At 43.1% G+C, this 72089-nt stretch overlaps 1 protein-coding gene across 1 annotated transcript; it reads left to right on the top strand.

The window, feature by feature from the left end:
- Positions 1-21943: 21943 nt before the first annotated feature.
- LY86 (lymphocyte antigen 86) lies at positions 21944-48467 on the top strand. Its single transcript, XM_066545359.1, has 5 exons — positions 21944-22251; positions 35876-35962; positions 37366-37494; positions 44737-44789; positions 47719-48467. Exons 1-5 carry the CDS (start codon positions 22131-22133, stop codon positions 47812-47814), a joined length of 486 nt encoding a protein of 161 aa, XP_066401456.1. The 5' UTR covers positions 21944-22130; the 3' UTR covers positions 47815-48467.
- The last annotated feature ends 23622 nt before the right edge of the window (positions 48468-72089 follow it).

Genomic DNA, 72089 nt, shown 5'->3' with positions numbered 1-72089 from the left:
ATATCCTTGTGGGTCGTCCAGCGATGCCACAAGCACTCCTAGAAGCACAAAGGATAATAATCTGTTATTCCTGCTTTGAATAACCCAGCCTTACTTTCTTGATTTCCCTTAATCATTGATGAACAAGCATCAAAGTAACCCATGTCCTTCTTTTAACTCTTTTTAAATATTTGGACTTGCCCATACACTGTGGCAGTGAGTCCCACAGCTTATCAGTCACTGAGACAAGACTTCTTCCTCAAAGACTTCCAAACCTATTCCTTCAGGGAATTGCACCACACATTCTAACATTGTAGCAGCCCTTAGCAGTTCCTTACTCACCTTCTCCATGCAGACTGGAGACCTCCATGGCAGCCCTCCACCATCTCCCCACAGACTGGAGAATGTGACTTACTCTCATGCTATATAATCCACATCTATCCTCCTTGCCCTTTCCTGTGCATTTGCCAGTCCTACTGCATCCTATTTGAGATGGTGTGATCAGAACTGCGTAGATTTATGTAGGGACATAATAATGCTAGATCTCTATTCCTTCTCTGATCATGTCTAGCCTTCTATCATGAGGTCATGAGGGAACTGAAATGACAGGTTTTAAAATACAGAGGCAGTCTCTTCTGTACCCCAGCTGAAACAGCTTTTGGTTACAGGGGATCCAGGCTGTATTGGTGTATTGTATTTTATTGGTGGCTTCCTCTCAGATGACTGAGAGGAAGCCACCAATAAAAGCAAAAAAAAAAACCAAATTAAATCAAATCAGGTATTCAGACTAGAATTTATTTTGAAAGATAAGATACTGAGATTAAAAAAAAGAAAGGAAAATGTATGCAAGCTTTCCTAGCTCAGTGTTTTGGAGGAGTGAAAAAAAAATGTAATTTATTTTCAAGCCATGTTTTGAAAAAGCGTCACTGAGGAAACCATAGCAGAAATTTAGGATATGTCTATGCTGCACAATGTTAATTTACCTAGCTGAGCTCTGTGCTAATGCAGCTATATTGCTTACTGTACTTACAGCTAAATAGTTTAGGACGCTCTCTGAAATCTGTTCATCAAATTGCACTATGCAATGGAGAAATACTTTTTTTAGCCTTCACCACTGTAGGGCACCTTGAAAAGCCAGGTGTTACACTACTGTTTCCTTTACACAAGTAGAAGAGTACTTGTGCTACCCTTGCAGACTTAGCATATTAAACATACCTTGCAGAAAAACCACAGCCAAGACCACTCACATAGCTTAAAGGAGCCTAGATGAACCTGCTTACAAATTTCAACAGAGATGCTCTCAAGCACAAGGTTAAATCCAGGAATATGGGTCTTCTGCAGTAGTAGGGCCCAAGACCAGTAACCCCCCCATTTCAATGAAAATCAGCCCTTCAGCAGAGCCTATAGAGGATGTTGTGCTATTGAGGTGACACTGCCACACACAAGTGGGTGTTTTACCTTGGATATAGCACCTGCCACACACTTAAATGCACCTTACTCTATACAGGCTCAAAACAGAACAGCTGGACTGTGTCTTGCCCAGTCAAAAATGCCCCTAGAACAGGGAGACCTATGGCTTTAACTCTGCTCTAGAGTTAAAGCTCTTTCTGTCCATAACAACACCAAGTTGTGCAGAGGTTGGTACTCACTGAGGGCCAAGGTCTTTTTCCAGAGAGGAGTCCCATACTGTTACAGTCTTGTTGCTGCTTTTACCTACAGCCCTTAACCACACACAAGCCCATAGGGGCAGCTCCACTGCCTTGCGTACAGATGTCTGGTGTGCCCCCAAGTCCACAGGGAACAAAAAATCCTCAGGGTGCCAAGCCCCCTCTGACAGCATGCAGCAACACTCAGCTGTGCTTGGAAGGGACAGACATAAACAATTCCAAGTAGCTCTTCACTGAAACAGGCACCAAGGAATCTCAGCTCCTGGACACCAGAGTAGCTATCTCCAAGGGCTGCTCTGGGAGAAATGCAGTACTAAATTAACAGCTACCCAATGAAACACGCAACTCACACGATGCCTGATGTATTTTTGGCCTGATGTCTGTCTGCCAGCACCCTTTAGTGAATTTTCTCCTTAGCTAATTTAACCAGATTTGAAAGAAGGGCTGGACTATCACTGATAATTATATTTTTATACGTTTCAGGGATCTGACAGCTGAAGAGAGAGTTAAGACCAAAATTAGTTCTTTCTATCAAGGGAAAGCAGGCAAAATTCAGCCACTATATATTCTAGCAAGCCTGAGACAGCCAACGAACCCATACACATTTGATGGCAGAGTAGCATTGCTGGCATTTGCTCATGCCAGAACTGGTAGTTTTGCAGTAGTGTATGGTTTAGGACATCTTAAATGTCCATGTTTAATTATATCTGATATTGTCATAATAGTTTCTATCATTTTGTTGAGGTATTTCTAATAGCAGAGCATCAACTGAAATTAGGCTCATTTGTGAGGGAGCAGTCAAAAATATCTATTTTATTGTAGGAAAAAAATGCAATTACAACACCTCAGAAATTACTTTTATTCCTCTTGAACAGCCTGTTGTTCAACTTTATTCTTGCAGTTACTAGAAAGTAAGATTGGACAGTGAAATTTGTATTTATTAGAAAAGAAACTCAAAGTATGTCAGCCCAATCTTCTGTTATATGTCAAATTAAGGGAAATTGTGTTTTGCCTCCAAATTAAAAAGAAAAACAATTCTTGGGGAATAAAAATGTCATTGTTCAAGGAAGAGTCATAAAGTATGAATGCCTTTCCTTCAGCTGGCTCTCTTTGTAAATGAGCAAGAACACAGAGGTCAATAAATTGTCATTACCCAAGCTTCATAAATCCTTAGTGGTTTGATTTTACCATGTAGTTTAGGTTACAAGACTTTATGAAGGGCCAAGAAAGATTCATTTGGAGTATTCATAGGCAAAGACGAGGTCTCCAAACTTTTGTGGTTGTTACTTGCAGTGTCAACACGGAAAAAGTTGCTTGTCTTGGAAACTGCTGGTTCTAAAACACAGCTCTCTGCACATGAAATCATTAACAGAAGCCTATGGCCACTGGGTAGAATTAGAGGGTTTACCTATTCATTATCAAGCACAGCTTTGCTAGCAGATCAGTTGCAAAAGACAAACTAATTTCCTGTTGCTTTTTTGGTTAAAAGTAGGGCCAGGACAGATACAAAGAGCAAACATCCCTGAAACCTGAAGCACAACACAGAAAAGAAAAAGTAGGAAAGTTGATTAGAACAGGAAGTAAAATATGACAACCTATGCACTAAGTTGCATGAATCTTACAGGGAGCTACCCAAAGACTGCAAATTGGTTCCTCTCGTAAGGATTCAGTCCCTATACCAAAGAACATGTTGAGCTGTAAAGGATATATAGCAGCACAGTTTGAAAGGGGAAAACCAGAAAAAAAAAACCACCACAGAATGTCTAGTATGCACTACAAAATTAAAAGACTGCTGAAAAGCACTTTCTGCTTTGTGGAAACAAGTCTCAACTTATCTGAATTGTCTTGTAACTAAAGTGTGAAGGAAATGTGTCTGTTTGGGTACAACAACCTGAAAAAAATCTGGAAGTGTATATTCAATTAATTAGGAGTAAAATTTGGGCTTCTGCTTACCCTAACCTCCTTAAATTCAAAGCTTGTGTTACTTGCACACTTCAGATGATTTTTACTCCTTCACTCCCTTGGAGTGAAGTAAGCTCAGCATGTCAGGCCCTGTCTTACATGTTTCTTTCTGTACTGATCCCAAAACACAAGCCATATCTTGCCATCCTTGTCCAGCAGGACAAAGAGAGCTGCCTCTGTGGTAGTGTATAAATGTGAGAAAGCCACCATGACTGAGCTCTGAGCCAGACCAGGGTGACCATAGGAAAGCTGTTAATTAAGCACTGCATCTACCATGAATAGGCTGATGGAGGGCATCATTATCAAAAGGAAACATGCATCTCTTCAAACAAGCTGTTTCTTGTCCTTGCTTAGTTAACAAAGAAGCCATTTGAGTATGTCAGTTTAAGATTACTGTACACACTGCAAGTATGGGAAGTCCTTGAAAGCAACAACAACTACAGACAGCATGTGATAGCATTCAGAGCACAGCTTTTACTGCTCCATGCCTTTGTGAAGCTCTTGGTGACTTTGGATATTCTGAGCAGGGACACAGGAAGTCTATTAAGAAAGAATTATTAAATATTGATTTTTTTTTCCCCTGGCATTGAGTATCAAGATAAATGCCAGAAATTCATCTGTCCTGTTGAAACTGACCCAGAAAAGGTGCTTCATCAAGTTCAAGTCCATGGAAAAGGAAACAGGGGCAATGATGCAAGAAACTTTTCTATCTTACCCTCATAGATCACTCATGAGAACCTATGAAAGTGGCCTGAATATTGAGATCACAACATCTGGCAGAAGGGACTTTGCAAGTGCTCAGGAATTTTGCTGATCCTACACCTTGCAGTTGTCTGTCTTCCCACAGAGTTCTGGCCATAATCTCTCAACCAGGAATTCCTCGGTCATACCCAGTAACCTGTGCCATCTTTCCACTCAGCTGCCATACACTGCCATTTACCCAAGTTGCAGCTGCTTCTGCAAAGACTCAAAAGTAAAATATTTGCATCAGATCTCAGTCAGAAATCCTGAACTGTCTTCACTAACAGCTAATAAAGGAGTACCCTTCAGCAGTTTGTTTCATTCACACCAAATTAACAAAAACCCCCATGTTTCTTCCAGAGTTCAGCACTGGATTTTAAGGCCAGTGTGACTTTGTCCAGAACTGGAAGAGCTCCAGGGCTGAAGACAAGGAGGGTGCCAGCACTAGTGATGGCATTGAAGCTCAGCTGCAACTCGAACTAGGATACAGTCTTGCTGGCACCTCCAGTGCTACCAGATCCACTTTTCGGAGGGAAGGCTGGAGGAGATCTTAATGAGTTATTCAGGCCATAGTCTGGTTGTTCTCTGCTGACAGTGCAACACACTCCTTTGAGCCAGGGCTTCAGCTTACCGGTGTTTTTCCAGAAAATTGGGAACAACTGACCTCTTTGGAAGAGTAGCCCAAGGGGGTTGTGAAGCTTTTGTCCTTGAGGATTTTAGGACCTGACTAAGTAAAACCCTTAGTAACCTGGTCTAACCTCACTCCCTATCCTACTTTCAGCTAGAGATGGGACTACAGATTTCCCAAATTCAATTCCAACCCAAATTGTCCTCTAATTCTGGAAAAAACATAGAAAACTTGTGGATAAATAGTCTTCTGCAATTTTTTTCTCGCACAGAGTAAGAGATGATATTTTTTTCAAAGCTAAACTTATAGAAAAAATTCCTGTTTGCCTTGTGTCTTACTCAGAGTTGTTGTTATGGACTAAACAACATTTGGCTGATCCAAAGCATTGATCCTTATTTCAACCTCTTGAAACCTAAGCCAATTTCTCTGTTTTATTTTGAAGGTTGATATAGTGCTCATTGGCAGTCTGTTTAGGCCTGGTGGCCTGAAACTTGAGAGGGGGGAAAAGAGGAGCTAGGTCATCAATTACACGATGAAAAGAGAAGAACCCTCTCTGACAAATTCCCCTTAGCAACATTTCCAGAGGGAGAAGCTTTCCATGGGAATCTCTTGAGGAGCACGGGGCTCCTGTAAAGCTCTTTGGCTGAGGTAAGCCTAATTTTTTGTGTGTTTTCATGTACATTTCAGTTTCTTCATTAAAGCAGATGTTTTCAGCTGGAGATGGGTCTTAAAGCCATTTTCACATACAGGAAGATAAAGGCAAAACCAAAGTTAATTGTGCATGGGATGAGGAGTGGAAGTTTGCAAAGCTGTGGCAAATTGATCATGGTATGGAGAATCTTGAGGGAGTTTTGTTTCTGAAAGGGATAAAAAGACACTTTCTTGGGAGAGTTTCTGATGCCCTACAAAAGCATAAGGATTGTGCCACACACTTGCTCAAACTCTTGAACAAAATCATGGAACCACAGAATAACAAGTACAAAAGAACTTCTGGAGGTCTTCTAGTCCCACTTCGAAAGATGAGATATCACAGTGTTTCTGAACAACTTCTTCCAGTGTTTGGCCATCTTATCTGTGAACATTTTCCTCCTTACATCCAGCTGTAATTTCACATGCTGTGACTTGTGTCTGTTGCCTCTTGTCCTTCCTCTGCTACACCAAAATCCAAACTATATTTGATGGTTCTCACAGTCCAAGTTTCCTTAAGAGATGGACATCAAGCAAAGACATCAGCTGGTAGAACATACAGTAACCATGTCTGGTGACAAAAGTGACTAATGGGTGACACAGAGAGGTGCAGCATCTACTTTTTAAGTAAAAAAGTGAAATCTGCTATATTTATTCTTTCATGCAAAGTCTGAACTTACTTAACTCATGGCTGAAGTACTGTAAAATCATAGTGTGAAATACTGGGAAATGTCAGCTATGCTGTGAGAAAACCTACCCTGAACCAAAATTTAGACACTACCTTAAATAGCAATTTCCATTGTAATTGTCCTCCCTTCACCAAGTTGCTCAAGGATGGCAAACATTCCTCTTTGTTCTCCTAGATCCTAATACAAGTTCGTTAATTTGCTCTCCACTTTGGAAATTAACCAAATATTACTAAAAATGACCATTCAGGTACAATTTCTGTCACTTGCATTTGTAGCAAGTCATGTTTTGCCCTATGACTAGTCCTGTTTATTTCTGGGTTGACAGAAGTGGCAAATTCTGGCCCATAATATCTGTGTGCCTCAAAAATAGAGAATGGAAGAGAGACAGCGAGAAGAGATTAGAGTACCATGCATGCTCAGTAACCACCCACACATGCCTGCACCCCCACAGAAAAGAAGTCTCACTCTACAAAAAGTTATTAATTGTATTTTAAAGATCGACAGGGTAATTGAGCTGTTTTGGGGAAACTGACTACAGAATCAGTTTCATTCTGTCATTACATTTTGTCAAATTAAAAATCCAAGTATATTTTTTTTTTAAATCTATGAGGAAGCACAATAACGACTATGATGGAGTCTAGGACACCCTCACATTCTTTTCCATACTGCCTGCTTTCATTGCATATCATGAATATTGGCATCAAGTTCCCATACATCTAACTTCCAGACATTATTCTCCTTTTACAAGCTGGCTTTCACTGAGCACTTTGTATTGTAGGGTATGAGCCTGAAAAAACATGAAGAGATAAGTCAAGTTTAAAGAGAATAAAACACAAACAAAAGCCTTCCAAAACATACTCATAAAAAGTAGAGATGAAGCACAGAGGGGTTTAAAGGGTTTAAAGATTTATTTTCCCAGACATATTAGTGAAGCGTCTGGCAGAATGGTGATTAAAGTTTGCTGTCACCAAAAGCGCATCTTGCCTAACTCTATTTTTTCAGCAAATGCCTTCACTGTGTTTGGGCCCTTTTGAGGGGAAGGAACCAAAGGACAGCTATGACATCGTACCTAGGAGAACTAGACCTCTCTGGGGGTTCTTCCAAAACATGCAATAATAGAAGACATACTGTACTTCTATACATACACAAGCAGATATGAATAGCAGAGTGGTGGGCTGTCCATACTCTACAGACTTCCAGTCTCTACAGACGTCACAAAATCTTAAAAAGAAAAGAACCCAAAAAAAACCCTACAGCAAAAAGCCTTCAGATCATTAAAATTAAAGCTAGTTCCAGGTAGTTTGGTGCTGTGGGCTAGTTTATATACCAAGAGTACACAGTAGACCTTTTTGAATAGCAGAGTCTAAACAGTGTCACTAGCACAAAACTCACTCAGTCTCAAAAATTTCCTACCTCTGTTCTGCACAGTGTATAGCAAGAGCTTCACACAAAGCAGAGCATTCAGGTTCGTAGGCCCTGGCTGCTGCAGTGCAGCATCAGGTGGCCTGTTACATAGGCACAACACCATGCCAGGCAAACTGCAATATTGACATATTAACATCAATATTGATATATTAAGATTGACAAGCTGAGATGAAAGAGTGAAAAGATGAGGAGTCTATCTCATTTTTCACTCAGAGGAATTGTGGAGCTTGGTTCCAAACTACCAGCTTTTCTCCTCTGCATATGTCAAGATGACCCCCTACTTCCCACACAGCTACCAAATTTTGTGTATTCACAACTTCCCTCCTTCACTCTAGCTCAGAAACAGCAGAAAATGATCCTGCATTAAATAAAGAGCAGGCAGATTTTGCAGCCGATCCCTCGGGTCTAGGCATCAGAGAGAGGTTTATGAGTGTACAGAGATGGAGACAGCTTTCAGGTACACCCAGCCTTCTGTATCTGACATGGTCACAATAACCTTTGTTCCTTCAGGCTCCTTCAGACTCACCATCAACAGCACCAAAGGAGAGGGCTGAAGAAGCACGGATGGTTACAGGGCCCTGTTGGCTGGATTGTTTTTTCATTAGTGAAACACAGTGCTCTACAGCCCTGGTTATTAGTGTGAGACTTCAACCACCATGAAATCCACATAATCCAGAAAATCCAGGAGTGCAATACTGTTTTACACTGGTGTAAACACGACCATTACAGAGGATGCCTTCGCACTGGCTTTTCGTCAGTCAGTAAGTGAGGAGGGAGGCATTGCCATCAGCACATCTGCATCATGCAGCTGGGACATTCTGCTTTCTACTCCACCATCAACAGAGCAACATCCTCCCTCTCAGCTGCAGGGTAAACTACCTTTACACACCCCGCTGCCAACCTTGGTACTCTATCCCAGACTTTGATTTTTTCAGTTGGTTCAGCAATAAAACACCTAATGATGCTGGTGCCTGAATCATCATTGGTCTCTGAGACAAATAGCTTGGGTATCTCTCTGCAGAACGATTGCTCCAGGCTCTTTGCAGTCTCAAGCAGGCATTAACACAGGCATGTGTCCCCTGCACGCTGTGCCCTGCTTCCATTAGAATGTGTTCTAAAAAATTCCATTTTTTGCAGCAAGATAAACTGGTCTCGCCAGCTCCTCTGCTGCAAGTGCCTATTCTAAAGAGGGAGTCTCTGACTCCAGCAGAGCCTCCCTCCCAGAGGTGTGGCACTGCGGGAAGGAAAGGAAGACTGGGGATTGCATTTACAGTGAATGGGATTAGATGGCTGCTCTTGCTGTTTTATTGAAAGTGCCCCTTCTCCAAGCAACACTGATTAACATGGATATTTAAGTAGAATCAAGGTGAGATAAAGAGTATTGTATTAATACATATATGTATTCCTCCCTCTTCCAGACGTCAGCAGTCAGCATGCCTGATGAGAGATGCTGCAAAGAAATGATTTCAGGTTGAGTGCATCACATACTGACTCACTGCCATGAAGCTCTACACTTCAACAGAATTCCTGGTGAACAATGATGAAATATTCATCAGTTCATATTTGTAAATGGCCCAGCAACATACTGAGTAAATGACCTCCAACGAAGTGCCTTGCATTAAAATGGAACAGCAACCAGCTGAAATGAGGGAACTACAAACTATGCATGTGTTTTGTCAGCACAAACAAGCAGCAAACACAAACAGAAAGAAATCTAGTTGGACTCATCATCCTGACAGTGAGAAACAAATGAGAAGCCAGCCTGTTCGCTTCAGCAAGACCCACTGGTGGTGCTGCCTGTGGCAGGAGTGAATAGGGCAACCTGGGCTAAACATTACTTCCTGCCCTCTGTCACAAGCAGAAAGTGAACCAGGCAAGGCAGGAGGTTGAGCTGCTTGTTCTCCCCACATGCTGGCCCTGATTCTTCATCACCTCAAGCACTGCTAGTCCTTAACAGCAGGTCTTGGTCCCTAAAGTGGAAAACACAAGCATATACCCTCCAGAGGAACTGGGAAGCCTGCCCCTCCCCAAGTTGATACGTGATGCTGGGCAGGAACATCCCCACAGTTAGCATTTCTTGCCCTGCCTGCATGCTTTGATGGGAGCCCCTGTAGAGAGCGAGCCAGGTTTGCAAGGGGGGCAGGCTGTGGGCATAGAGGTGCCACCCAGCGCTGCTCTTTGTCTGGGGTGCTGGTAGCCAGTGCTGATTTAAGCAGCAGAAGGCTGGATTTTCTGTCCTGCTTTCAGCAGTCATCATTATTCAGGATGCGTGTTTTCCAGGGAGGTTGCCAGAGCTGCACTGCACCGCTTGTGATGGTTAATCCTTGTACGGGAAAGCTCCACAATGGAAACTGTGAGGAGAATGCAAAATAAATTAGGAAAACCTAGCAAGCCATCATCAGCCTTTACAAAACAGAGAGACACCCAGGCCTGGCCTCCCCCAGACCTTTTCCAAGGTGCTTTCTTGAAATTGATCTTAAAAACCCATCTGGTGCTGCCCCAGGGTCTCACAGAGAGGTGAGCTCCCACCGCCAGAGCCAGGTGGGCGATGGAGCCCTTTTTTTATCATTTATTTATTAATTAAATGCGCTGTGATAAGGCAGATCTACATGCAGGTCCACACACAGCTCTGCAGGCTCGCTGGGGCCTCGGCAGCCGGGAACTTGAACAAACAGCACCATCAGGTGGCTCTCCGGGAAATAGATGTGTGGAAGCACCCAGGGTATCTCCAGGCGGACCTGGCCATCCCTCCGCTCTCCTCTTCCAACCCTCCCAGGAGGGAGGGCCCACAGCCCCTCCTGGCAAAATCCAAGTCCAAAATTGTTAGAGAAAGCTCCAATGGCAGCAAGACACATCCAGAAAAAGTGTTAAGGGAAAATTTTTTATCTGCTTCCTTTCCCCTGGCATGCAAGTCTTTTACGTAGTGTCCTTTCCATTGCTGTAGGCTGTGTGTATCCCAGCTCTAACTACATGGTTTAAATGACTCCTTTACAGGCCACCAGGCTTCCAGAGCACCCATCTGAGCATGGTACAAGGTTCAATTCCCTCCCTTAGCCTCTTCAATTTTTGAGGGCATTCTCAAATCAATGTTTTCACCTTGAAAATAGTTCCTGGTCTACAACCCCCATTGGGGCACTGCTGGCATCCATCTCCCCCCAGCTGCACAGGGAAGGAGGAGGATGCCTCCTTCAGCCTCAGGCAGGTGCCCTTCCACCAGACACTGCCTTTGAAAGACTTGGCTCCTTCAGCCTGTTTGCTGCCTTCTCCTGTGGCTCACATATTTGGTCAGTGCAAAGTGGGAGCAAAGCCTTTCCCACTAACTAACCAGAGCAGCTTTGATCCCCTGAGTCACAGAGCAGATAGCACCCCAACACACATAAAGACAACAGATTCAGCTTCTAGAATCCAGACCTCAGCCATTTCACAAACTCTGCTCTCAGGCTCCAGCTTGCCACCTTTACCTACCCCCCTAAATAGAGAAGAGCAGTGGATAAGACAATCTGAAGGAAAGCAAAATGCTCTTGCACCCACAGTGCTGCAGTGACTGCAGCCATACGTATTCTATTTCCATGATTACCAGAGGAGGGACCTATGCCATCAGTCTCAGCTGCTTTTCTCATACCTGGATTTTAGAAGATTTTTCTTTAGGTTGTTCTCTCTTCAGTGAATAATTAGATATTTCTAATGGTCTCCTAGCAGAACTAAGGTAGTTTAAACATTAATGCATATAAAGAATATGTTTAGTTGTTTGTATATTTATTTGTTTATGCATACATGTTCCTATAAGTAAATATATGTATGCCTTACATTTATATAAGACACAGAAATCAATAGGCACATAAGCACACACACAGTCACATTCACAAACCTAAAGGAAAATTATTCAAAAGTGTGGTTACTCAGTTCCTCTAGGAAACAGCTCAGTTCACAGTTTCAACCTTGAGTGCCCACAGTCAGAGTTTACAGCAACAGCTCTGAAAATCAGGACCTTCCATTGTTATGTTTGTGCTTATGCATACAGAAGGACCGATTTACATATCTAATTTCAGGACTCTAATTTTCAAAACCTTGCGGCCTGAAGAGACAATCCAGTGTTTCCAGTTATACTGCCTCCAGGGGCACTTCTGCACAAAACACATCATCCAGTCACCTTGAAGGGATGTCAAAGCATTGCAAGTTGTTGACAGCCCATCTCAAAAAACCTCTGCCTTCTGTAATAAAGGGACCTCCCAATTCCCAAATATGCTCAATGCAATAAAATTTTTGAACATCCCATATAAAGTTGATAATAGAGCACCTATCACAAAAGACAAAAAAAGAAGAGGAAATGAGATTATATTTCCCATCATGACATCTGCATTAAGCTCAATAGCTGCTTATTTCTACTATAATTGTGCCAAAGCCATTTTGAATTTCATTTCGTTCATGCACCTTGCTCTGAAGCTGAGATATTTTGGGAAAAACAATGCACAAGACAGTACTTAAATGCAATGGCAACATCTCACCAGTTGCTACTAATGATGTCAGAGGAGGTCAGGTGGGCACAGAAGTAAGAATTGTCCCTACCTTTGTACACTTTTTGAGTGGCTAAATAGCACCCAGGAGAACTGAGGTCTTCCTAGGACAGCAGGAATACAGAACTAAGACAAAGGAATGTCTTTTTTCCTGCCACCTTAATTCTCTTTACTTTCAGGCTCTCCCTCAGCCCTTGTCTTCTATTTTTCTGTAAAAGGAGAATGCAGTGCTAGGGGAAGTCAGCTTGCAGCAGCATTGGATCATGAGAGAGCCTGCACAAGCCACCTCCAGGCACTTCTATAAGTACCTCTTTCTACACTGGGCTGTCAGTTGTGCTGCTCTATTCTTGTAGAGCCATGGAGCAAGATGCTTGGGGTGGGTTTGTTGGCAGATCAGTAGGGAATCATAATATTCCTGCCAAATTCATTTTCTCATGTGACCTGAGCTTGACTTAGAACATGGATTTCCTACAGAGACAAGTTTGAGCAGTGCCAGGAATTTGAAAGCCAGGTGGTCTGCAAAGCTTCTCCCCAGGCTCTGAGATCCTATTTCCTTGCGTCATTCTTTCCAGACAGCATCGAGTGCGGGCTGGGGTGCTCACAGTAAACTGAGTCCTCAAAACCAATGCAATTGCTCCTTCCACCACCATAATCCTCTGGAAGAGACTGTGACAGAAGTGGGAGGAAAGATAAGCACGTTTTCTGCTAGGAAACAGATTCAGACAGGCTTTGACCAAGAACGCTAGTGAAACTTTTCTCTGCCAGAGGAAACTCTAAAAAAAAAAAATCCCACTTTTTCATCTCGGCAACATCCAAATCTGGCTTAGCTAGTCCAAACTGTCATGTCCTTACTAAATCAGAAATCCTATATTTGCCTATTTGGAAGGGAAAGCTATCAAGCAAAGGCAGATAGCTTTCTTCAGAAAAGCCTATCCATAGGTTCACTGATCTTGTGGGACAAGAAGGTCCATATATTAATTTTAGATATCTGGCAATCTGCATACTAGAAATACCATATGGCTCCCATCCATACTGACTTCTATTAAGGAAACAAAAGCTAGAAAGAGCTGGAAACTCTCCCAGATGATGATCTCTGAATATCCATTGAGAAAAAGCAGCCTACCTTAATATATTACTTACCCCATCCCTAAGAAACTCTCATTAAAAAAAATAATTTTGGCTCCCTGAAGAGGAACAATAACAGTGTTACAATTGTAATGGGATATCAGACCAGGACCTGGACCAAATATCACAGTCACAGAATGGTTAAGGCTGGAAGGCACCACTGGAGGTCATCTAGTCCAACCTTCCTGGTCAAGCATGACTCCCTACAGCACATTACTCAGGATTCTGTCCAGATGGCTTTTGAGTGTCTGCAGAGAGACTCCGCAGCTTTTCTGGGCAATTTGTTCTAGTAAAAAAAGTAAAGTTCTTACTCATGTTCAGGTGAAACTTCCTGTATATCAGTTTCTGCCCATTGCCTCTGTCCTTGGCACCCCTGACGCTGCTTTTCTCACTGTTTTGTCTCAGCAGGAACCAGGAGTAATGCACAGATTACAGCTGTCTGCTTCTGGACTTCTTAATCTTCTTGTACAGCTACAGAAGGATCCCTGACACAGAGCAGGGAGTCGCAGCATCATCCTAAAATGGCTCCTGTCATTCCCTCTAGAAACATTACAGAAGTGGCAATGGTCCACAACACATATAATCCCATATCTATAATTGCTGCCTTGTTGGCAAATTCCCGTCACAGATTGCACTCAGTTCTATCCCACCCTCACATCAGATGCAATCCACACCAACCTGTGCCTGCTGGAGTGCCTGGCTGAGGGAGCAAGATGGAGAATAGCTCACTGCACTGGCACTCTTGGGAGACAGAGAACTCAGACTTTGGCAAGTCTGAACCCTGCACCTCAGCTGAAGCCACCCCTGTATCACCTCTGCTTCCTGTGGGCCAAGGAAGGGATGGATGTAGCGTGTCCTTCTCCTCCACTCTCCCACTCCCCCACTCCTTTCTATCCACCTTAGATGCAGTCGCAGCAGGCAAGCTCTCTACGCACAACGTGGAGGGAGTGATATCTCCCAAAGAAGCAGCATTTGAAAAAGCACAAGTCACTGAGAAAGCAACCTCCCTGTTGGCATTGTGCTGATGGGTAGGGGACACTCAGAAAATCTGTGTTTCTACAGTCAGAGAACAGCAGGATAAACTCAGGAATAGCTTTTCTGAGAGCAACTGCAAACTCCCTTAGCACATTTCAGGAAGAATGTAGCTGGGAGAGTGTCAGCAGAAGCTTTGAAATTCATTTGCATCAGACTCACAACTTTCTGGCAGTAGGCTGACCAGTCTGAAATTCACTCCTTAAATCCATGAGAATCCAGTTTAGTCTTTCTTCAGCTGTAGTTCCTCTGTCTCCTTTTTTAGTGTCCAAACAAATCCAACATCTCCACCCATCAGTCAGAAAGGAGAAGAGAAACACAGGTTAGGGAACATTCAGGTACCGCAAGGGAACAAATGGCATAGTATGTCAATGAAATCCCAAATTATTGTCTAACTTAAGCCTTGCTTTCTTTCCTGGAAGGGCTGAGCTGCTGGTTCACAATGTCTGCTGCTGGTAAGATAATTCCACTTTCAATTGCTCTCCTTTTTACAGTTCTCTCTCTGAATTGGCACTTCTTTAGGTATCTCCCAGCACATGATTATGAGACCATTTTTAAAGATTGCACATCAGGCCTCTGTGGAAATCAATTAGATCATGTTAGGGAAGGAAGACTTTCATTGCCAGGTGATCCAGAAGCACAAGGGTAGCTATTTTAGACATTTATCCCTGCTTGCAGATGGCTGTTTAATCCAAAACCCTGCTGAGTTGCCAAGTTCCCCAACATAATATTTGTGTGACTACGAAATTCCACCGCTGCACTGTGTGCATTGGCTGTAGATACCTGATACCCACAGATATCACTTCCTGCCCTGTTGGGTCACCTGCAAACAGAATTTGTCTGTAGAGCCAGGAACTCTGCTCCTTAGATCAAACATTAACTAGTCCTTGGCTGAGTCTGCTCTGTCACAAGGTCCCAGGGCGTATTATGAAAGGAGTGTCTGGACACCGCTGAGCATTTCCTAGGCAGGAAGCTGAGCTTATTCTACAGAGTCACTCCCCCATGAACACAGAGCAACCTGCCAAGATGGAGAAACACTTCTACCAGGAATGGAGAAACATTTCCACCAGAGTTGCAAAAATGGATGGATAGCACATGACTCAATGCAACTGTCCTGGTGTGCTGTTCCTTACTGCCTAACATGCACTGATCTGCATTGATCCAAAATTACGCTCCAGCACCTGAGTGTTGGCAAACAAATTCAGTCTGTCCAGGAAGGCCACTGGGTTTTGACAGAGGCCATTGATCCACTGTGATCCTGATTCAACACCAATTTAAACATATTGCCTGGCTGAAGACCCACTCACGAGCACTGTCATGAGGTAATGCATAAGAGACTGACTTCTGACATAATGACACCTGCCAAGTTCATGCTGAACCAAAGGCTGTTTCCATGTCTAATTGAAGATGCCTTACCAAAGCCACGCACTGAGAGGCAGTTCACAGAAGAGAGAACACAGCAGTGTGAAACACCTTTTCTCACTCCTTTGAAGTTGAGGTTTCAAAGCTTCTCCCATTCTGAACTTTATCTGAACAGGACGTCACCTCTAAGGCAGATCAGAGCTCTTAGCCCAGGAGAAGTCCCCACGTTTTGAGCTCCAGCTCTCAAGAAGTAAAAAAGTCTGTTAACCGATACAGGCTATTCTGGATGTGGAGTGTTCTTCTAATTGCAGTGCTTGGTCCTGGTGCTGAGAAAATTCCTCTTCTGATAAGGCATATTTCCACAATATTGTAACAGCTCTTTCATAAGAAGCTTGGAATTCAGTGAAGTGGTATTTTCTAAGGAGAACAGTATCCACTAGAAAATTCCCACCCACCTCAAAACCTAACTCTGCAGCCATAATTCTGCACAGCTACAGAGACTAGTTGGTGGAACTGAGGAGAGGAGAGACAGAAATAAATGAATATTTTTTCCTTTGCACCAAAGCAGTTTTTGCCACTTTTATCCCAGCTATGATTTTGGAGCCCACATGACTCCAAGGCCAGAATTTCTTTTCAGCCTTAGACCACATACATTTGCATCATGAACATGCAATGTAAACCTCAAATAAATGTATGTGTCATTGTCTCTGCTCTGTGTAACTAAGTCTGCTTTCTTCCTTCCCATTCCCTTATGTAAAGGTGCACACCGAGGACAAGTTGACAAAAATGACAATGCTAGTCCAAGAATAACATCCCAAACTTTCAGTCAATCCTACTTTTCATGGACATATATTCACCTTAGGCACATCACAAGCATGGCTGTCCTCTCCAGACAGCACCAGAACAAACTTATCCTACATTTTCTCCTTGCATGCAAACAAATGGCAGAGGGATAGTATATAAAACTCGCCTTTCTGCTCTACGATCACAGAATGGTTTGGGGAAAGTTTGAAGTCATCCAGTCCAACCCCTTGCAATAGGCAGGTAGATTTTCAACAGAATCAGGTTGCTCAAAGCCAGATCTAACCTGGCCTTGAATGTTTCCAGGCTCTTTGGGCAACCTGCTCCAGTGTTTAACCAACCTCATCATAAAAAACTTCTTCCTTATACTTAATCTAAATTTACTCTTACAGTTTCAAAGCAATAAATCTCATCTTATTCCTGCAGACATTAATAAAAAACCCTGCCCCCATATTTCTTGTAAGCTCTCTTTAACTATTGAAAGTCTGCAATAAGATGTCCCTGGAACTTTTTCTTCTCCAGGCTGAACAAGCCCAACTCTGTCAGCCTTTCCTCACAGGAGAGGTATTCTATCCCACTAATAATTTCTGTGTCCCACCTCTGCAAATGAGGAACATAGCTGCTTCATGACAGCAGCCTAATTTCACCATGTTTCCATGACTCCCCACCAGTCCACTCCAGGAGAGACTATTTTTTAACGAGAGGGAAAGGCTTTACACTGCACACCTCTATTACAGCTGCACAGCCTAAGGTGTGTATGTTGGTACAAGCACACTCCCTCTCCATTTGGCAGCAGATGAGCCAGGAAACTTTATCCTGTCGCACAGGCTGTAGAATCCAGATGGAGTCCTGAAAAGTTGTAACAACATGCAACTGAACATTTAATATAAATTATAAAGAGAAGAAAGTTCTTTCCTTTTCTCCATAGTACTGACTACTCCCTTTTCCTTAAAGCTTTAGTTCTAAAATGAGCTGTTAAAATTTAAAAAGTAGCTACCAGAGTAGTCTGCTACTACATAGTAGTAGTACTATAAAGTAGTATAAAGTAGTATAAAGTGAAATTAAAACCTGACGTGTATAAAACCATATAGACTTATCCTATATATTCCAAATAGCACCAGTGTTCCATGAAGAGCAGACAGTTCTGAAAAGCAGTTCAGTCCCAGGCAGCCACTAAGGGCTTGTACTGAGAGCATACCAGGACTCAGCAAAGCTCAGCTTTACACTGGTTACAAAAATCAGAGAACATCAGCCCCATTTGCAAGTCCTGCTAGCATCAAATTTTGTCACTTTGCAACACTCTCAGCCCCTTGGTTTGGTCTTGGAGCACTTGAAAAGACCAGGGGTGACTGGAGTAGCTGGGTTCCCACCCCAGGTACTGGGTTGGCAGCTAAGGGCTGGTGGATCCCTGAAACTTTCATGCCCTACAGAAGGAAGAAGCCCTGAGGGCCTCAGGCTCCACTGTTCTCTGCTCCTGGCAGGGCTTACAAGGTGCATGAGTCCCATCAGGCACACTGCTGAGGGCATAGCACCTCAAACATCCCCAGCACGAGAAATCACAGAAAACAAAACTCAGGCACAGCTGGAAAGGGAGTGAGAGGGTAGCACATCAGCTTGTATTACATTTCTGGGTGCTGTTCTTTTTAAACTAAAATACTAAACACACTATTACAGGCACAGTAAGAAAATTTTACTTTTATTGAGAGAAAAGGTATCACCTTTGGAAAGTCTTGTCACTTTGCTGAGAAATTTTCACTCACTGTCTTTGACTAGGAGGAGATCCATGCTGAGAAATATAATGCAGAAAGCTTTTGTTCAGAGTGAATTGCAAAAGAAAGGAAGATAAATCCACGAAGCTTTTAATATGTAGTTTTCCCTCTGGCAACATTTCATTGTATGATACAGGCATGCAAAGATGCCAAAGGAAAGAAAGAAAGATTTTGGCTTGAAAGAAAGAACTTAAACTTTGGTTAGGACTCACCCGACACTGGACTTGCTCAATAGAGAAAAAAAAAAATCCTTAAATAAAACAGGCTCTTAAGAGGAAGCCCCACTGCTGAAGTGAAGCACTAGCCAGGTCTACATTTGAAAAAGTTTTGCAAACACAAGTACTTGGCTGGGAGGATAGGAAAAACAACATGCCTATAACTAACTTGGCAAAAGTCACAGTGTAGGTGCAGTTGTATGAGTGCAAGCAACAGGCCCCTTGACCACCAAGCCCCATGACTAGCTAAGCCTCTGCAGGGAACCCAGAGAGTAATTAAACAATTCAAGAGCAAGGATGCTGTATGAGCACAAGTATGAGCACAATCCATTCAGGGATGGGGGGGAGGGGTGATTGCTATATCAGCAATCTTTTTTTTAAGACAACCTAAGAAGTTACAGACATTAATGCAACATTATCTGCTTACCAGTGGGCCTTGTATCTCTTTACTCTTCCCAATTACATTACAGATAAAATAATCTTCTTGATAGGGAACAAGAGATTTTTTTCACTCTTTAATATGTCAAAAACATCTGATCAAGGTCAAGAGTCCTCTAGGTATAAGAAGCCACTGCCCCTCAACATCCTTTGCAGACATTTTTGAGCTGTTTATCTCCATGGTCAAAACCTTCAGTCAGGCAGATAAAGAAACACACTTGTTGGCCAGATAAGCAATGTGCCTTATTATGTGCCTAACAGATTCTCTCTGCCAGAACTGATACCATTTCTTTTAGATGTAGTTTCTCATGCCACAGGCTTTGGCTGTCTGAAGGGAAAGTAGTTCTCAGAACATATGGAATTGGTAATAAAGCTCTTTCTAGGAGATACAAGGAATGAAATGGTGAAACAGTGTCTGCAGTACATGCTGTAAAACCTGAAGTAAAATTCCACTCCAAGTAAAATTCCCTTCCCACTGAGAAAGAACAACATGGTGGGACAAAGTGGAAGTGACAGCGTGGCTTTCCAAAACATTAGCTATATCATGGCTGTTTCCCCGCAGAACATTGGCTACCCAAAACCTGCTTGAGACACACATTCCAACCTCGCATTCACAAAAAAAAAATCTTGTGACTTGTCATTTTGAGTCAGTGTCAGGAGCACTGCCAAAAAACAAGGATGAAAAAGCTGTCTTGAAAGAGCAAGAGAGAGTCTATGCACCAGAAGGGGAAACAGTGCCTGTGTATATCAGAGTTCCCAAGCTCAGCTACAAAGTTGTATTTGGTTTCTGCTAGATCTACTCCAGGCATCCTAGTTCCAGTGAAGCTGGAAGACTTGTATCCCACAAGTCCAGTGTTGTTTCATGTTCCCAGGCTTAGACCAAAATCTCTACAAGGCAAAGCAAAGACACTTAGATGCAGAGAGGCTGCCTTCTGCCAAGAGGACTGCTTGGAGTCAGGCTTCGAAAGCCACAACCAATGGCAACACTGCTCCAACAGGATGGGCACGCAGAGGGAAGGGTGGTAAAGAAAAGCCCATTGTCCAGGAAATCATTCTAGTCCAGATAAAAGTTTCATTTAACCCATTAACTTGTTCCCAGTAGTGTGGGCAAGTAGGCATGGAAAGAAGAATAAAGTAGGCCAAGCCCATTTGCTTTCTCCCATGTATTTTTGCAACTTTCAGTGATTCTTATCTCAGGGGAGGTCCTGGTCCTGATTTGGTTTGTTTATTGAATGATCCCCAGGAGGTCTCTCTTTGAAGCATGTATCCTATCTTTTCATTCGCTTTGTTCATTGCTATTGAGCATTAGCCTAATATTTTAAGTGAAAGATCATGATGGTGTTTCCTAAAAAACAAAATAAATTTGGAAGTTACATTCTCAAGGTCCTGATCTGAAGTACTTTGTGTTTTGTAATATATCACTATATACAATTTTCACTATCTTTATAGACTTTTGTGGCAAGAGATTTTTATTTTATGTGATTTTAGTTTAAATGTATTACAGTAATCCTAGACATTGTCTCTCCCTACTATTCCCTTTTCAATTGCTCTTGCTTTTGTCAACTATCTGCAGGGTACAACCTAAGTCCAGTCAAATCAGATCTGTAATTCAGATCTCATTATGTGACTTATATATGTTCCATGCCTAAGGACAGTTGCCTGGATTCTCACTCTGGCCCTGGACATAAAATTTACCATTATGATAGCATCCAAAAATATGAAGCAAGCTTGAGTCTCATTATTTAAAGCAAGGTCTCTAGTATTGCACTGAATTGGCTTTTAAATTTAATACATCATGGTTGAAATCTTGGCTGTCTCTTTAATCTGTGGGATTACTTTTATTACCTTCATTGAGGCCAGAATTTTGCCTGAAGACTAGCCCTACCATTTAGCATTATTTCATAATTATCTTGTTAGGTGCTTTCCTGTTTACTAAACAACATAAGTTTTCCCCTGTTCAGCTTTACTTAGTGGCAGAGCAAATGATACTTACAGCCTTCAGAGCAAGAAAGACTGAAATGGCCAAAGCGATCTTTTACCCAACTCTGTTATACTACAGAGCCAATTTCTCCTTGTCTTGAGCTCAGAGAAGACTATTGCAGACATTTGCTTTAGGGTTGAATTCAACTTGTAGCATTTTTCCAGTTGGTGCTCTGTCCAGAAAAAGACCTTTCTGGCAACTGCAGTTTGAAATTCTATTCCAGCCCTGGATCTTAAAACTGAATCAGGGAATTTTACTGGAGATGAAGGAATTCTCCCTCCTTCCCTTACTCCTTCCCTGCCATCTGCACCAGCCACTAATTTCTGCATAAAGCACAGCTTTAAAAGAGCTAGTGCAAATAACAAATGTACATTTTCACTAGAGGGCCATTAAGTAACCAGACAGAGAGGAGGAAAAAAATTAAGTTTAGGTTTATCCGACTGGGTACACTGCTAAATTGTATATTCCCAAAAAACCACTGAACAAAATCAATGTAAATGAAGGATTTAGCATAGTCAAGCAGAAAGAATTCATTCCCAAAAGTTTCAAGTCTTGCTTATGTGGTGTCAGCTTTATCAGACACACCTCCCTTCTCTCCAGACGACAGATTTGTTACTAGGAAAAACATAGAGACCAAACTGTTCATCTTCCAAAATTTGGGCTGACTTTGTGTGATTAAGATGGGGCAATTTGGATTGCAACTTTTTTTCAGCCAGAAGGCTGCAAAATAAGCCTGTTTGAAGTTTTGTCCCAAATGCTTTGACTTCAAGAGAAGAAACTGGCAGCAAGAGCAGAAATAAACACATTGCTGCATTGTTCCAGCAGGCACCAAGGCAGGACTATGCTGGGCAGTGAGTAGGTGTGATTAGCTCATTTGTCATTAGTTGAACACCAAGCAGAAAGCAGAAGTCGAAGTACACGGAAATAACACCCTCCAATTCTGATTAGCCTCTTATTTATACCGCATTGTGGGAAGCTGAGGCTGCACTGGCTCACTTAACCCTTTTGCAGGCACGAATGTTGTAAGTCCCATGTCCCTTGGAGAAACGAAGGAACACCTCCCTCCAGAGTGTTAGCAAGAGACAGAAGTGATCCTGCAAACTACCACCACCACCATGAAGACATCAAATGCTCTTCTTTTCATCTTAGTCCTGCTTTACATCAATGCCAGCACACAGTGGCCTACGCACACAGTCTGCAAAGAGGACAACCTGGAAATATATTACAAAAGCTGCGGTGAGATTTTTTTACATTTCCATTTTCCTTTCAGCTGCTCAGCAGAGTTGTTCCTATATGCAGTGAGAGATGCTTATAAAGCCAGGCAGTGAATGGAAGGGTTACACTCTCAAACTTCCACTGGGTTTCAGATCTAAAATATTTTCATATTTCAAGTACAGCTGGTTTTGGTTCACACACACACAAACCCAACTGTATTTGGACGATAATAAAGAGGAAATAATGTAACTTAATTCAGAATAATAAACCGCTGTGAAAAACCCAGTTTAGCATGAAAGAGATGACTAAGATCTTTATCTTGAAGTTAGGTTAAAAAATATATAGGAAGACCCTAGGTCTTTATCTTTTTTACCCTTGGGATGAAACAGGCTCTTCAATGCACTGATCTGCTGCTTTCCTAATGTGCGATGAGGCTGTGGTGATGTGCTTTCTGTCCTCCCACTAGGAATGACAAAGGACCCAGTGTGACAGTGGGAAGGATTCATGTTCTCTGCCATTGCCACTGTGCTTAGTGAGACTTCAGCAGCAGCCCTTACCAGAGGCATTTCCCAGGGATCACAGGGTTTTGTTTGTTCTTTAAATCTGTAGAGAAGAAAAGGAGCAAGCGACACTGGAATTGACTGAAAATGAATTCACTGAATGGTGCCTGCTTTTCACCTCTTGCTTTGCTGGCCGTGTGCCTCGCCTATTGTGCTGATCTGCTTTACAACTGGGACAAAGGGAATTAGATTCACAGACGCCTCATTCATTTTCCGCACGTGATTTGAAAAGCGATTCATGGCAAATGAGCACCCTAGAGTTTGTTTTTCCAATTCATCCAGTTACAAAGGGTTTTCCCGGGGGCTTTTCCTCGCCTGTAGCTTTCATGCGTTTTTGCACACCCATTAAAATAAAGCCAGTGAGGGACAAGAGAAGTAAATAAATATTTGTAATGCTATTCTTTACTGGCCTGCTCCCAGGGGACTAAAGTCAGGCTTCACGTTCTATAAATGGGTGTAATGCATTAAGAAAATATTTAATTAGATATTGAATACAGACTTTGGTGTTGCCTTCATATTAGTAAAAATCTATTGCGCAAGTGAGTTCTGTTCCCTCAACAGGTCTCAGTCAGCATGAGATGCCTTGACACAGAGGCATAGGCTACACTCTGAGTGAATTCAAAGTATGATGAATTTGTCTGCTGGCATGTGCCAGTTCAATGTTGCTTCTTACTGTGCACATCACTGGCCTAGCTAACAATATGCATTTGTTTAGAGTCATTTGTCACTTCCTTTGGTTTGCCATGAACAGAAAGATAAGAGGTACATTCATTCAGGGGGAATTCACAGCTTGAGAAGCACAAGCCCGAGATCATAAAGGTCAGGTCCCACCACTTAGAGTGGTCTTCTGTTCTCCTGGGTACAGCTATGGGAGATGAAAAGATTACATAGATGTGGAAACAATGCAAGAATTAAATAAGATTCGTTGTTTGAAGTCAGGTTCTATTCTCCCTTACTGCTCTGTCAGATTAAAGTTGAGGCAACTCACAACTGCCATCACAAGGTCCTGCCTTGCCTTTTTCCAGAGGCTATCACATGTGCAGCATCAGCCCAGGATACACCATCTGCATTGCTGCTGATGCAGTTCATAATCCAGCACTTTGCATAAAGAAGAATTTAAGGTGCTTGGGGTCAAGCCCCACAATCTACAGGTCAGGAGGATCAATCCAAGTACACTAGCCCACATCTGCTTCAGAGAAGACCCTGTCCTTACTGAGCTCACTGGCAAGCTCACAGTGGTGCGCAAGGTGCTGATCACCCTTTCAGGAGAAGGGGAGCTTTCTCCCTACTTCGTTTCACTGTAAGCCATAACTAGATGGACAGAACATAACTCCATTTTCCATGTGTCCTGCCAATTGTTCTCACCCAGGAGGACACAGACTTGTTGGTGTTTGACAAGACCCTTTCCCATCAAACCTTCCCATTACAAATTTGTAATGGCAGCAACCACAGAGTTGATATTAGGCAACTTCCCACACTCTAGCTATTTCAGGGGAATACTGCCCCATATGTCCCTCCAGTCTGAGAAATCCCTTTGGTATTTCCTGCTCCACCAAAGGTATCAGAGGATGTCCCATTTGGGGGATAACAGGAGACACAGTGAAGTAACAAGTACAAAATCTTGGGTAAAGGATTGCCTGTTGGCTACAAGAGGGTGAGGATTTCACCTCTAATGTTGTTACTATAGACTCTAGGATGCTATCAGGGAATTAGGATTGAATCAAGTAAAATATAAAGACGTTAAAAGATTTTTTTATCAAGTACTTCACAATTTGTTTCTAGAGCATAATGTCCTCTCTCAACAAATTATTAGAATTCAGTTTGAGCATTTAAAGAGGAGCCAAGTACCCATTTTTGCTTTGCTGTTTATCAGATCCTCTCCTATAATGCAGTAAAAATCTGACTAAATTCAAAAATATGGGCTAATATAACTGTGATTAATGCAACAGAGAAATTTAGATGGATAACTGAGAAAGTGAAGCCATCTCCTGTACCCAGGAGTAAGTTGCAATTGCTGGTCACAAGCAATTGTTCTAGCTGCATCTTGCTCCTATAGCATGATGCATCTTGCTCCTATAGCAGACATGCATCAGGCCCCCAGCCTCAGCCCATGCTCTGGATGCTATAGAAAGCATCCCCATTCCCACTCAGCCACATCAGACTAAATGTTCTGTAACCAGGACTCCAAGTCATGCATCAAAAGAAGGGGCTAGACAAGATCCTAGTGATCCGTATAATGCAACCGTAAAGAAGAAATCAGACAAAAAAATCTCAGCAGCAAGTCCGTGGTAAGAAAATCAAGCTGAGGGGCAGGTGGTCTAAAAGTAGAGTAAATAGACTGTGTGCTGCCTCCTCTAGGTAACCACAGGAGACATAACACTGAGACAGCCTATAAATAGCAAGACATTTCCTATTAGGGCCACTCTTCCTCCCAGGAACAAGTGACAAAAATGAAGGAAGATCTCAAATGACCACAAATCACTTTAGAAACCTGGGCAGAGATCCTGAGATAAAAGCAGCACAGGTTAACATCTCTGACTGAGAAAAGAGAACAGTAATTGGCAAGTCTATGCACAGACATGAAAAGAACCTGCTACATAAATGGCCAATTTCTACCCCTTTTAATTTCACTGTAATAATGCTTTTGATCTTTCTAGCTACATTATAAAAGGCAATTGTCTGGGAAGGGAAGGGCAGGTAGGCAATGGTAACAAATTGCCCTGGGCAGATTCCAGTGTTATTTGAGTAATAAGCATCCACTTGGAAGTGCAAAGTGCAATGCAGTCAGAGACAACAGAACATAACTCCCTAATACATCTACCAGCACCTGCTTCTAGATCATTCATGTAAAGCCTAATTGTCTTAATTAGCCATGAAAACATTCTTAATATGTAATGCTCAAATGGGACCCCCTTCATAAGGGAAAGCAGGTGATTGCTCCTGCAGACATACAAATAATATTTTCCAACTATTTTTACAGCTCTTTCTTGAAATGTTAGGTGGGCCTGTATTAACACTTTAGTGCTTCAGAATGCCTACTTTTGTTTCGACCAGCAAGCTTGCTAATTATTTAATTAAATTACTTAGATTAGGACCTGGGAGATCTTAGAGCTGCCCACTGCCTAAAACTGTAGGTTTCTTTACAGTGCAGATAAGACACAAGGTTCTAAAAAAGGGTATGGACATACCCAACCATTAAGGACTCTGTTTTCTGTGCACTGGAATAAATAACAGGGAATTTCAGGGAGCTCCTCAGAAGAGCCAAAGCAGTAATATTCAAAGATGACATCTTCAGAAATGTTCCCAAGACTATATAAAACACTGCTTAGACCACATGAGATTTTTAAATATAGACAAACATTTTTTCCCAATTCATATCTGATTTTGTTTTCTTTTTCTTCTGTTTTACATCTGAAGCAAGGTTAATAGCCATTAAAGTTTCAGGAGAAGGAGCAAACAATCAGTATTCCTTTCAACCTTCTGAATTAAATATGAAATTGGCTGCACCCTTCATAAGATTTATATCTGTATATCTACAAATTTTAAAATAATAAAACTTATATAGGGATGTGGGTAAACATTTGCTATAATTCATGTCTTCTGCTAGACAAAGAGCCAGGGCAAGCTGGTCATCTAGGAAATTATTTTTACATGACAATGCCTCTTCCAAAACAGAGGAAGGTCATGCTGAACTTATGTCCAATGAGCTCCATGTATGCTTGCACAATTCTATGTCACACTTGAAGCAGTGTCATTTATATAAACCTTTTCTCTGGCCTCCAGTGGCACAATAGGAGAGAGTAGCACTGCCCACTTCAGTACACACTTGCATTAAATTGTATTCGTAGATAGAGGAACTCTCATTTGTATGGCTTTTCTTTAAGTGTGTGAGCTCAGATTTGGATCTCTGTTAAAATGGCCCCTTCGAACTCAACAGGATGTAGAACCCACTCTGGTCAGACAGTACATTACAGACATGCTCCTGGTAAACTCTGTATTGAGGGAACTTTTCAGTGCTTAAAATAAAACAAGTGGAGACAGAGATCAATTAGCTCACAGTTTCCTGATGATTTGTCAGTCCTTCCTGAAGAGTTTCAGGCTTACTAGGGTCCCCCTCACACACTCATTATACTTTCTCCTTCATACTGAGAGACCAAAGATACTATTTTTCTTAAATTCCACTTGTTCCTTTTTTAAAAATACAACTGTAACATCAGGTGTATTTTTAAAAATACACCTGCTCATTCAGCAATACCAACTTGTAAACAGTACTGTTAAATTGGCACTAATTTTACAGTATATCACCTTCTGTTCTCTATGTCAACCAGTCTAACTAGTCCTTTTCCCTCCCTGACTACACACTTATATTATTTACTTAAAGGATGTAAGTAATCTGATAGCTTCAGCTGGGAAAGTAAGGTCTGCAAAAAGTTCTCACTCATGACGCTTCAGGGCAAAAATTCTTCCAGACACTTGGTAAAAAGAGGTTCTTTTTCCATTATTCTTTGGACTTTTGGCAGACAGATTGAGCCAGATGCTTCTCTTGGACTTATTTATTTATTTCCCTCAAACAGTCTCCAGCAATTGCTTCTGCTTCTAAATTATTTAAAGCCACACGACACCAACTCCCCTCTGATTTTTTGTTGCATAGATTGCTAATGGGCAAACAATCAAAGAACTTAAGAATTCCACTTGAAAACAATTTTTTGTGTGTTTACTCTGTCCAAGCCATCTTACTGTCATAGCTTTGCTGTTGAATTCATCTGGTATAACTTACTTATTCCAAAGGGAAGACCAGATGTGTACATGTATATTTCTGGCACCAGATCCTAACAAACTGAAACTATCATCAGAATCAAGGTAGCATAGTTATGAGTGTGCATGCAAATCTTTTTTTAAAATTTTTGTCCCTCCATGAATTAAAACTATCCCATCTATTTCATTCTCCACATCTCATTAGAGGATTTAAACTTTCTTTTTTCTATGTGAACTCTTGAGGTGATTCTGAACATCATTTTACCCTTCTTTCAGGTGAGGAGAGTACTTAGTAAATTTTAAAATGTAAATGACATTGAGGAGCAGGAGACAATTTCATACCTCCAAGGTACTCTGGCAAAAACATTAGATTCAGTACCTAGACTTTAAATCTTTCAGTAAAATCAATATTAATGCTTTCAGTGAGACTAGTAGTGGAGAGAATTAACCTCAGCTGAACTTCTCCCACCAGGATTTAAATTCTCCCATCTAATTTAGTTCTCTGGTTTCCTCACAGAACCAAATTCTTCACCAAATCAATTAAGGTCCTGCACCATGGACTGCAAGAGGGTTGTTTATGTTAAGCACAGACAGCCTCTCCTGCTTATCTCCAGCTGATAAATCTAAACTGGTTGGCATGTTTTTCACCTACTCACTTTTGCCAGGTCTTTGGTTGCTGTAGCCACTGAGTCACTCAGGTAAATGTAAGAATAGGTGGTAACAGTTCAGAAGGCAAGCCATAGACAATTATGTTCTATCCTTTGGAAAAATATAGGAGAGACATACCTAAAAAATGGTATATTACATTGCAGTCAAGAAATGCTGTGGGTAAGGAAATATTGTCATTTGCTATTGGATACTGAATCTGAGCCTATGGAGGGAGCACTCTAATACACTGAACAGGTGAGTCACAGCCATTTTAACAATTTGGTAAAATTTGAGATTAACTCCTGTATTACATAAAGCAGAAATTATCAAAAGGCTGCATAAAGTCAGGAGCAAAAACAAACCACAGCTGATGATGAGTGCTCCTATGCAAAGCTTTCTTTGTAAGCCTCCAAACAATAAAGCATTGCTACGCTTTCTTGACATTGCCACATCATCTCATCGAAAGCTGTCATCAAGGCCTCAAAATATATCTGGACCCTACTATGCTTACAGTTTAGCAAAGAAAATAGAGGCAGGAGATCAGACGCTCACAGCAATTTAATATCCATTGGGAAAAACATCCAAAGTATTCTAAGAAAAATTAACACCTCAAAATGAAAAAACTACATCAGCATTATTGTGTGTTGGTGTCACTGAACCAACTTTAAGGAGGCAACCTAAAACTAGGGAGAAACAGTGGCCACCAGGGACAAGATGCCAAATGCCCTTTACAGATTCACCACATACCAAATCAAAACTCTTTGGTCTGTTCCAGATGCTGCTTTTAGGCTCAGGAGAGCTTCTAGTTGCCAAAAGCTAGCATTTTTAAAACTACCACAAATTATTTCAATGTTTCAGTTTCCTCTTCACCTGAAGATGGATGGCTCCTGTCAAATGATCCAGCAGTGATCAGGCAGGTGGGAGCCCAGCTAGTTTCCTCAGCAGAGGGAGCATGCCATTCCAACTGTAGCTTACTGCCATGCTCCTGTAGTGGATTTAAACCCATCATGGGAAAATGGGAACTTTTAGCCCATTTATGTGCTGCTGATTACTGTTCTGTATAATCAGCGGTGTAGCTGCTCTCCCAGAGCATGGCATGTGTCTGACAGCAGGGCAGTTTCCAGCAACGTTTGGTTCTATTTCTGACACAACTCTGAAAGTCTGTTGTGAATCCCCAGTCATTCTGGCAAGCACTGATGTCCAGAGACCTCAGTCTCAAGTAGGGCACTATGAAAAAATTATTAAAAAAAAAGCCAACACATTGAAGAGGGAAGAGACAGCTCTGATTAGGAATACAGGCAGTTACTGTAAGCATTTTATTCATCCAGTGCATGGTGTTTTCTTACCAACAGAAGAACAAAGACTTTCTCTCTCTAATACAGTCCCTGCTGGGCCCAGATTAGTGAAGTATTTTCTTGTTACACTGCTGTAGTTGAAGCCTGCCCTGCCTGCCTTTCTCTCTCAAGCTAACTAGGACAAATCAGGATTATCAAGTACAGATCTATATGTGCTATCTCTCAAAGCCTGCATCTTTCAGTTTTGTCCTCTTAAACAAGCTTGGATAAAGCTTTGTCATACCACACAAAGCACAGAAACTCCCCTTTCCCAAATACCACCTCTGGCAAAAGCAAGGAAAGAGCCTTCAGATACTGAGCCTCCCCTCAAGCCTCAGCCAACAGCTCTAACAAGCTTGCTCTCAGGAAAGGTGGTTCAGGCAGGAAAAGGCAGGGAAACTCAGGGCATGTCTTTGACAAGGCTGCTTGATGCATGCCAGTGACACCCCCATCCCCAAACACAGCCCTGCACAGGCAGAGAGCCCCTCATATCTTCTGTCTTCACAGGGGCTTCCCTCCACCTCATCTCATCAGCCTGCTGCCAGAAAATCTCTTCCTCTCCTCTCCACCTGACATTTGGAGAAGCCTTCTAAGTTACTGTTTCTTAATATTTGTACATTTGGACATCATTTATACTTCCCAATGAGTTTTATTTGAAATATCAAAAGACAAAATCTTTGTCTTTTATTTAAACTGACTTTGTAAGGCACTGAAATCCTCAATCTAACCAAGAAATATATAAATGCTCTATGCATTACCAGTGTTCAGTATTCTTGGGAGAGGACTGGAAATTATTTAACTTGTATAAACCTTTTTTCTTTTTTTTTAAGTTACATTTTAAGTTGCTTTTGCTAGTGTCCTGGGCTTTTTTAGTTTATAGATTATACTGAAACCAAATCTTCAGGCTTCCCTCTACAGCCATGTAGGTTTTATCAGAGAGGAAGCAGAGTTATTCACTCCATTGGACATCTCCAAAAGCTTTGGAGGTTTGGGTTTAAGCAACCTCAGAAACCACAAGTTGATAGTACGGTCTGCAAAGGGGAACTCCCACAGTCTGTAACCCCAGGACATTAAGGATACACAAACTGTAATCTTCTCTATTCCTTCTCCTCTATGTTGCCTAAGCGAGCCAGAAAAGTTCAGGTGATGAAACATACAGTGACTTCTGCAAATGAGGCCAGAGTGACTGAACTGAACTAGGCCAGAGTTCGAGTCTGAGTTAGGCAAGAGCCTGGAGCTGGTCATGGCTAAGTCAAATGTCTTAGGATGAAGTATTCTGATGATAAAGTAGATACAGCCAGTGTGAGTCTCACAATTTATTCTGCTTTTCTCTGAAGAGAGGGTCACTCTGCCCTTCCCAGTCACATCTGGAGGTGGCAGCGGCATGCAGTGAAGGCAGGCCTAAATGGAAGTTCATTAAACGGAAGGTGCTCAGGGAAATGCAGACGCATAACCAGAGAGCTGCTAATTCACCTGATGCTTCTTCCTCAGTAGCCCATAAGTAGATTCCAGTGTCAAATATAACCTTGAGCATTCAGGTTAATTTATTTAAATAGACATTAAAGGGAAATTGTTGAACGAATACATAAAGTCTGAAATCCCAAACAGTTCCTCATTCTTTCCCTCTCCTTTCATCATCTTGAATGTTGTAAAGACTAATGATTTAATTTTATTAGGAGCTTTGAAGGTAAGGAGTATTGGGTAATTGCTAAATGTTTCTTCCTTGTGCTAATTTCCATCTCCTCTAGCACCAGCTTGTCCTTACCTGACCCTCGCCAAGTGCAGTTGTGCTATTTCATTCCATTCTGTTGCTTATCTGCTCCTAAAAGTATTATTTTGAAACACCCAAAGCTAACCAGTTTGGAGGGTCTTCTTACCCCTCCAGGGCTTACAGATGTGGACTTTTACAAGCAAAGCTCCTCTGCTTGCTGCTGCTATTCACTCATATGACTGATCTTCACGCTCATATGGAAACAATGTGATTTTAGAGGAGATTCAGAAGAGAGGAAAATCAGTACAGGATAGTAAAAAATATTGGGGGGGAAGGGGGAAGAGGGGGGAAGGGAGAGAAGAATAAAAGACAGAGGCTGTTGTACACCAGCACAGCAAAATTCCTAGAACAGGTGCTTCCCATCTGGCCATGCAGTTTCTGTAATGCCCAGTTAGTAATGTAGCAGCACAGGGTCTGAGGGACATTGCCACAGTGGGTTAGCATATTATCATTCCCAGCTGTCCACTTCATCCTGTGCTCTGGAGATCCCCTCCCAGGAGGCTGTAAAGGCAGCCCCAGCTCACAGCCCTGTGCCTTTGTGCACACCCATGTTCAGCAGGGGCAGGAGCCACTGGCCCCACAACTGCAGTAACCAGGGCACAAAAGGCACTTCCCACCTGTTGTCCTTGCCACTGAGGTTACACTGCTGTAAATATATCTGAGCTAATCTACCTATGAACCTTCTACCAAGAACACAAGCAGGGGGGAAAAGCTCTAGAAAGAAAAGTTCAGGAACTCATCTGAGCTTCTAGGCTGTACTACACACACCTGCTCAGTCTCCTAAGAGAAACCCAGCAAAACCCATAACTGTGAGCCCCTCAAATAGTAAGTCAGGCTGAAATCTTGCACTGTGGTGCCAGCGCATGTGGAAAACCTCATCCCAAATCAATATAGGAACAAATCTTCACCAGGGTACTTGGGTAAGGGTGAAATAGGTGATGGGATGCACAGGCTCAGCTGGCACTAAGCCATGTCAGGGGTGTTTAGTAGCAAGATGCCAGGTACATCCCAAATTCACCTCTCACAAAGCAGGATTGTACTACAGAAGTCAGTCTTCAGCAAAAGCTGGACATTCAGTGCTAGATACAGTTGGGAGCTCAGCCTCAGGCACAGCATCAGGTTCAAATAACAGGTCTGGAAAATCTTGGAGTGCATGGATGGTTCACAAAGCCAAAGGCTTTCTCATTCCCAGAGCAGTTGCCCAAAATTTAGTATTGCCTAGAGAGAAACTTGAGTCAAAATTCTCCTTCCAGACACTTTTCATGCTAGCTGTAAATATGTTGCAGCCTAAGTCCTTCTCACTAGATACACAAAAAATGTCCTTTTCCCCCTCAGTAAGCAGATTTTCACTGATAAACCTCAATATGTTTGCAAAATTTCCAACAACATTATGAGTGTTGGTGATTTATCAAAGCTGAACTGGAAAAGCAAAATTCTGCAACCAGTTAAAGAGTTTCTAGCTTTAATTATGGGAGAGAGAGCAGATTGAAGGGAGTAGGTGGAGGGAAGTCTGGGAACATACAGTACTGTGCACCATGAAATGTTGCAGGGAAGCGAAAGGCTGAAGGGCAGCCCCACGTATTTTAGAGATCTAACAGTAAATGTTATTGCTCTGCACATGTGAAAGACATAACATGTATTTTTTTCAGTCTAACCAGCTCACTTCAGATTGAAGCAAACACAGAAGAATAAGTATTAAACCTCCATAGGAGACACACAGTGACTCACAGTTGTACATCTGAGATGAAAAACAAAAACGGCAATTGCCTTGAGTTGCCTTGGCCACAGGAGGCACTCCTCACGATTTAAGGAAAGAGGGGGATGGCACAATCCCTTAGTGCATAAAGCCCAGCTGAATTTACAGATTCCTCCACTTGTCATGCAGCTAAAACCCAGAAGTTTCATAAATTTTGTTATAGTAGCAACGTTTCTCCCTATTTGTTTGGGAATCCAGACTCCCTGGCACCATAGCTTTAGCAACACAGCCATTCTTTCAATTGATTTCAGCAGGAGGTCCCCATATATGCCACAGTATCTAAGATTGCAAAATTGGATTGCTAATTCTAAGCAGGAATTTCCACAGGGATGGTCAGAAAATTAATTTGGGTTCTTTTAGCAGTGGAAAATTTTACATTTGTCAGTAACAGAGTAACAACAGAAAATTCAAGAATTCAAGTGCTCCAATTCACAAATTTTTCTGGAATTCCTCATGTGAGCGCTTCCACACTCTGTTCTTTGAGGACCAAACAGCACCTCCTGGATATGCCAGGATCCTATGCTGCATCACAAGCAGGGCAGTAAAAGACATCCATGGCTACAATGCACTATGAAATGTATCATCTGTCAAAGGAGCTCAACCCATAGAAATAAGCAGACATCCAAACTAAAATTACCCTGAGATCAGGGTGATTGTAAGAAGCTTTCAAAAAAATCTTGGTTTCATGAACATACCCTTTCCACTCAATGCTGAGAAATTTTAAACTAAAAGTTCAAATTCTAGCCCTAACACCACAATTTAGTTTGTTCATTAAAGTACAGCCTAGTCTCTTTGAAAAGAAAAGGACATTATGTATGTTCTGCTGCCATGTTAGACCATAACTCCCTCTTGAAACTGCAGACCCAACAATTTTAGTAACTCAACAACCAGCACTATTTGTAGGCATCAATGCCCAAATTGCTCTGAATCTGAGCAGCTGCTTCCTGAACCTTATCATCACACCACACACAAAACAGAAACAAGAGGGGCTCTAGCAGAAGTCCAGAGGAATGCGGAAGCCAAGCCCTGAAAGATGGTAGAAACCAGAGGGGAAGCAGGAGTAACGGCCCTGGAGAAAAGAGAAGTTTGACATGCTTTCCAGCTGGAGCAGGAAACTGCTCTCCTAACCGATTCCAACAGCTTCTGAAGCTGCAAAAACAAAGCTGGAACTGACAGGAATAAGAAAAAAGAGGAAAGACAGCCCTCTGACTGTGGCCACACTTGATAAACAACTGCAGGCACTAATTTTTTGTCGCAAGCAGATTATGCAACTGCAGAGACTGCTTTAGTGGTGTGGAGGACAAAATCCAGCACAAGGACACAGAGCTTTAGAAATATCAGTTCTTTTTATCTCCCTCCTTTGAACAGTCATTTTAACTTACCCAAAGTTAGGGCTCGGCTGTTAGCTCACACTGATAGTCTGTGGGCTCACAAAGCCTGGCTTAGTTAGAGCCCTCCAGGTCCTCTCAACACTTTCATTCATTCTGTGATCTCCTCTAAGCAATCAGGTTTTGGTCACACAGGCTTGCTGATTGCCAGCTGCTATAGCTGTGGGGCACTGCTGCTAAAACAGGGTTAGACTGTAGGGATGCTGGCTCAGCCTCACAGAGGACACTTGTGACTCAAGTTTCACCACAGCATCTAAGGAAAATTCTCCCAACCTGTTATTTTCAACTCAATGAGAAGATTAGTTCAAGCAACAATAACTTAAAAAGAGAACTCAGTTCCCAAGTCTATATTTATCACTACCAGATCTGAGTAAACCAAGGAGCCTATGGCTGCTTCTGTACATGCCACAGTTGCTTCTCTTTTTTCTACAGAGAACTACATTGGATGAACAGGCTGGCTGGAAAGCCATAATGAGGGACAAAACTATGCCTAAAGCAAGTTTGAGGCTCAAGGTATTTTTCCAAATTGGCCAAATCTTTCCCCTCCTCCCACAGCTTTGGAAAACAATTGCACATTCTATTGGTTGTGGCAGCTGAGCTGTCAGTGGTTGCTGCTGCCTGTCACCAGAGAGTGACATGTCAGCAAGCCTTCAGGCACAGCATCAAGTCTCATGGAGGCTAGCAAGGAAGAGGGTGGAAGTAGTAGGAAAACAATTATGCTTTTACAAGAGTTTTAGAGCTTTTTGCAGAGAAAGGGATACTGCAGGAATTGGAAAGAATCACGTTCATGATAATTATCAGTCAAAGGGCTTCCTTTGGTCCCACATCTCTGCTGAAATCTCACAGAAAAGGAGAAATGTAGAATATTTTCTGGCTTAGAAATATCACAGGATGATGGACCCAGAAAAAAAAGTGCTGCAGTATCTCAGTTAACACAATTTCATTTTCAGTTTTGGACTTTTCATCCCACTGCAGAATTCAGTTTCCAAATCAGCTTCACCAAGCCATCTTGTGAAGCAAATTAATTAATAAACATCTTCATAACCAATTGCTCCTCAGTGCTGAGGAACGAATGGCAATGTGCAGAGTCTGGGAAAAGCAGTTGTGCTGAGATTTCATCATTGAATAAGTATTGGCTATCCACCATTGTGGGGAACTTTCCTTCTTTGAGCTTGGTTAATTTTCCCACACAATAGATTCTAACCTCACACAGGTGAGCACCTGAGTGCACTTTAGACTCAAGGGGCAGGAAGGACTCAAGTAGCTATTGAATGCAGGGTATGGGAGCTCTAAGCACTTCTTGGAGAACTTGTAAGAAATATGTAATTTGTTTTTTATAACATTTCTATATTTTATATATTATACATACAGTCTCAATAAAGTATCTCATTAAAGATATGACTTGTAACCCCCTACTTTGCATCTTCAAACAGATCCCCAGCAAGATTTTGCTCTCAGCATTGACCATTGTCCTGATATTGCAACCCACACCTTTAACATCAGAGCTGCAACAGTCCTAGGTAAGTGAATTGCTATTTTCTCATGCTGTACATAGGTAATTCATGTGTGAGTGATGGTATTAAGAAGTAAGCAAGGCTGACAATCTCCTATAAAATATGAATCGGCTTCATTTCTTAGAAATTTCAAAACCCGTGCAGGGTTACAAAAATGTCAGTTCTGTTATCAGCTTGGCCTCAGACTACATCTGTCACCCTAAAGAAGTCATATCAGCTTTCAGCCCCTATTCTGCTCCTGCTCTTCATTTGTACACATGGAGAGCCAAGGGGGGGCTGCTCTAGAGCTCATTATCTTCATAGCTAAGTCTTCTGGGGAGAGTCTTGCTGCCTCTCACACACATTCTTATGTCAGTACCTCACCAAATTTCCAAGGCTGTGACCCTTGCAGGTAGGGGTCTGAATGGACTCCCACAGAGCAACGTGGGGATACCCCTCTGTCCCTCCTGGGTGTACAGAGAAGTGTTCTGGGAAAGTGCTGGCCTGAGGCAGCAGTCACACCATCAGTTTGCCACCTGCACTAGCTGAAATTACATCCTTCAGCACTTGACTGATTAGCCATAAAAGGTAAAAACTGGGTGCACACTTTAATATTAGCCATTGCTTGCTTTGTGATTTTTTCACGGGAAAGCCACATCTAGCCGACCTGAGCCCCAAGCTCATCTAGATCCTGTACTACCAGAGCATAAATATGAAAGAGCTGCTGTATGCTCTTGGTGTTGAAAATAAATTTGTGTGCCAAGTGTCTTTTAGCACCTGAGAATGCTTTCTTGCATGCAAAACGTCTCCCTTCCTGTCAGACATGCGGGCTATTTGTCCAGGGAGCATCAGTTTTCAGGGGGCTGAAAAGGTAAACAAGCCTGAAAAAAATCACACTACAGACATTTGCAAATAAGTCAGAGCACAGGACCTCCATCTAAATCCAGTAGCCTCATTGGCTCTGCCTGCGTCAGCAAGCCAGGTACAAGGAGGCAACCTCCTAGAACTGCCAAGCTGCTGTGCTGGTCCCTGGCACAGGTTTGGCTCAGGCCAGTTACTGTTTTCCCAGGCAGCAGTTTGAGGTCACACGTTGTTCCCAGGGGCCCATTGGATACAATCCCTCTGCTAAGAACACAAGAAAAGTTTAGATGTAAGGACAGGAGATTTGCTACACCACTTGACCTCAGAGTCAGAAAATGGTCATGAGCCTAGTTTATTTAACACTCAAGAGAACTGCTATTATGTCCCCTGTCATATACCTTGAAGGGCCTAGAGACCTCTTCCTGAAGCACAGATTTCTATGTATCAGGAGTCCCCCGTGAAGAGAAAATGTCTAATGGCTCAAACAGCAGGGAGGAAAAAATAGAATATTTTTTAAAATAAAGTTAATCCTTGCACTTTCCCTGAGGTCTCGCTCTCTTTGTGTATAGGACACAGCATCGAGGAGCTCTACATCAAGCTGGACATGATCGTAAATGGAAAGACTGTCCTAACCTACACAGAGACGCTTTGTGGGCCGGGTCATTCTAAGCTTATTTTCTGTGGAAAGAAGAAAGGAGGTAATTTAGGTGGCACTCTCAGTGTTTGATGGCTACTGAATACTCCAAGCAGGATGTGCCTGCTGTGCTGTTGACTGCACTAATACATTGTAATGTTCTGTTTACTTCACCAGCATGTTAATGGTGACAGGAACGCAGTAGGACAAAGACATTTTAATTTAAGGGCCTGCTTTTCCCCCCAACCTGTTTGCTTGCTTTACTTTTAATCACAGAATATTGCACACTCATGGGAATTTAAGTCCATTAAAAGTAACTGTGGTTATGTGACCCCCATCCACCAGCAGGGAGGTTCATAAGCCCTATTTAGAGGCACGTGCTTGTCATATGAGCAAGAAGTATGACAAAAATAAAGGCTAGCTCTGTAAAAGAAATGGCTGAGCAAATAAACAACTATTTCTGAACATGTTCTTCACTATTAAGCAAGTCACTCCTCCTGTCCTTAAAGGCAATTCTTAAATCACTTTATGAGGAAATATGCTTGAATAAGGATATTTGGATTAAGATACTATTTGCTACCATCTGTGGTTTGCATCTTTCAGTTCAACATGTGCCTGTGCAGGAGTCAGACGAATTCAGCTCATGCCAGTCACACTGCCAGCTGGGAAAGACTTGCTCTAGTTGGTTTAGAGTGCTATTGCTTGCCCCCAGAAACCAACCCCCCAGGCATCTTTGGGCCCAGGCGAGCCTGGGCACCTAAAGGCCCCTCCTGCCACGACCCAGGCTAGGTAGTGCCAAGTTAGCTGTGCCATGTCTGGAAGAGCTGTGGTCATGCTTCTGGACTGCAGTAGGCATGTATCCATTAATTTTTAAATCCCCCTCACATCATGATCATCTATTTAGGCTGATTTTATAAAAAACCAAGTGGAGACACAGAGCAGTTTGAATTGTCAGAGCACCAGCTAGTTACAGAAGCTCTGCTTTCCTTGAGTCACTGACATCTTCAAGCTGATAACAATGCAATAACTCATGCGCAAGGGCCATGAGTTTAAAGACCATGCACAGCACTACTGTGAAGACAGTTCCTGGAAAATTACTAAGACATTTCACACTGCACAAAACTATCACAAAGAATAATAGAGAAATGCTGCATGAGCAACCAATTATGTAAATCATGTAAGCCAGATAGACAAAAAAATTAAATTCAGAAGTTTCTTCAATTGTGTATTGAATTAAAAGAGGAGAAAACCCACCCACAGACCTACTGAAAAACTATCTTATTCTGATGAAGTACTTAATAACATCCTTTAGTGAATACATTAAGGAGAAGTAGAGTCAGTCCTGAGCTGAGCACAAACTGCTATTCACTCATTAAGCTAGAAAGCCAAAACCTCCTGGGGTTTCCAAGTCTCTTAATCTTAAACTGATAGGCGATTGTTTCTGTTAATTGAAGTACATTATGACATAAACACATAGTTGGTTGTTTGAATAATACTATATATCTTCATTTAGAAGTACCCCTACTCCAATGCAAAGATGTCTGCCGTGCACTTTTTAATATACACCCTCTCATCCAGTAGCTGTTTTTATTTAGTAATTAAGTCACAGTGGGAAAGTGAACTTTCTCAGGTTCAAACTGAAAATGGGGTATTTCTTTATTAGTTAACAGTTGAATCTACCCCATATTTTAGGACAGAGAATTGAGCTGAAGACAAATTTAAGGCAGTTCAGGCAAAATTTACCATATTAGTACAGCTGTAAATCTGACCTAATGCCTGTGCTGGAAGGACAACTTGTGAATGGCCAAGTATGCAGACTACTAAGACCCAGGAGGGCAGAGAGCCCTTTCAACTGAAGCTTTTCATGGAGAGCCCCTTTTTCCCTGTTGTATGGGCAACATTTCCAACATCTGGCCAGACCTGACCTGAGTTTAAATGTAGTTTCACACAGAACTTGCTTGCCTTTCATAAGGAGGCTAAAAATTGCCTGCCCCTCCCTCTCCCAAAATTAGACAGAACATCATCCTTCTACAGGTTTTGTTGATCCACTTACTTGTGGGGAAAAGCAGAGCAGAAGTTACAAGAAAAAGAGAGTTTTAAGAGCCGGATGTGGCAAAGTCTTAGTTATTTGAGGGAAGTTTACTTTTTTTCTTTATTTATATTTGCTCTCCTATAATGCTACAGTTTTTCATGACTAGAAATACTCTCTGTGCTGGAAAGACTTAAAATAGCTGGAGATTTCATGTTCATCATAATCATATAGTATTTACTATTTTTGTTAACCAAAGGTCATGTCTGGCAGTGCTCACTCAGGCTCATGAATAGGATTCCAAGATCTTTTTCTTTGAGCTATGTGTCTGTTGTGAAGTTGTTAGCTCAAAGTTTGCAAGGAAATTTGCCATTATCTATTTAGGAACAATAGCAACACAATTGCTAAATTCTTTGTGGCATAACGTGAACTCAGGCCTTCCTCTTTTTTAGTAGAATGTGCTGGTTGTTCCCCATTTCCTCCAAAGAAAACAGTTATGTAAGATTTAACACATTTCCCAATGCAATCACTAAAATCAGAGTGGAAGATCTACCAGGCTAATATTAAGCAATGTGCCAACTACAGCTTGCAGGCTTAAGCAAGGCCACCTGACAAAAAGATAGCTGCCTCCTCTGCAAATTTTCTTTTGGGCTCAACTGACATAGGCACCATCAGAGCACCTGCACAATTCCTTATGCACACACCCCAGACCACAGAGAAACCCTCACCTTGCTTCAGACCTCCAGTCTTTTACATTATTGTCCCTTTCAGCAGGTGTTACAGTGAGCAAGTTTCTAAAACAGCATTTGTGAATAAAAGTAGGGAACATAACATGAATTAAAAGACTGGCTATCACATTAAGAATGTTGGTAGCTGTTTCTGAGAAAGCAGCTATACCACAAAGCTAGGTTTTTGGGCTGACACACAATGCCATCTTGCTTAGCCCCTTCATCTCACCTTTTCCTCACCAGTAAGAGAGTGAATCTTTCTCACCTGGCCATGTATTTACATATGTTTTTTCCCACTCAACTAGACATCTATAGCTGGCAGTTATTCACATCATTCCTACATCCATAGCACCCACAGAAGCTTGTGTCAGTTGCATCAGTGCAAGATTGTGTCCTAGAAGAACTCCAACATGGAGCATTGAAGTTCTAAAAATATTTAAAACATAGAAAAAGGAAGAGGTGGGTGCAGATGTACAGGGCCTTTATATAGTATAAGAGTGTGAGAATGCATAAAGATTTTCAGTGAAGGGAAGATTTGAGAAAGAGGAGTGAGAATTTCATTATAGGTGTTTAGTCAGGAAGGAGAGGCATCTTCATGACAAATGATAACTAGTAATTTGAAGTAATCCTCAGGAAGTTCTTACTTAGACATTTGAAAGCTCTGCCTCAGACTGGAAACTATTAAAGGCATGCTCACTAGCAATAAAAAGGACTAAGTCCCTTTTGGTAGAAACAAGAGTGAAAAGCTGGTATAAAAATACAGTAGTATCACCTTGATTCAGTGGTACAATAGAAATATTTTCTAGGCAGTTCTACAGAAATCACTTTCAGATAAATCTATAAGAAAAAGGGCTGAAAGCAAATCACTGATGACAGCATCCTTGACAGGTACCATAAGTTACCAGCAGACAAAAAAAGAAAAAGGGGATTATTTAATTGGAAAAACGCACTCATGGTTTATGCTCTTCCAAATGTGTGAGCATTTTTTGCAACCATACTTGGGCTTTTCTCTAGGAAGACCATAGAATTCTTTCAATAAGATAGGCTCAGTGTTTGTGACAGTTATACTTACTGCAGCAGATGTGTTCATCCTCTTTGAATGGAGGAATGTAAAAATGTATGAATATGTGGAGAAAAAATGCATAATAAGGATGCTGTGATAAACTGCAGTCCTTCAAGCCATGGAGGATGTTTACACTTCAGGAATTATAGTAGAAATCCCCATGCAACTGGAACACTGAATGGTCTTTGAAAAGCCTGATCCACTGAGGAGGTTTCCATGGTCAAAGTGAATATGAATGATAAAATTCAGCAGATTTAGGAATCCATAGTATTTCCTGACAGGTCTCAACTAGCTGAAAATGAAAGCTGCCCTTGCTTTCCTATAAGGACATACTTTCAAAGCAGCATAGTTTCCCCCTCCCCACTGAAGCAAGGAAGGTTACAGGAGTTTTCTAAAGGACTGGTTACAGAATCACAGAATTGTTGAGGTTGGAAAGTCATTTGAAGGTCATCTAATCCAGTTCCACATAGTTCAAACAGGGCCATCTGACAGCCAGTTGCCCAGGACCATGTCCAGGGTAAGGTTCTTAGATATATCTAAGGATGGATGTGCTATAACCTCTCTGGGCAACCTCTGCCAGTGCTCACTCACCCTCACAGTAAAAAAAGTCTTTCCTGATGTTCAGGTGAAGCCTCCTGTGTTTTAGTTTGTGCCCACTGCCTCTTTGCCCTGCCACTAGGCACCAGTAGAGACAGCCTGGCTCCATCCTCTTTTACAACCCCACTGCAGGTATTTGTACACATTGATGTGCTGTCCCCTAATGTTCTCTAGGCTGAACATTCCCAGCTCCTTCAGCCTCCTCATTGGAGAGATGTTCTAGTCCCTTAATTATATCAGTGGCCTTTCACTGGACTTTCTCCAGTACCTCCATATGATTCAGCTGAACCACTGCAAGACCTCTGGTTAAAAAGAGCTAAAAGATAATACAGCTCATGACAGTGATTTCTTTGATAACAGAGCAAAGGCATCGCTACAACATATCAGAGCAATCAAGGAAAACTTCTCAGAGTGGGCTGAGGCAGAGCCCTGAGACTGCATTCATCTAGTTACTTTATCACAGTGAAGTGTATGGGGAAAAATAGCTTCTACCTACACTAGATGAGAGATTAGCATTGCCATCATTTCAGAAGCAAATTTATGGCCTGATGACACCTACTTCATTTTAAAATACAGGCTTTGCAGATCCTGAATGCTGCATCTATGTTTTTAGATTCTGGATGGCTTTCTGAGAGCCTAGATGAGATCCTAACAAGCCATGTGATCCAAGAGAAGCTTCCATGTCCCCATGCAGAAGGGCTTTGGGTGATTGTTCACAGCCCAGTTTCCTCTCCACCCTCCTCTTCTGTCACCCAAGATTTGCTAGGCTGTGAGTTGGCTGAAGAAAAGGCAATCCTGCAAGGCTCTCTACTGAACAAAAGGACACGCAAAGCATGAGTCCCAGCACTGCATGGCCCACACCACCCTGAGGGGGCAGCTCCCAATATGCCTTAGATCACATTGACACACACAGCTCCCAGGGTAGTCACTCATCATTATGCAGTCTTCAGTGCCTTTAATTCTCATTTAGAGTCTATTAAAGCTGTGAACCAAGAGGTGGGCTGTACTGTATTTTTAAAATTTTTGAGTCACTGCTCACTGCAGTGGAGATGTGTCAGACTCCTGGGCTCTGGCTTCGTGCACAGAAGTGAGTGGTGATGGTGACGGCTCTCTGAAAACAACAAGACTTCTTGCTGTCCACACGAATTAGCCAGGGATGCAGAGGGGACTGAGTGCAGTACAATTGCTGTAGCATAGTTGATCAGTGTGAGATTGACAAACCAAGACATACTTATTCTGTTCTCTGTTTTGGGATTAGGTTTTTCAGGGCAACACTGAGTTGTTTTGCATCTTCTCCACGTCCCAGGATCATCAGGGCATTACATGAAACAAACTTCTCACTAATGCAAAGGTGTAGAACACTGGTGATATCTCAGGTTTATCCTTTTCCTAGTTTATCTTATTGTCATGATTGTTTCATATAATTTTGTTACAAGACTAACATTTCTCGTCATTTGTGGGAAAAACTTTTGTGGACTGTTTTCCAAGTCCATGCATGGTGAGATGGACCATACAATCGAAAGATGTTACAGAGCTTTTATGCAGCCTTTCACAAGAAACAGTTTAAGCCAACAGTGAGACTAGACTAAAGCTCTCTAGAAGTGACAAGCATCAAAATGCCAGCACATACTCATATAAACATGATGAAACACTCCTCTGTCACTGTCAAAGTAAGGAATATTTCATGACACCTACAAAAAAGAATCCTTAAACAGTTCTTAGACTTTTCCATGACTTGTGTGGGGCTAGTTGTGCAAGAAATTCTGAAATACTGAAACATCTACAAGTTTTATTTTCAGTCAAGTCTGCACAGTTTGGCCCAGTAAGCTATGAAGAAGTAGGAGGAACTGCAGAACAGCTTGCTAATTCTCTCCATTAATGCCAAAGTTGCCCTTTCTTCAACAGCCAAGAGCAGGCATTCCTCGTACGAGGCTCTATTCCAGTCACCAACACAGTTGTGATGGCTTTAATACCTCACGTAACTTCTTGCTGAACGCTCCCTCAGCAGAGAGACAGACATGTTCTTATTACTTTAAAGTCATGTTCAGCAAGCAGTCAAGAGTCCACACCTACACAAATACTTAGCTCAGATTGGTTTTTCTAAAAGTTACCAAAACAGTACAATTTGACTGCTGCAGCTGCAGGTATTTAATAATTCATGCTAAAGTGTCACAGACATGTTTTATGAAAAATCCTTTCCTTAGGACTTTTTCTCCTGAGAAGCTGAGAGGCCTCAGGAACAAAATGTAAACAATTATTATCTGCTGCTGTGGAATGCAACAGCTGCATCTTTGATTAGTCTCATGTAGTTGTTTCTAATTAATAGCCAATCACATTCCAGCTGTCTCGGACTCTTGGTCAGACACAAGCTTTTGTTATCATTCTTCTTCTTGCTTGCTAGCCTTCTGATGAAATCCATTCTTCTAGTATTTTATTATAGTTTTAATATAATATATATCATAAAATAATAAATCAAGCCTTCTGAAACATGGAGTCAGATCCTCATCTCTTCCCTCTTCCTGAGACCCCTGTGAACACCACCACACTAAAGGACTTGAGTCTGGCAGTCCCCCCCTCCCCTTTCATTTTCAGGATGGGTGATGACATAGATACTCCCACCTGGTTGTGCAAAGATGTGCCACCTTTTCCATTCACATAGGCCACAGATGCTCCTTGAGCCCAAGCTCTGCCTTGCTTTCCCCATAAGGCAGTAGACATCCTGATATTTCCTCCGAGGGGGCTGTTGCAGGATAGGGTATGGAGCATTTTGCAGTTCCATAATACTTGTCACTGGAGGCTTTGAAATGCCATTACCAAAAAAGGATCTATGCTCAGCTTTTCCTTCCTGTGCTGCATGTCTAACCATCCATCACCATTGTTGCTTTCCAGAACATCTCTATTATGAGGGGCCAGTCACACTGGGAATCAAAGAAATCCCTCAGGTAAGTTGGTTGCAGCTGAGTTCCCAAGCAGAAGGGCTTCCCAGATGAGGTGTGGTCAGAGGACTACCAGCAATCACTCTAGCACATTCCAGGCTTCCCCAGCTGGCACACTGGATCTGATAGTGTTTTATATGAATAATCCTCTTCAATATGAAATTAAGTGACTTTGCTTATAAAGAGTTACAGGGGCACTACTATCCAGCAACAAAGGTTTTTTTCAGGATAGCAGGTGTCTGTACCAGCACTAAGTCAGACAGCCATAGAGTTCTTTAGTAGGCTCCCCCTCTCTTACTCTTAAAATAGCAAGAAAAGAAGTTGTTCCAGGGGACTCCCAAGAGACCAAGGCTGCAATTTTGTTCAGCCTTTAGTGAACTGAACAATTTGGAGAAGCTCATTCATCCTCTCTGGCTATAAAGGCATTTTAGATAACTACTGCAATTTAAAGTATTCCACTGTACATACATGGTGTCAGGCAGAGAGACCAAGGTCTTCTAGGTAGCAACTGAAGGTACAAGTTATTAGGCCAAGAATACTTTCTCTGAATTTATGGAGCCTTAAAATAAGAAAATGATTTCTTAGGAAGGTGAGAAAACTGGCAGTACTCTAGACACTGCTCTGAATTTACTGGTCATCCATTACAGATGCTTTTTACTCCACACACAGCTAAGTCTCCTAGAAGCTCAACCAAATCACACTGCAAAAAAAGATAGATTCAAATGCTGAATGTAACAGTCTCTTAACTGGGCACAGCATGAAGATATATTTGATCAGTATATAACAAAGGATTTTTTAGAGACATACAATGAAGAGACTGGATTGAAGGGTAGAAGGCAAAGTCTTTGATTATCAAGGCATCTTGTTGAGAATGTAGCAAAGAAAGGATCACAGTCACCACTGAAAAAGCATAGAGTTCAGGTGGTCAGTCAAATACCCCTTAGATTTACTTGGAGAAGCACAGCATGAGCTCTCAATTCTTCAGCAGCAGACATAAAATATATGTCAGAGGCTCAAAGATGAGGTCTGGGATCTGCTCAGTATTGGATTGCTCCAGGCAGGAAAAGAAAACAGGATCAGAACAGGGATACAGAACAAAGACATGAGTCCCAAAGAACTGAGCTTGCCAAGACCTGCAGAGGTGATAACAAGGGTAGCTGGCTTCTGGGAAGATCAAGCCTCCTTAAGTGCTACCATCTCATATGTCTCAATCTTCCTTTGGTGATAGCAGCAACCAGGACCTTCATTTTCCCAAAGCTTTCACACGGGGAGCTGGACCCCCGTTATGCAGGCTGTTACCCGCCCTAACCAGCCTGCTTCCCTAATGGCTATACCTACAGAGGCTGTGTTGAGCACTGCCTTTTGATGTCTCACACAGGAGTGCCTGAGCTCACATCAATCATCATCCTGCTCCAGGAGCAGCTTCACTAACATACTTACGTAGTAAAGCCTCAAGAAAAACTGAAGAATAGGTTTTTAAACCAAGGAGAAGCCATAGAAACATGCACACAGACCAGTAAAACTCCAGTTCTGGGCAAATTAGCTGAATTTTCAGCTAGTTTCTGCAGCCAGAAACTCGAAGACTGATCACAAGCCTCTTTTAATAACATTTTTCACCACAAGCAAAAATTATTCTGAAGGAGAAAAAAGAAATCTAACCACTAATAAGCAATGGAAATTAGTTATTATGAAGTCTTTTCCGTGATTTAAACTATAAGCTTTTAGAGAGTTAATATACTTGTGAGAAAAGGAATAGGAAACCTCTTTTGTTAATCTTTTGTTAATCAATCAGGCAAATAACACCACAAAAAGGAATTATTCCATACAGCAACCATCTTCTGCTCATTGCAAAGAACAGCCTTATCCAAGAAGCCTGAGGGGTGTTTGCACACTCCACACAGGAATTACAACCAGGCTCTATTCTCAGGAGCATGTTGCCATTGGGCCTCTCTCTAAATTTAGATTTTACTCTTAACTTGAACCTCTCTATGAGGACACAAACCCAGGTATTGCTTTAAAAATCTCATTGTAAAAGGCAAATGCCAAGTAGCTTGACTCATTTCAGCCATGCCTCCTACTCCACAACCAGAAAGGCTCTAAACAGGGCAAGAGCATTCTGTGGTTCAAAGCAAGGAGGTCACTGCTGCCAACCTCTCCTACTCTACATTTTGCTCCACTCTGTGCTCCAACAAAAAACCACAGAAATAATTACTGCAGTGCCAGCAATATACAGTGAATAAATCTAGTTCACCTCTTCTTCCAAATCTGTTAAAGCCACCTTGGTCACCTCCCTGTACAGTGCTTCTCCAAGTGGCTGGAGAGAGCCATCTTGACCTATACAAGATAGCCATGGCTTCTTTAAGGTTCAGATTTTTTTGTTTTGGTAATGATATAAGTTCTCCTCAAAGCCTGAATTCATGCTTTCAACTACACAATTGGAAATCAGACTACTTCTTGTTTTATTATATAGGAATTCATTATAGATTGAGTCATCTATACACACACTCCCCCCTGAGCACTCTGTTATAAAAATTCATATCACTAACACTGAACAACAAGATCCATGTAAGAGAAGTGCCAGAGAACTGACCACCTCTTTTTCCAGTTACTAAACAGCTCAGGCCATATTGTGCTTGTTTATAAGAATCATGAGAACTTACAGATTTGAAGGGATTTTTTAATGCAGCAAAACATTTCATTCCACTTGCACTGTTTAATTTTCAGTTTGTGCTGTCAGCATTGATATCCCTGAGGAGAGTATTTTGGCAAAAAATATGGGCACATCCTTTACCACCTCTGAAACATTTGGAGCAGGAAGGTTTTGGAGAAACTTGATGGGAAAAGAATTGTTCTGTTTCTAAAAAGAGGAGTCAGAAACTTAAGCAGTTATATAGTATGATGGGCTAATCTCTTGCTTTGCATTTTTCTCATACAGGGAGATTACACTATTTCAGCAAAGCTGACTAATCAAGATCACGTCATTGTCGCTTGTGCCGATTTTACAGTGAAAAATTATTTAGACTATTATTAGCAACAAACCAATTTCATGAAAGCTACAGACTACCAAAACTATTCAAGTCAAGTAGGCTGCTTGCATGCTACAATGATTCTGAAGAAAATAATCCTCACATGGTGATTCTCATGCTGTTCCCCTTTATAAATTTGCTATTTTCAAGAAGTTACTAGATCGTCTAGTGGTAATTTTATCTCTAAACGCACACTGTAGCCTACTTTTTTCTTCTAATATATACAGCTGTAAAAAGAAAGTATCCAATACCAACACTCATCTTAGGATGAAAATAGCATGAGGTAGAACAGGCGAGAGCCTAAACACTTTTTGCAGTAAGTTATGGAGGTATCCATTTCTCACACAGGCTAGAAGATGACTTTCACATATATCACATATTATGCAATTACAGAACTGAACATCTTAAATCTTCTCTGGAGCCTGTCTGGAGATTCCACTAGCACAGCTTTTGTTATAACTACAGAACAAAAGAAAATGGGATGAACATGCCTTTTTTCCAGTGATCGGTGTCATGTCACTGGATTCGTATCCTCCTAGTCTTCTGGAGTCTACCTGGAATTTTTTGTTCTGTAATGTTTTTTAAGTGATGCGTGAATCATTCTGTACTTAGGCTATGTGCTCTTCTTGCTTCTCAATAAATTCATGATGAAAGACTATTTTTTCTCATTTTTGTCATGATTCTCAGATCTCTCCATACTTTAAGGGGGGAAAAGGATGATGAGGGAAACAAGTTCAAAGAGCACATTTTAAATATGAAGTATCAGTCATGTTTACACATATTTTATATTCACAGAGGAAAAACTGTTCCTTGCTTTGAAGCCCCATGAGAAGTAACACAAATTATATTCCAAGTGCAGCACATCCCCAAACCATCTCATTCCAGGAGCCTTCGTAGCTGACATAACTGATGGGTAGATAGATAACCAAGCACAGGGCAGCACATGGGATTAGGATCTTGGCTTGGAGAGTGTAGAGACCTGTTTGGGATCCTGCCATGGAGTAGGGTTGAGTTATGATTTGAAAAGGTATAGGCAGGAATCAGGGACACAGGAGGCTGCTGGAGCTGAGCACAAGTTTACAAAGGCTGGTCACAAGCATTGGGCTGCATTACTCATGTTGGAGAGATTCAGTATGTACAGCTAGGGCAGCTGCGGCTCTCATCTGGCCACCCACAAGCTCTGACATATGGCATCCATCCTACACACCCACATTCTGCAGCTCAAACAAATTCCTGAGCAGCCAAAGAATCCCTGGTGCACAGATGACCAACACCTCAGAGCGGCCAAGAGCTAGCAGCAAGGGAGAGTCTCTTGTTTTCTTCTTGTGCAGCAAAACCCTCAACTGCTATCCCAGCAACAGAGAGCAAGTCTGAGACCTGCTCACACAGGGAGGCTTACCACAGCTGAACGTGAACCAGCAAGCACACAAGAGGAGATAGAGCACATTAAATACACTGCTTTTCAGCCCATTTCTACTACACCCTGGTTTGGAGAGGGGAAAAAAAGAAAAGAGGAAAGAGAGAAGGTCAACATGTTCATCACAGCTTTGACTGCCACTCCCCAAATCAGGTTTCAAATTATACTGTTTTGGAAACAATTTATCTAAGACACCATCATTGCTGCCTTTTAGGTGACATAAACAATAAAATAGTATCACTATACAGACACAGGAACTTTTTTTTCTCCTCATGCCAGCAGCTCTTCAACTTCGTCCAACCCCCATGATTCCCATGAGATATCAGAAGAGCCATACCTTGAGGAGAAGCTAACAAGAGTCCACTCAGCAGCAGCATTCATGAAAGAGTCCACTTGCTCAGCTCAGTTTCACTGCAATCACACAACAAAACCATGACTAAAACCCAAATTCCTGCCACCAAGCTTCTTGGTCTGTTATATGATGAAAGATTCAGCAGATTAAAAACTGACACAGTGCTAGTTCAAGCACTTGTATTTGAAACTGATCCCATAATAGCCAAGATCCTCTTAGTCAAATTCAACAAATTCTTCAGATGTGCCCTTATAGCTTTTGGCACATCTGAAGGAGCCCCCAGGCCCACAACAGCAAACAAGTGAGCTTTTGCCTCCACACAGTACAGAGGCTCCCTCAGAGCATCTGTAGCAGAATCTGCTGTAAGAGGTCTCAGCTGACTGAAAAATAGGAATTCAATCTCTAAAGCAACAAACTTCTGGCCCTTGTGATCTTCTGACCCTTCACTGCCTACCTCACACATGATCATTGCAGAACCTCACTCCCACCACCAGCTGAACAGCATTTGGCTTCCTATCAAAAACCTGTCTGCCCATTTCTATGGGAATTAAACTGAAAACCAACACTACATCTTAAACTCAGCTCCAGTTTAAGTGGTAGAACGTTTCTTCATAGCAGGAGAAAGGTATGTTTGTCATACCACAGAGACAGGGAGATGTGTTGTCTAAAGAAATTTCAGGGCTTGGAAGCTCAAGATCTCTGCTGTTCTCTAAAATTAAAAAAGGCCTTTACTCCTTCAGCCTAAGAATTGCCTTGGTTTCTTCCTTGAATTCCTGTTTCTAACCAGACCCCATTTTGGCATAGTCAAGCAACAAAACCAGAGTTCATCTTCACTGATCCCAGCACAGCAAAAGAATCCCTTGCTGTCCCAGAAGATCTATGGTATATTCATGCTAGCACACCTGAATTCTAGTACATCTGGCAGCTACTGCCGTCATCTTTCTGAAGGAGCCTTAAAAAGCTTAATAAGGGCTCTGTAGCAAGAACCAGGCTCTGAACACAGCTCAGCTGTGCACAGGTAAGAGCAATATTCTCCAGAGATGTGCAGCCTGAGCAAGAAGGTGGTGGGGTTTGGCTAAAACAAAAATCCACACATTTCCACACAGATCTCCTTGAAGTGAGGGGTATGAGGCACAAGTGAAGTCAAATTCAGGGCCAGAATCTCAGACCTTGCTGGCAAGACTGCCTGAATTGGAAGTGTCTTTATGCTGTTACTTCTGTTATGTTGAAACACGTTACTCTTTCCATAAAAATCCATTGCTTAAATTTCTCATATACCATCTCCTATGCTCTCCAGTGCGGCTCTAAAATAATCCCAGTGTGGCTGCATTTTGTTATTTTGATGGTGTTCTGCAGCATGAGAAAAGAGAGTAGGGGAAGCAGGAACATCTAAATGATGCTATTGCAACTGAAATCAAGTTTTTGTCCCAAAAGACACAAGGGAAGGTAAAGTATCTTATCTTTAGCCTCAGCTCTTATGTAATGGACCATAATGAAGAATCCACCTTGAGCACAAACTCCAATCTCTTTCATGGATCATTCTGAAGTACCCTTCCCAGGACTGACAAATGCTTCAGTGAGACAGATGGGATGGGAGTCTGCTCCCCAGGAGCTCCCACAGGGCTCAGGCAAACACAATGATCAGTGTGCTACAAATACACTCACTGATTAGCTAAAGCTGAGGTAAAACAGCTACTACAATGTTTCCACCAAGTCATGCACACTCCAGTCACAGGGACTTCTGTGTCCCAGCAGGCAAAGTCCCAAACTGCCAGACACAAACAGATCTCCCCCTACTCCTTCATACCAGCACATCCCCAGCTCAGTGTGAAGGTCCACCCACAAAGCCAGTTCTCACCCAGCCTCCTTACAGGGCTCTAACTGCTGAGACCCTCATTTCTGTGCAGCAGTAGCATGGAGCATATGCTACAGGGATCAAGCAGCTGAGAACAGGAAAGCCCTCCCAAACCTCACATATGGATGCAGGGCCTTCTTCATGCAGTTCAAGAATGCAGACTTGTGGCAGATATGAGGGCAGAAAGTCACACATTTTACCCTGGGAGGCCAAGGGGGAAGTCTTGCTTGAATTGCTCTGTCAGCCTTACAGATTGCTTCCGTTTCCCCTCAACACCCACACCGCCAGGAGGCCTCAGAAACAAGTACTCTGGCCTAGCATTGGCTGGATAATGTGGAGCCATTTAAAAATAAAATTGTAAAAAAAAAATATATTATGAAGCAATCCTTTGCAGTCTAACACCCACAGCATTAACTTCCTGCTGCCTGCTCTTTTCCCTTGCTGCTCAGCCCAGTCTCCCCTTGGAGGGGAGTCTCTCTGGTGCTTCAGCACTGCCCTGACCCAGGAAGGAAAGCTGTTCATATCACAAGAGCTACATGCAAGCCCAGCTTCACTCTTGCCTCTCTAGTGCAAACACATTATGAGTTGGCCTTAAAATGAATCTGAACTCAAGCACACAGATGTCTACAACAATCTCCCCAACAGAGTACAAAATAAATAAAAGAAATACAGAATGTACAAAACAGGTAAGGAGAAAAAGAAAAAAAATGGAAAGAAAGTCAGAAGTAAAGCTGCTTTTGTTCTGCCCTTAGCACAAAGTGAGATGCAAGATGTTTGCATAGAAAGATCCCAGCCCTGAGGACTTAAAAACCTTCTCCTCCCTCTGTTTCTGTCATGAGAATACTCTGTTTCTCACCCATGTACCTCCTCCTAGAAGCTCTTCAAGTATCTCCCCAGCCAGGGAGACTGAACAAGAACACCACATTCAGCAAGTGAGCCCCCCCCCCCCCACCAGACATCAGCCACGGAGCCTGAAAGGATCAGAGAGGAGATGTTTATTTCAGCCAAGAGACTCATCGCCAAGAGGGATTCAAGCAGCTCTTGTTGGAGGAGAGCCGGGGAACCCCGACCAAAGAGATCAGTCAGAGAAGAGGCTCCGGAAGGGAAGAGCCTGGGGCTCAAGGTGATTTCTGCCAGCGGGCTATTTTGTTGATAAGGATTACACAGCTACTCAGTCTGCCAGACATGAGCCTGCAAATGGTAAAGCATTCCCTGTTGGCCCTGTGATAATACCTATACCATGTAGTTATACAATAAGCCTCAGGTTGTTTTCCTAAACCAGGCAGTTGCTGGCAAAGCTAAAATATAAGCTACTGTTGTCTCACACTGCAGCAAAGCAGCCTCACAGAATTTCCCTCTCCCTCCTGATACTTTCTTCTATACAGCTGCACAGACGATACTGACGCCATCAATGCAAGATCAGGGCACTCCCAGTCCAAGCAGGGAACAACTTAAAAGAGGTTCAAACTCCAACCGCTTTGATCAGGGGAGTGGCTCCACCAGAGCCAAAATAAATGTTTGCTGATAATCCCATGCCCTGTTTGCTTGTGTGGCTCCCATTTTATTAGCCTTCCTATGGTAAATTTTACAGCTGGGGTTAGCAGAGTGATAAAATGCACAGATTATATTCTTCACTGTTGCTGGTCTGCTTCTCCCCAATTTAATGCAGCTTTACCTTGAAAAAACAAACACTTTGATCCAGGATGCTCTCTTGCCCCTTGCAAACCTTCATCTCCTTCTACTACCTGACAGTCATCAGTTTGGAGAACAACAGCCTGCTCCAGGGTGGGAGGAGAGCAAGTCACAATCAGATTTCCCTACTGAATGCTCTTTAAAAGAGCACTCAAATCAGAGATCCTCCTCAATCACTGCACCACTGACAGTGATTTATCCCTCCCTTCCCACAATGTTATGCCTGGGCTCCAACAGGACCCCTCAGATGCTGAAGTACAAATAAATGTAGGGTCCAGACCACAGAAACTTATTGGCATCCTATGATTTGATTTCTCACACCATCATCACTGAAGCAGAAACTTCGGCATCTATGCAGTAAGTTTTGGCCCCACACAGAATACCGTAACTTTCATCTCCTCATTCTTGATTTATTCAAGTTATGCCCCAGCTATTTCTCATTCTGAAAGCCAAGAGAGAAGCCAGCAGAAGAAAGGGACTTGCTTTGCCTTTATTTTTCCAAATTCGAACTCCTTAGATTGAAAACTGTGCTAATCCGCATAATTTAGCTGGAGACACCTTTGTTCTATCTATATAAAAATCAAAGATGAACCAATTTATTAAACTGTGGCACAGCAAAAGCTGAAGAAGCTGTCAGCAGCTCTCTAGTCCCAACATGGAATTCCTATTGCTTTGTAGCAGACTAAGAAATTATTGTTCAGCCTTTAATGTTGAATTTTATGAATGGAAAATGGTTTTGCCCCAGAGTTTGTATTTATTATTCATAGCTTGGTCTGCTCCCTAAAAACAGGAAAGCAACATTAAATTCAAGGCCTCCCTGGATTCCTAGGGAACTACAGACTGACCCAGATCAGGAACACACAATATTTTTCCATTCCTAACTCTTTTGTCAGCATCTCCAAGGGTAAACAGATAACAAGAAGCATTAGAGTTCAGAAGAACATTGGTACCTTGTGGATGATGAATACAAACAGGCCTAGAGCCACTACTGTGCTGAGCTTTGGTACTGCAATTGCAGAAGGTGGGAAGCAAATAATACTGCTGGATTCTTTCACCTCCAAGTCACTGCTGCTTGCTCACACAAGTGAGGGCTGTCTACAGCAATTCTTCTATAGTGCTGTCTACAATAGCAAACTGTTCCCACTGGCCAACAAAAAAAAAAAAAAAAAAAACAAACAAACAAAAAAAACCACAAAAAAAAAAAAACAACAACAACAACAAAAAAACCCCCAATATAAACAAAAACCCCAAGTACAGCCAAGCTAAGAAAAATACTCAAGTAGACTCTTGCGTATTTCTGGATTTAACCACATCAGAATATTCTATAGGGAGAAAAGAAATTTTTTAAAGATCAGTCATAGTCCAACTGTGATAACAATTCAGGGACATTTTTCTATGTTGGCTTGACTGAAATAAACTCTCTGTGCAGACTTTCATATAACTGATATCAGCCTCAGTATTGAGAGGTAGTTTCTCTGCTAATTTTCTGGGGTTTACTTTCCCCTTTGGATGAAACCCCAAACGCAGGTGAGACTGAGCTAACAGACAAGTATTAAATTTCGAAGATTTTCTGCTTGAAGTCAGGGGATGCAACCAGATCAAGCAAAGCACTTTTGTCTGGAAAGAGCAGTGGCTAAAGAATGGATTAAATGGAGGAACCTCCTAGACACAGACTGGGACCACACAGCAGAGAGAACTGGTACAACAAAAACTCACCACAAGCTATTTGAAAGAAAGTCCAAAACTATAAAGTTGAACCTTTACAATATGGGGACTTCAGCAGCAAAATTGGCTGAAGGAATTCCTGTTTGTGTCAAGACACTGGACTTGCACTGTAGTCTTATTTACTTATTTTAGGCTCAAAAAATTCTCTGGACTGGCTCATACCACAAAACCTTCAGCAGGGCTGAAGGATCGAGGTGCCAGGGTACAGCATTGCTCACATCAAAATTACTGCTCAGGCTTCTGCATTGCCTGACTGCAGTGCTGCTCAGGAGGCACTATCACACTACCACAGTAATTTCAAGATGTTCCTGCCTCCTCTCCTTCTTCAATAGTTACTACACCAACAGGAAACACCACAGAATGAGATGAAAGAGAGGAGGATGGGGAACACTGTGAAATCAGATATAAATCCAAAGAACTTTCCAAAGTGGTACATCAGAGGGAAGATTAGAAAGCCAGTCTGCCGTATTGCATAAGTGATTACATTTTGTATCATCTAGAGAAAAAAAACCCCAACACTCATGCTGTTAGTGGAATGCCTGCAAAGCTAAATTTTTTCCTTAGAGAGGGAAAAGCTGCCTATACCTGTAAGGTCCTATACATCTCTAAGTGCTCTTGAGACCACGTTGAAGCAGCTGATGGGCCTCAGGAAGCACACACTGCTGATGAAGGCCTGCCCCAGCTGCACTGGGGGCCATCACAAACAGCATCCACAGCCGAGCAGAGCACTGAGGCCCCTGGAGCTGTGCTCATGCTCATGCCTCCTCAGCTGTGCACTCCCTTTCCTTCCCTTGCACCCACACGAGGTTCATTCTGCTCTGCTGCACACCTGCTCACAAACTACACCAGCAGAAAGCTGCTCACCTCTGCCTTGGCTTTCTTCTTGGACTGGCTCCGCAAGGGTCACATAAGTTCTGTAGCCACGAGTGGGGGGAAAAAAGGTGGGAGGTTAAGACATGGCTAAACTGCTGTGGGACTGCTGCTCACATGCGGGGCAGTCCTGAATCCTACTCAGCTTCATGGAAACTCAAGTGCAATAGCAAAAATAATTTTGTGAATCCAGTCCTCTAGGGAAACCAAGGTGCCCTCCAAAGCTGAGACTCTGTTCTACTGGCATCCCCAGGGGCAGCTTTTTCACAGTATCCCAAGCTACAGCTTCTCGGTCCCAGGCAAGTCCTAGCTCTCCAGCTGATCCCCTCCCCATCTTGAGGAGGAGCCAAGATGTCATCCTCATGTCATCTTGGCTCAGGAGGTATTTGCAGCAGGACCCAGTGCAGACCCAGCAGGGCTGCCTGCCTACATCCCTGCTGCCTTGTGCAACAGCCCAGGTCCTGTGCTAATCAGAAGCCAAGAGGATGGGACAATGGCTACCCCCTTAAACCAGGAAAATCTGGTTCTGTTCTAAGGAGAAATCTTTACAAGAGTGCCATAGAAAAGGTGATTTCATTTCAAAGTACCTTCTTTTTTTTTCTTTTTTTTTTTAATTAGCATGAAATTTAAATATCAGCATTTGGACAATAGATCTGACCTTACCAAAGAGAATCTCTCCTGTCATCCCCATCCCACTGTGAGTAAAAACATTTTATGTTCTGAGGTCCCTCATCCCTGGGGAAGAAGGTGAGATCAGAGCTTCTTTTCATCCAATGCAACAAAAAACCTTCGAACAAACAAGCAAACAAACAAACAAAAAGATGTCGGTGCTTGCATGAAGTGGAAAAATCCTGTTTGGGCCAGCCTTTGCACACCAAAGTCCGTTCTGGGCTGCTGCACTGACCAGGCCTAAAGCTGCAGCTGATTTTCCCCTTTGCAGCCCTCAGCGTCCATCGCTTGGCGAGAAGTCCGTGCGTGGGGCTCCAGGGTTGCTGCTGGTAGCGAGTAGGTGTGGGACACGTCAGTGGGAAGTGGACACCCCTCCCTGCCCGGGCCAGCCAGGAGGTGGCACTCTTAAACTGCTGAGCCTTCCCATTACACTGGATTTTTGTCGGGTTTTTTTCCTCCGCTCCTACCTCCCCCCAGTAATCTATTTTCCTGCCTTGAGGATGGCGATACACCATAGCAAAGACTCGGCTAAAAAAAAAGCTCGTTAAACAGACGATGGCTTTGTGATTTCACGATTATTCCCCTCTCGCATAAGGGCTGACCGGCTGAGAGGAAGAGGTTTACTCGGTGTAAGGTGATGTTATACAACTTTCTCCCTCTAGCAAGTGCCGGAACTGCTCTGGTTTAACCCTCTGACACCTTGACCCAGCCCATTCAAAGTCCCTTTTTAAATTTCTTTTAAGCGGCCTACACCCTTAACGCCCAGCAATGCAGAACACCTACCGAGCCCTGACCCAGCAGGCAAACAACAAAAGCGCTTTATCTCGAGGGACGCGTTATCGCCCGGCTCCCGCTCCCTGAGCAAACAGCAGCGCTGGCCGGGGACAGCCAGGCTCCTCTGCCCACTGCCCGGGCTGCTGGACACTGGAACAGCACTGACCTACCCCCCTCGGCAGTTTGTACCACCATTTGCTCAGCGGGGGGGACAGTCTTTCCGCATAGGACTCAACAAGTCCCTAATCCCCGGGGAGGAGGCAGCGATGCCACAAGGTTTTCCAGAACGCACGTCGGCACTTTCATGTCCCAGCAAGGCCCCGCGGGAGCATGGCTTGTTCACTGAAGGGAGGTGACTGAACAAGCTGCTGCAGTTCACAGCAGTGCTTTGACTCTCTGTGAATCTGTAATAAAGCTCCAAGTGGGCAAAACATTGTCAAAACTTCACGAAATTGTCTCCACTCACACTTTGATAAAGCAGACACCAATTTTCTTCATAGACACCCCTCCCCATCAGCAACACTCACTACAGTGCAAAGCCCCATCATGCAGGAATTATTAATATTTCTGCAACTTTTTCATCATCTGTTTTTAAGAGAAAGATGAGAATGAGAACATATATGCTGGATTTTTACTTCTCAAACTTGTTTAGCAGCCGTGGAAGCAACAGGTGGGAAGTAACTAGCCAGCCGTGACCTGCTGGCTCTCCCTGAGCTGCATCTGGCTGTGGTTGGAGGGAAATCAGTGGTCGGAGGCTCAGCATGGGAACTGCTCACCTACACCATTTCTACTTTCAGGGCTTCAGAGAGTTCACAAATGAGTGCTGCTCCCTTGAGTAAGGAGGTCCTCAACTGCTCAGCCTGCCTTTTTCAAGTAACAGCCCAGATGAGTCATAGCAAAGATTGCAGTGTCTGTGTCTTTTTTTAGTGAGTTAAAAGTTTTCATGGCCACTTTTTACTTCCCTGAAACTTGGCCCTTTTTTACCCCAACTGCAGAAACTACCAGCAAATAAGGCTTTGTGAGCCAGGTACTCTGGGACAGCAGTGGCTAGACAGGCCACAGGCTCTTCTCACCACATGAGTACCGTACACCTCACCTTTCCTGAACATCACACGTCACACACAGATGGAAGAGCCAACCTGTGTATGTGCAGACAGCTCAACACTTCTCAGGAACACTGCCTTTTTTGTAGGCACTCAGACAAGCCTGTGCCCACCCTGCTTTCCACTAAGGCCATCAGAATGGTACCACCAGCTCAGATGCTGAGCTGGTGGCAACAGAGAAAATAATTTTCCAGGAGCTCCTGGGATTCGTTATAGAAACTACCCACGAGCACTGATTTTTCTGGAATCCAAGCCAATTGCTAGCTTTCCTGAGGGCCTGGCAGCCTCTCCTCTCCCACTGAGAGAGCTCACACCTGGCCTCCTGATACAGAAAAGACCATCATGAAACACAGATGAGGCTGTAGTGCCTTAGCTGCAAGAGCACTGCCAGAACACCATTTAAGCCCACTGCCTGCTTTGAAGGGCTCTCTAAACAGGTGACAAGGACCGAGCCAGAAGCCTTAGAAATTGCACCACTGGGACCTTACTTGTCAGAGCAAATCTAGTGTCATACACCAACACAGTCCAAGTGCCTTGCAAATAGAAAGTTTCCAGTCAGACAATCATCTTGATTTTTATCAAAGCCACTTTTCTAGGACTTTACCACATGAGGAGATATTTATCGCTGAAGTGTTAATAGCTTAAGTATCATTTGTGTCTATAGTAAGAGATGATTTCAGCCTACATTGACAGGAAAGAGTTGTCTTAGAACTAGAGCAACACTAACCCCAGCACTGTACAATTGTTACCCCTTCTGAACTCTGCAGCCAGCCAAAAATGCAGGGAGTGGTAAGTTTCCATTACAAGCAGATTTGGTAGCTGAATGGGGTGTTCCCTCCATTCCTTGCAAGAATGCACAAATTCCTTTTTTCTCACCCCCCCAAGGATGACACAGGAGAGATCAAACAAGCGATGTATTTGCTCACATTCTCATGTCACCTTTTGAAATTCATTTAAACTCTGTTTAAAAGCCTCTTCAGACTCTGACAATGGCCCTGGCTATTCCTGCTGCAAGACTCAAGGACACTGCCAGTTGTGGGCCACTAACCCTTTCTATGCCAGAAATTACTGCTCTGCAGAATGGATAACTGAGCACAGCATATATTGCTCCCAAGCCACCTCCAGTAGCAGGCTGGTGTGCTAACAAGCCTGATAATTATACCAGGCATTAATAGACCTGCTCAGCTCCTGCAGCAGGTACACAGCTCCTTCATTAACAGCTTCAGCTGCCAACACAAGAGTCACCAGATTTTGTTTCTCTGAGAATCACACTCAGATCACTGGCCCTTACATCCTCATAACCCTTGTTTGCAGCTGAGCTTCTCCCTCTGCCCAGCACAACCATCCCTGCCCTCCCACAGCAAGCTGATGCTACTGAGGAAAAAAAATACATATAAGGACGAGAAAAAGAAGGGAAAGACAGAAACAGGCAAAAGGGGGCAGGGAGGAAGAAGAAAAAAAGAGGGGAAAAGAGGTCAGAGGAGATGAAGAATACTGTGTTTGTGTCTCCTAGGCAGCTCACTTCATAGTCAGGAAGGAGAAACAGAGGAAAGGGGAGAGTTGGAAAGTGTGTTCAGAAGCAATTAGCCATTAGGATATACTTCCTCAATCATTACAAGAACACCATTTTTCTTTCCTCAATCCTTTCATGCTTGAAAAGCCAATAGCCAGCTGAAGCCCCTGATGCTCATCATTTGTGAGGGAAGAGTTCTGGTATTTCTACCTTCAGGTAGCATTGGGGATCTTAACTCTTTCCTACTTCTGCCACTGAAGGGGAGCAGTGTGTGCAGATTCTCCTTCCACCACCAGTTTCAGTGAGGTTTGCAGTTTGAGTTCTGTTTGCAGTTTGACCTCAGTCTATTCATGTCTGCAGCAGCCCTTGCTGAAATCGATATAAAAGATCCCCAATTAAGGTGGGAATTAAATTCCTTCTTTTTCCAAGCAGCCTTGAAGTATTTCTTTCTGTTCTTTAACACTGCTGCATCCTTCATGAAAGGAGAGGCCTGAAATGGCCCCTTCTACTTCTATTCCATTTCACCAAAGTGAAAATAGAGGATCATGAGCCTGATCTGAAAATTGTACTCCAATCTGTGTTGCCCCAAATAAGGCTAAGAGATGTTTTCAAGAGGTTTAATTCTACCTTCTTTTGTTGGGATTTTAAGGCTGCTCACAAAAGTATTATTATTAAATTGGGTTTCTGGTTTTTTACAGGGTAGACACTTGTGGCTTGAGAAATACTTGATCTTTTCCCATGAAAGGGAGAAATGAGGTGTGCTTCCGTCAGGTATGGGATGGGATTTCCCTCCCTGCCACCCCAACTCTAGGATACAAAATAAACATGGCCTTATCTGGTCTGGCAGAGATCAAGATGTTTTCAAGGCTGAGTATCACATGCTCTCATGACTTTTTGAAAAAGAAGGTACTGAATGCTTAGGAAAGCAATGCTTCTAAATACTCCTAAACACTTGGGCACTAAAATACTAACTGCATTAGTTTCTTTATCACCATGATGCCTTTTAGGCTGTTCAAAAGCTTTGTGTTAAGATATAATAATAAGAACTTGTTTACTGCATTCTAACAAAAGGGAACTCCCTCTTCTTTTTTTTCTATGCTACAGAACTTTTAAAAAAAAATCTTAATCATGCTTGCTCTCACACTTCACTAACAGCTGACTCAGAAGACCCTGAACTATTTTGCCTCTTGTCTGGGCTCAGTAAATGAAAAAGCAAACAGCTACATTATGAAGAGTCTGTTAGATACCCATGTCATTGTCATTTTAAGTGCCAGTGTTCCTAATAAAAACACAAAAGTGATGGGCCCATGAATATTCCCTTATGTTCAATATTCCAGAGACTGAAATCCATGACAGAGTAATTATTATCTCTGTTTTGTTTCCCAGGGAAGCTGAGGCCAGTAGCACAGCTGGGAATCTCCTACACTTCCAGATTGCCAGCCCAGCATCCCCACTAGAAACTAACTGTCCCTTTCCTGTCTCTGACATGCCTCTGGATCCTCAAGCAAGAGGCTGCCCCAAGAGGAAGCAAGGAGCCAGCCCATGACTCACCTGCTCCCAGACTAGTTTCATCCATCTCTCTCCTCCAGCAGGGAGGGAGAGGGGCTGTGCCAGCTCCCCACCGGCACAGGCTAGGGCAGCACAAGACCTCAAAGCCTTGTGAGTGCCCAGGGCTGGTTCGGCTGCAGCCAGGGCCAGCCACAGGCACGGTGTCGGGGGCTGTGCCAGCACACACAGTGCCTTTCCCAGCCCTGCTGAAGCCGACAGCACCAGGTGTGCTGCTGAACCAGACCGGGCGCGGCTCTCACCCATTACAGCCGGTGCCGAGATCCTTCACCTTGAGTCAGCCGCTGGCAGGGCTCCCAGAGAGGCAGTCTGCTTTGCATCTTCCATCCCAGGGCAGCCCTGGCAGTGGGAAGAGGATGGGCACACAGTGCTGCACCTCGGTTCCAGGACAGCCTTACAAATCCTTTTGGCTAACGTACACTTCTGTAGGAGGGAATAAAGAGTGTCTAGAAGGCATTGAATCAAAACAGGGTTAAACTGCTGGGATAAACATGCACCAACCCATATGAATGCACTGCTACGAGCTGACAACCGGTTTTTATCTGGTTAGCCCTGTGCTCATCAATTAATTGCAGACCAGCATGTCCACACCATAGTTTTTCTGTGATTTAGTCAAGTCAATTTTCCAAAACACTTTTAACTAACCCAGTCACAACCAAATATGTAGAAACATATTTCATGATCAGGGACAGCAGAGAACAGTCAGGACTCTTAGTGCACATAAATGCAACCCTTCCAAATGCATTACAGAAACTCTCTGGGACTGCTTACACTACCCATGCCCACCCCAACCCTCTTGCAGGGCCTGCTGCTTTCCCCAGTGATGCTGGGGGAAAGGGGTGCATGCCTTCATCTTATTTGCCTTATGTTAGAAAGGGTAACACTAAGTCTAAACTGCTGAGGAAGGTTTGTGTTCAGCCCCCCGCCTGCAAAAGGAAGGTAACAAACAGCTGAGGAGCAGTAGCATCTTAAACAGCTGCAGCTGTTTCCCCAGTGAACGTGATTCAGAGCCACAGTGTTCAAGAGCTGAAGCTCAGAACATAGCAACGATTCTTGCAAAATATTTTGCTTCTTGTCTTTTTTTTTTTTCCTTCTTCTCCCCCACACAGCTTTTTAACCTCTTGGTGCCTATGCTGAGTTCCTCCCAAAAATAGGTTTCAGGGTGGAACATACTTGCCACTTGATCCATGGCTTGCTAAATTTAGCCAAACACAGACTGCCTGTATAAGATGGGTCTCTTGAAATGTCAGTAGCCACAAGTAAAGTTGCCAGTGTCATCCAGGAAGTGGGACACCACGGCAGTTATATTTTTTACTTAAAATAATAATAAAAAGAAACTTTCTACTCTGTGGAGATGCAACCATAAATTTGATTCCAAAAAGCAGAGAGAGTAAAGAAAAGACAGACTTTAACAAAGCAGCGCTTGAGCCAGAAGAAAGCCTTTGTTTTTACATATGTAGAAGAGAATAACTCTTCGTATTTGACTAGAATCACTAAAAGCTGAAAAAGACAACAACCCATCTCAACTGACTTTTGGTATTACAGGGTTAAAGTAGAAAATAGACTGATGGTCTAGAGGAAGGAAGGACTTGGAAGGAAAAGAATACACAACACACAATTCTACCTTCTAAAGTTCTTAAGTGTTTGATGTTGACCTCTAACTTTATAAGTACATGACTTCTGAAAAAATATCAAATGCCCAACTGGTTCTCCATTCAACAAGGCACTATGATTCACAAAACCAGTATTCCCAGGAGAGATATGGAAAACTTGGGAGGAGTGACACCACAGGTTGCTAAAGAGCCTTTCTTTTGCAGTCCCTAGGCAGTTTTTCTCCCTGTACTCCTTGCAGCATCTTAAAGAGCCAAGTTCTGACATTCAGCATCAGCCTTGCTGTAAGTATTCCCAAAGTAGCTTTAAAAATTTTATATATATATATATATATATATATATATATATATATATATGGACAGTTATCTATGAATTTAAGCCCATGTTTAAAGAATTAAAAATAAACAATATACTTCTTTAAAAATTATCTGGCAACAGTACCTTTAGAACCAGAGAAGCTCCTGTAGATGGAGTATCAGATAAGTTTATCTTTCCATAAAGGAGAAGACAGGAACCTGAACTAGGAATAATGCTTCCAGCCTGCTCTTCTCCCACTTCCATCCTTCCTAAAGGGAAAACAAGAGCTGCTAGTGAGGCTAACTCAGTCAGGGGCCAGTCCTTAAGGCAAGCAAGTTCTGAATAAATACCCTCAGCTCCACTTTGCAAATCCCCCCCTGCATCCACAGACAGCCCTGCCAGGCTCTGTCAGGTCTTACAGCTTGGAAATTACCCCAGTTGTTAATAAGCCCCTCTCTATCAGCATGTAAGACCAGGCACCTGCTACACATTCAGGAACATGAACCACTTGCTGGGAGCTCAGCTCAGGGGAGGAGGAATCTAAACATGAATGTAATTAAGGAATTGTTAGCGTGCAAAATCATCATGGTTCGCACCCAAAGTATAGAGAAAAGCTAAGTAAAAGTAGAGCTCAGCTGGCCCAGAGCTGCTGAGGTTCCCATCACAGGATGTACAAACAAATGAGGACCTAAAAGCTGGAGGAGGTTAGGAAGCATGTCTGAATGCAGGGTTCTGAGACGAGGCTGGAGTATGGCTCAAGAACTGTCTTGTTGTGTTGGCAGAAGTGATGTCTCATATGTCAGCCAGTAAAATGTGATATTGCACTCTCCTGGCAAACAGAGACCCTAGCATTTAAGATGCCTTTGGGGAATAACCTGTTACATCTCAAATTTAGCTAACTGTCTGGGTAACACAGAGCTATTTTCAATATGAAGATGCCTGAACTTATCCTCCCAGAGACTAAGGCAAAGGAATGAGAGATTAACTGTGAAAAATGTATGCATATGGAGAAAAGGGCTGTTATTCAATATCCTGCAACGTTTTCCCACTTGAAGAGCTGCCTGCCTCTTCAGATAGATAAGCTTCTGGCTGTGATGGGATGGTTGTGGGAAGGGATAATGCAGGATTCCAGACAGCTGTGGGACAAGAAAGCGTTCACTATGCAACCAGTGGTAGAGATGCTGCAGTGTTTTGTCATCAGTATTTTGCAGAACCCTCCATAAACTGTTGACTGACTTGCCCAAAGTCACAGGTAATTATCTTCCTATCCAATATAAATTTGTCAGATGTGGGTGTCACTGATACTGAGACACTGTAACTTGCATTCTTTATGGCATTCAGTGATCAGTAAAATAATCCTAACTATGTGCAGAGAATGATTATGGCAGGAAAAAGGGGAAGATGCATGATTAAAACTGATGGGTGGAGCCAACAGCATCAAAATTGTGCTGATTCATCTTCCCCATATTTTATATTTTAAACTTAAGCTCTTTTCCTCCCTCTGCTAAATATCTCTAGGGTCAACTGAAGATCCAGCAGGTATATAGTTTCACAGTCCCCAAGGCAGCAACATAAAAACATTCACCTTTTTTTCAGCTTGCTTAGAACTTTTGGAGTCTTGATGGCTGCAGCACAAATCAGAACACTCAACAGAGGTCCTTGGAGATGTTCACCAGTGTAAAAGCTGCAAGCTAAAAAGGAAGTAGGGCCTTTGTTCTTAAATAATTCTTATTTAATTCTACTATCTAACAATCAGTTGGATGAAAATATCTCTTTGTTTAACATTCAACATCTGCTGTTTTATTAATGCCTCCATAAGCTACTAATCGGGGTTCCCCAAGGAAGACCTCCAGCAAGAAAACTCTGAAAGAAATATCAGATCCTTAAAACTGTGGGCCTTTTCTCTGTAATGGGTGGGAGGGAGGGATGGAGCAGAGGGTTCAGAAGTACTTTCCAAAGTTTTCAGAGGCTTTGCATAGTTGCACACTCCAATTTCAGAGTTCCTGGCTGGCAGCTTCCATTTTTCACAGCCAACTGCAGCTATAAGCTGTGCAGGTGCATAAACGCCCCAACCAGCATGAGGAGGGCAAGCCCAGCAGGGAAATGCAGGGCATAGCCTGAGCAGATACTGTCAGGTTTGTACACCTGCAAACTTCCAATCATAAGAAACAGACCTGAAGCATCGTCCTGGGCCAGAGCTCCTCTGGGTGTTAATGGTTTCAGAACTTCAGGCAGAGCCTTTGACTGCAAAGGCTCTTCCTGTTTGTGTTGTAAATGTCACTGTCTGTTAAGAAGGGAGAGAACTGCCCAAGCCATGGCAGCATCACTCAGGTTACACTACTGTCTTGGCCAGCAGTGGGGTAAAACAACCATCATTTAGTCCAGTGCAAATGTTATTCTCATTAAGCTTGTGCCAAGTGATTTGCTAGTTCAGCTAATCTGAATTGGCTGTGGGTACCCAAATGCCAAATAAGCACTTTCCCCTCTTTAATTATAGTCTTTATGTTTCATGATTTAGGTTGCTCCTGTCATTGTTTGCAAGGAGGATGGGGTTGCATAACAGTGTGTAACACGATACAGCTGCAGACAGGGCTGCTCAACCAGAACAAGCTCAAATAGAGAACAGCTTCTTCTGTTAGCCAGCAGCTGAACAACAGCAGGGAAATCTCACCCATCCCTTTTCCACTGGTAGGGGAAAGGGAATGCCTGTGGGCTGTCCCTTTAGTCTGTTTATGTCCAGCTCATTACAGGCACCAGCATAGCTGTGAGATTCAACAAAATTCTTTCTGGTGAGTTCTGCTTAGAAGAAGAACCCAAACTGCTTCTGTGTGGAGAGTTGATTTTGGTGAGAGTTTTGCCATCTTTATTTGCAGAAAATGGGAAAGTCACCCCAACAATTTCACTTTTCACTCACCAAGTGTCAAAGCTAGTAGGTCTCCCTCAGGCAAAAATCCAACCTGTGTCAGCAGGATTGTTGGGTTTGTTTTGTTTTGTTTTTTGCATTGTACAAGGCCTGTAGGATCCAGTCCAGCAACTCTTCAGCCATCGTGTTTGGGTCCAGGACTAGTCCTAACTTGGCTGGATCTTTGTGTTTCTGAAGGAAATTCTGTGGGAAGAAAGGACAGTATTACTTTACACTTTTCTGTGGATACAGGAGGATCTGAGATCAGAGCCTGGGACCAAATTTTTTCCTTGCATTCTTCAATGTAGTCCCTCTGAAGTCACTGTGACCAGATAAGCTATGGAGCATAGCACAGCCTTATGTGGATGCTTGGATGGAGTGACTTATTTTTAGCTCAAAGCTCTACCTTAAGGGTTGTCTGTCTGTTTTAACAATCCAGAATAGCCTTTGCTGGTACCTGAGAAAATAAATTAGTTTTAAATCATACAATCACTTTAGAGAGTTGCAGATGCACGTGGATGTTCATGTTAGTTTTTAAGGCATCTTGCATCCCAGTATTTTAACAAAGGAAGCTGCACAGATGTTGCCATTTTTAAAATCAGTGCAGTTTCTGAAGTAAAAACTACACTGCAACTTAGTGGTTTCACTGTTCTATCCAAAATAGAAATTTTAGGTATGTTCATTGTGATTCTGGGACATGAGGTGTAGGATTTGTCAAATGAAATTAACAGCTGCACATGCTCTTTGCTGTACAGACACAGACTGAGGCATTTAGAAGCTGATGAGTGCTACTAGATATAGAAGGACCACTTGAAAACCCCACTGGTGCAAATGCTCAGCAACAGAGATGTGACCTAGAAATCCTTTTCACACGTGGCTCCTAGTTCGGCGTGTTGCACTGACCTATAATGGCAGCTTAGGAGAAGCAACCCGTGTAACAGAGCAGTTTTTTAACTTGGTGCATGCCCAAACCTGATACAACCACATCCCATAGCACTTTGGCTACCGAGTGCGGATTGCTATTAAACAGACTGCTGCCTACATTAGTCAGGAACATTGCTTACTAAGTACGTTCAGACTTCTGGTTGTCTTGCACCAGCCTATTATCTGATCTTAAAAAGCTACCCGGCATTCCCCTGCTGGTGAAGGCTTTGCAGATGGCTACGTGTCAGAACTGCGGCCATCTGCAGATCAGGTTGGTCTGCAGCTCATCATTTGCAGCTCAGGCAGCGAGGGAGGAGATGGAGAGCACAACAAAAGCATCCAAAACACGGCCAGCTAAACATGACTTCTATGCCAGTTCAATTTCCTTGGGACTTTCCCAGCATTCTTACCCCAACTGTTCGCAGCAGTGTTAAGATTCAAGATTTCTTTTTCTGGCCCAGGCATCCTAAGAGTTTTTCAGCCTGGCTGCAAAACTATATAAACAAGGATGAAATTCTGGCCCATGTAAATCATGGCAAAACTCCCACTGATTTGAATGAAGCCAGGCTTTCTCCCCACCACCCCCCTCCACCTTCCAAAATGTATGAACCCAGATTTTAAATATATTTTTTAAATAGAGCACTGAAACTGTACTTTCTAGGCTGAAATAGAAGAGGGAATATCAAGGACTGTAGCCTTGCTGTTTTCATTAAACTTTCACTGAGGCTGGTTAACTGTGGAGGAACTGCAGTTGTGATCCTGTGTTCTCATGGAGACTTTTATCAAAATTAGCAAAAGTAGTTAAGTCAAAAGAGAGAGAATGTTGTGAACAAAGTCAGGCCCCAGCTCCTGGGACTTTCTTCCAAGTGTACTCAGAGTGCTTGTCTGTGTGCTTAACTGCAATTCATCTTTCATTCTCCCCTGTTGCTTATGGACTCCAGTCCTCAGTAGGATGCTGGATTCCTTGGCAAAGAGATGCAGGCTGTGTCAGTACCATTCTTCAAACTTCACTGATCATTAACTCATCTGCAAAATTCCTTCCAGATATCTTACTGCTTCCCCAGTGCTGCTCCAATACATCAGCGTACCTCCAGACTGTCTTAAAAATTTTGGTTCTGGGAAAAAATAAAACAGAACTGCACAACACTCAATGAGCACCAGGCTTTTCAGGGAGCCTGTGTTGATTCAGGGAATGCTCCCAAGGGAACAACATGCTGTACCTTGCCCGCTGATAAGCAGCAGCAAGCTATTCAGTGGGGAACTGCATGGTCCCACTTCCCAAGAAATGTAATCCCTCTAAGTCAACAAGGCAGGCAGGGCACCGATAATTTTCTCTGAACAGGGCAGACATTATTACAGGTCTGGTAGTGAGCAAGCAGAAGTTGACACTATGTGTCTTCGTTACTACAGAAAAACTTCTCATAAACAGCTGTCTGAACTCTCTCCAGCTGTTTGGGCAAGTCGACAGCAGTGTCTTTCTGACCAGGTCTCCTGTGCTCTGCAGAAAGTTGATGGAGTTCAAGGGCTACGCTGTTGCTATTCTTTGTGCACCGTCTAAATCACATCTAAAGCTGTTAGGAAAAGCAAGTACTTCCCTAACAGGAATCAAAGCAGGATGGGATGTGGCAGAAGCAAGGAGCAAATGATGGGGTTTGCAGCGAGTGCAGGGAAGAGGCACATTAAACCATGAAGAATAGTGAAGAGATCTCACCACACTTTCTCTCCAGAGATTTGTCCCATGCTATAAAAACACTGGGTAAAGCTCTGAGCTAAGCAGATTCCTTGCACTGAATGCACAAAACCCGTGCTGTCCCAAGGCTCGCAGGGACCGACAGCCATTAGAGGGCAGCAGGTATCTAACACATGCATTGATGGATCCCTTTCTGACACGGGATGTCCCAGCCTGCAGAACTCACTGAGCAAAACAAGACAAAAGGTATTTACTTTTTAAAAAAACCTCCTTAAAGAAGCACTGTCAGCCAAGCACTTTGCCACAGGCAGTAGAGCCACATGCCATCCTATGCCAGGAATAAAAGTGTTGTAATGTCTCATCCTGAATGAGCCATCCACCATCCTACCCAGCTATTATCCTGGAGATATAAGAAAGAATTGCATTTCTGGCACACATCCTGACTTAACAGCTGAATGGAAGTCTGGAGTGAAATATTCATCCCATGGGCTGCTCTCAGCTTCCAGCAATGAAAATAGAGAGGGAAGGAGGGGGAAAGCCCCAAAATACTTGAGCTGGGATACTTGTGACTTTAGCTGAGATACTTGTGATTCTGACATTATTTGTTTTGCAAGGAGCAATAAAAGTTTCCCCTGACACATAGGTACAATCCCTGTTGCCTTATGTCACCCGGTCCTCAGGTGAGTGCCCTGGCCACCAAAGGCAGGGTGTGCTCAGAAGACTACCAGCAGAGCATCCCAAGAGCAAGCAGCAGCATCTGACTGGGGAGGAGGCAGGGCTCTGCCCCTTGCCGAGCACTCTTGAGCAGGAGACACAGTTTCACTGGCAGCTCCTCTCCATCCCACTGATCCAAAGATGAAGCCTCTCAGCAAGCATATGGTGTAGAGTGGAAATAAAACCAGCCTGGCAAGCCAGCAGCCACTCAGCTCCCATCACTGAGAAAAACTCACTCCTCTGCTCGCATTGCCAACACTGAGGCAGCAAGGGCCTAAGCCCAAGTCAGAGACTTGAAGCACAGCATGATGCCAGTGATTTCAAGTGGCAGACACACCCAGAGAGCTCCTCGGCTGTGGACTAACTCCAGCAGCCAGCCATGCACAGGCACAAAATGTCTGCAGGCTCCTGGGGAGGCCCCGAGCTGCTGCAGCACCGCCCTCAGTGGAGCTGACCACACTCCGGAGCCCCAGCCCCACGGCCAGCAGCCACCCAGGGAGCTGCCTCCTTACTTACCCTGAGATTACCCTGGTTTGAACAGGGGAAACTTCTCCTCCCCTGGCCACGAGACAAAATGGGTGCCCTGTCTCAGTGGTGCTTCCTTGCTCTCCAGGCAGGCAAACTGAGGCTGCTATGGCTGCTGTAACCTGCGGGCTGGTGAGAGCCCTGCGCAGAGATCAGGCCAGCCCTGCCGGCAGGGCTAACATGGCTGTGGGGGTCTGCCCCTGACAGCTGTGCCAGCCCCAGGCATCTCCCATGGGACAGGCAGGGCAGGGTGTGGGGAGATGGAGACGGGCACTGCTGCCACGTTGTTTGGGCCAGAGCTGACGGCTCTGGGGGCTGACAGCCCTGGGGGCTGACATGAGGGCCGGGCTGTGAGGGAGCCCTGGTCAGCCAGACAGGCCCTCAGGGCTGGCGCTGCCCTCAGGGTCCGAGCGGAGCTCTGGATCTGCTGGGCCTCCTGCCCAGCATGGCACAGAACAGGCTTGGACAGGTGTCTCCTCTGGGACCTGGCAAGCCCATGGCTGCTGTGCCCAGTCTGCTTGCACAGGCAATGACAGCCATGCACCCTTCCCACTGCCCGAGCCCCCTGCCCTCAGCCTGCCAGCAGCAATGCCTGACAACGACCTCACTTCCCATCTCGGTTTCTGCATGCCAGGTTTATGATGGCCATTTGCTTTTGTGTCAGCATTGTCCTTTAACCGAAATAGCTCCTCTTCCTCCTTAGCATTAACCTCCAGGATGTATTTATAGAGAGCGATCATATCCCTCTCTCAGCCTTTGTGGTGCTGGACTAAATAAACCAAGCTCTTTTAGTCTACTTTTATAACCTCAGCTCTCCAACACCCTAATCCTCCCGCTGCCTTTCTTTGCACCTGTTCCAGCATGAATCAATCTTTTTGAACATGAATGACCATAACTGCCCCTCATTGTGCACATGGCATGTCACACTGCTTTCTACAACAGAATTAGTATTTCCCTCTCTTGAGCACCAGAGGTCTGCATCAGGCAGTTGGGGACTTTGCTGCCTTCCTTCCTCATGGATGCAGAGTCATCCAGAATAACAAACTAAGTTCAAGAAGACCATGATATGCTGGGGCAAAATACCACTGGGTAACAATGATATGGAGAAGCACATGATATAAGCCCAGGAGCATCATATTTTAGCAACTAGAAAAAAATACTTTGGAGCAATGCTGTGGACAAGATTTTTTTATAAGTTCAGGAGATGGAAAAATCCAAAAATCTTTTTCTATGACAATCTCACACTTTAAAAACCTATCAAGTTTAATATGGAACAAAACATTGTGAAAGGGCTGCATGGAACAGGACTGTCATAAAAACCATTCACAGGTGGTAAAATTATCCTTATAACAGAAGAACTAACCAAGTAAAATGTGTCCTATATAGAGCAAATGATGGCCACTGTCCCACATGTCTTTTGCAGCATCTCTGAGTTCTGGTATTACTGTTCCTGTGCGGCTGCTGTGCTCCTTTATCTTCCAGCATCCCTTTTGACACCCATGACAATCAATCCCAGTATTTCTATCTTTAATCCTTCCACACTCTGACTGGTGACAGGAGACATTTTGATCTCTGTAAGTGCAGGATTCTGAAAATCCATTACCTAGAGCAACTCCCGGGCTTTTCTGTACTCCAGTCTCCTGTGGTGAGCAGCTAGGGATCCCAGTCACAGCCCAGATACACCACACTAGAGCCCATATCACATCTGACTACACAGCTCTGTTCCTTTCTGAGCCCCCCAAACACCAGATGCCTGTACTGATAAAGGAGGAGGACCATTCCATGTGCTTTCAGCTGCTGTCTTTATGCTATCCATCAGGATGTTTTCAAAGTCATGCAACACATGGACTCTGTTCTCTAGCAGTGCTGGGGAGGAAATGGGGCAAGGGAACTTCTGCCCAGCCTCTGGGAGACCTCCCTGAACCAGGAAATGATCTTAGTGCCTCCAACAGCATTTAAAGGTAAAGCAAAAAGCAACAAATCTTCAGGCTCTTCAATTGAATAATCAGCCCTTGTGTTTCACTTCTCCTATTTGTTTTCTATGCTACATGGGCCTCCTCCGTTTACAGAGGGTGACCCCA

This window comes from Molothrus aeneus, chromosome 1 (assembly GCF_037042795.1).
Source record: "Molothrus aeneus isolate 106 chromosome 1, BPBGC_Maene_1.0, whole genome shotgun sequence".
In the NCBI taxonomy this organism is placed as follows: domain Eukaryota; kingdom Metazoa; phylum Chordata; class Aves; order Passeriformes; family Icteridae; genus Molothrus; species Molothrus aeneus.
The sequence above is the reverse complement of the archived record's forward strand: the minus strand, read 5'-3'. Positions and strand labels throughout refer to the sequence as shown.

Excerpts from the sequence above, each read along its gene's own strand:
- LY86 (XM_066545359.1), top strand. The coding sequence starts at position 22,131 with ATGAAGACATCAAATGCTCTTCTTTTCATCTTAGTCCTGCTTTACATC. Across the intron at positions 22,252-35,875 it reads AATATATTACAAAAGCTGCG|ATCCCCAGCAAGATTTTGCT; the intron begins GTGAGATTTTTT and ends ATCTTCAAACAG. Across the intron at positions 44,790-47,718 it reads GAATCAAAGAAATCCCTCAG|GGAGATTACACTATTTCAGC; the intron begins GTAAGTTGGTTG and ends TTTCTCATACAG.